Source organism: Notamacropus eugenii, chromosome 2 (genome assembly GCF_028372415.1).
Source record: "Notamacropus eugenii isolate mMacEug1 chromosome 2, mMacEug1.pri_v2, whole genome shotgun sequence".
NCBI lineage: Eukaryota > Metazoa > Chordata > Mammalia > Diprotodontia > Macropodidae > Notamacropus > Notamacropus eugenii.
This window is the reverse complement of record NC_092873.1, coordinates 226250376-226322464: the sequence shown is the minus strand read 5'-3', so window position 1 is coordinate 226322464 and position 72089 is coordinate 226250376. Positions and strand designations below refer to the sequence as shown.

At 37.7% G+C, this 72089-nt stretch overlaps 1 long non-coding RNA gene across 1 annotated transcript; it reads right to left on the bottom strand.

Annotated features, from left to right (window-relative positions):
* Positions 1-40876: 40876 nt before the first annotated feature.
* On the bottom strand, positions 40877-47198 carry LOC140523834 (uncharacterized). Its single transcript, XR_011973485.1, has 3 exons — positions 47042-47198; positions 44850-44953; positions 40877-41256 (listed from the first exon to the last, which is right to left on the bottom strand). It is a non-coding gene; the product is annotated as an uncharacterized lncRNA (long non-coding RNA).
* Between the last annotated feature and the right edge of the window lie 24891 nt (positions 47199-72089).

Here is a 72089-nt window from a genome sequence, read left to right as displayed (position 1 = left end):
TATTTTTTCTCAGACCTATCCTGTAATTGGTGCTATTGTAATCCTCATTTTACAAATGAAGAAACTGAGGCAAGATAGGTTAAAACAGCTAGGTAGCACTAGGGATGGAGCTCAGGACCTGGAATCAGGATGACCTGAGTTTAAATCCTGCCTCAGATACTTGCTGTGTGACACTGGGTAAGTTACTTAACCTCTGTTTGCCTCTCTGTTCCCTTATCTGTAAAATGAAGAAAATAATACCACCTATTTCCCAGGGTTTCTTCTAGGGTAAGATGAGGTATTTGCAAAGTGTTTTGCAAACTTTAAAGCATCAAATAAACGCTAGCTGTTATGATTAAGTGACTTGCTCAGCATCCCATAGCTAGTAAGTGCTTGAGGCAGGATCCAAACTTAGGTCTCCTCAGGCCAAAAGAGATGGTCTTCCTAACTCCACATCCAGCATGCACTCCCTTGCACTCCCTAGATATTTCCTGAGCAGAGACTCTTAACCTCTTTTGTGTCATGGACCCCTTTGGCTGTTTGGTGAAGCCTAACGGCCTCTTCTCATAATGTTTTATTTTTAATTCAAAATTTAAAGAACTGCTCGACTTCTGTTAAAAAAATAAAAATGTAATTTTTTAGTTATCTAAGTTCACAGACTCCCTACACCCTGTCCACTGATCCGCTTTGGGATCCATGAACTTCAGGAAAAGAATCTTGGCACTAGGACCTTCTACTCCATTCCCCTTTCTTTTTCACTGCCACCCCCTGCCCCATTCCTTTGCTAAGGAACAAAATGCCCTGATTTGCAAAAAAATAGATAAATGTACCAATTAATCAATAATAATTTATTAGGCATTTACTATGTGCCAAGCATTGTGCTAATCTCTAGGGGACCTCAAGGACCATACTTTCTGAGGGACAATACATCTGCAGCTTTTATGTGGGTTTTTTTTTTTTTATCATAGGATATCATAGGGGACCCACTCAGCAAGGCTGTAGGAAATGTAGCCTGTTCCCATTAGGCTGTGTGACTCCATGGGGCTCATGGAAACCCCTCTTTTCATCTGCCAAGAAAGCCTAGGAGACAGCTTCCTCCCCCACTCCCAGTGGTTTTTCTTGGTATCAATACCTGTCTGCTCCTTTTTTGGGTTTCCTGACACCTAAAAAATTTTAGAAAAGAATATGAAAACTTTTCCTTTCTTCCTTCCTTAGCCTGACTCATAAAAAAAAATATAATCCTACTTTTAGGATTGAATTTTTTTTTAATTCTTTCTTCTATTTATTAAATGTCTGAAAGTACGCACTATTGAGATCTTCATTAGTGGGATATGGAAGTATTGGGAGTAGAAATACAATAACAAAATGAAAGAATGTTATAAATTTACAGCTTACAGTTTCACAAACAGCACAAAATCCTACTTCCATGGACTACCTAAAGAAATTAGGCGTTACTTCTCTAAGCTCCCTTTTTCCCCAAAGTCTCTCCTCTATGTATTGTCCTCAAATGCTTCTTTGGTTCCTGTTCTCTTATTGAAAGATTTACTTGCCTGGGTAGGGAAGGCCACAGGTTCCCCACCCCTGGGTAGTATATCAAAGTCATTAACATCTCAGCCTTGCCCAGTATTTTCATAAGATCATAGATTTAGCATTGTAAAGGACATAGAAGTCCACTGAATCCAACCCACCTCATAATGGGAAAACTTGAGTCACTGTGGAGTTAAGTGACTTGCCAAGACATCTCTAGTATATGGTTGAGGAAAAATTTGAACTCAGATCTTCCTGATTTCAAGTCTAGCGCTCTGCACTGATCCACTTAGAAGTCTATCTAATTGCCTATTTATTAGGTTCAAGTGTGAAAACTTAGGGTCTTGGGACAGACACCTCTTTCCTGAAACACTTGCTCATGTACTCACTGTTGGGGCCCAGCTCTGGACCGTGGCCTCCTGTGGAGTAGTTGAGATGCCTGGAGGTGCTAACCTGCCCTGTAGGGTACTGGGAACGCCTGGTTAACAGAGCTGGCTCCACCCACAGGGAGGAACATGGGAGGAGCTAGGGCGGGTATATAAACCAGGGCACAAGGAAGTTTGGGGGGAATGTAACCATTAAAGAAAGTGCAGCTGCCAACTCGGGTGTTCTATCTAGTTATTCCCCTCCCCCACCAGAGGGGCCGGAGACATCCGAAGGTCAACAGAGATCTAGATCTTGAGGTAAGATTCCAAGCGAAGCCCAGGGAGGGAGAGCTAGCATAGGAAGCCCAGGACACACACACACGCATGCACGCATGCATGCATGCACGCACGCACATCCATGCACCACTGCAATTTTCTTCAGTGCAAAAAATAGGTATTAAGTACCTAGTGTGTTCAAAACCCTTGAGACACAAAGCTTAGCTAAGACATTTTTCTGTCCCTCATAGAGGGTGTAGCCTAGTTGGGGGATAGGGTACTTTCATGGGTGACTCTAATTCATATTGTGTCCAGACCTGTGACCCTCTTATTCTTTGAGGGATTTCAATACTTTGAACTCTGAAAGTTCTAGTTCTATGCACATCTCTTACTCTCTGTCTCCTGCTATCTGTCTGTCACACACATGCACACACATGCACACATGCATATGCACAAACAAACACACCTGCACATGTACATACATACACATATCTCTTCTCTTCCTACCCATATTCCAGTGGCTGCCTCCACCACAGCTCTGTTGTCCATTCACATGTGACTATGATAGAGAAACAAGAGGACCTCATGCATATGGTTACAATCATGGACAACTATATCAGAGCAAGACAGAGTTGGAGCACTCATAATCCTAATATAAAAAAGCAGAGCTTCAAAGAGGACGCCTGCACCCAACCATCATTTTGCTAACACACATGGAAGGATAAGCTTAGGGGCAGACTTGCCCAGAAGAATATCTCCTTATGGTTTCTAACTCTCTCTTCAAGTTTGGTTTCTGGTGTCCTTTAGAAAATCTTCCTCAGCTGGGCTGGGCTCTGGTTTATGCTCTCCAAAGTTTTGCTTCATGCCCAGTCAACCCAATGATGCACCTAGTATATACTGGACTGTCTGGAAGATCTAACAGCTGTGGCCGTGGAAACTGAGGCAAAGCTTCCAACCATCTTTTCCCCCAATCCTGAATTTCTCCTCTGCTGCTTCTAGCGTGAAGTTCCCTCCAGACTGATGATCTTTGATTTGAAAACTTCCTTTTGCTGACTTGGTCCTAGTTTACCTCTCCTTGTTGAACTCAGAGAACAGACTCTCTATGGGGTCACTAGATAAAAGAGATGTCTGTTTTCTCACTCTACTATCTGCAACCTGTTTGCTTGTCTCAGCTTGTGGCATTGAAGATGACCTATTTCTCTATCCACTCCTTACAACACTTTCCAGGGGAGCAGACTTACAACTAAAAAAAAAAAAAAATCTTCAGTGTATTTTACCTATACCTATGGAAGGGTACAGAGGCTACTAGGTGACTCAGTGGATAGAGCTGTAGAATTGGAATCAGGAAAACCTGAGTTCCAATCCAGTCTCAGACACTTACTAGCTGTGATCCTGGACAAGCCACTTAACCTCTGTTTGTCTTAATCCATTGGAGAAGGAAAAGGCACACCACTCCAGTATCTTTATCAAGAAAACCCTGCGGACTGCAGGGTCATGAAGCATCAGACATGAGTGAACAAATGAAGGGGGCACCTGGCACTACAAGCCACTTAGTGATGTAAGACATTTCTCAAGTCTACACTTAGGGCAACTGGAGCTTCCTATTTTCTTCCTCTTTACTTCTAATTACCACACCCACTTATTAGCTACAGAGTTTCCAAAAGAAGAGATTCTTCTAGAGAAGGGATCCATGTACCAATCAGTCCACAAGCATTTATTTATTTATTAAGCACTGTTGATGACACTGAGCTATGTGCAGAGGAGAAAAAGGAAAAAAAAATGAGAAGTCCCTGCACTCAAAGAGCTTAAATGATATTTTGCAGTGGAAGGGTAGAACACGTACATGAATACGTATAGAAAAACAAATACAAGGTAATTATGGGGAAGGTATTAGTAGTTTTAAAGGGGGTGGAGATTCAGAAAAAGCTTCATGTAGCAGTTGGCATAATAGCTTTGATAGAATCTAGGCATTCCCATCCCAGGGCCATGTTATCCTTATTGGTAAGAGTACACTACATCACTATCCGCAGATACCCAAATGTGCTTCAACTCAGTCATCTTTCTGCCATGCCACTGCATGTGAAGGACCACCCTTATTTTCACTTTTCACTCCCCACCCATCACTTTCCACCTCTTTCTCTAAAAACTAGGTAATCAAATCAATATGATCCTTGACTATGGAAAGGGCGTGTTCATCAACTCTCCTTTGGCTACCCAGATGGCTCAGAAGGAGAAAGTGAGGCTGGTGACCTTGCATAGGCCCCGGTCACTCAAAACAAAGTCAAGTACAGGTCATGTCATCATTTCTCTGATGTCATGATCTTCTTCAAAAATGAAGGATGAACACAACAACCTTTGGCTCCAGTCACCATAGCTGTGGCTTCCAAGACCAATGCACCCTTGCTGGATACCACTCCTTTAGGCTTTGTCCCTTTTATTTAAATATAGAGCAGTGACTATCTCTCTTTTTTGTTTGTATCCAGAGTACCTTGTATGTCATAAGGGCTTAACAAATACTTTTCATGAGTTCTTTCATTCCAAAATGAAATGAAAGGAGATTGCATTCCTGTCACGGAGGACAGCTGGTACAAAGGCAAAAAGACTAGAGGAATGTCTTGTGTAATGAATACCAAAAAGGCTAGTTTGACTGGATGGAAAAGGGTATGAAAAAGATCAATCTATTTAAAAAAAAAACCTAGAAAGGCAGGTTGGTTGTGAAGGGCTTTGGATGGCAGGTCCTAGATCCTAGAGGCATTAGGGAGCTACTAGCATTTATTGAGCAAGGTAGTGACCTGGCCAAATCTGCACTCTAGGAATACTGCTTTTGGCAGCTGTATGGAGGATAGATTGGAAAGAGAAGAGTCTGGAGCAGGAAGACAAAATAAGAAGCTATTTTAATAGTCCAAGCAAAAGGTAACAGGGACCAGAACCATAGTGGTAGCCATGAGAATTGAGAGAAGAGCACAGATGTGACATATGTTATGGAGGAAGAAGAGACAAGACTTGGCAACTGATTATGTGATGTAAGAATATATAGTCAAGGATGACACATAGTTAACAAACCTGGGTGACCAGAAGGATAATAGAACCCTCAACAGAAACAGGGAAGTTCAAAAGTGGATTAGGGTTGGTGCGAATACAATGACTTCTGTTTAGGACATGTTGATTCTGAGATGCCTAAGAACATCAACTTTGTAATGCCAAGTAGGCAATTGGTGATGGGCTCAACAATTCCAAATGCTACAAAGATGTCTTACAGGATGAAAAGAAAAAGTCCTTGATTCTGGCAATGAAGAGATAGATGGCTACTAATTTTGGAGACAGCAATTTCAGCTGAGAGATGAGGTCAAATGCCATATTCCAAGAAGCTATGAAGTGTGTAAAAGGAGAGGAAATGGAGGCAAGGAGATTAAATAGCTTTTATTTTTGTCTTATGAGTTCAGATTTTAAAAGCAAGAAAGAGGTAAGATGACAGCTGGAGGAGATTCTAGGGTCAAGTGAGGGGTTTTTGTTAAGGATGGGAGGATGATTATGAGGGCCCTCCTCACATATGCTAAGTCTATGGATATACATTTATTTATATGTATATATATATGTATATGTGTACATATATACACACATATACACACACATATTCGTGTGTGTCTGTGTCTGCATCTATATGTGTATATGTATGCATGCATGCACACATATATACATGTACACACATATAAAATACACATGTTTATGTGTATATGTGTAGCTATATATACACCTATGTATGTGTATATAGACGTGTGTATATGTATTGTGCACATGTATACAAATATATATATACATATACATGTAATATAGCTTCTCAATTGCAATGTTCACAAATATTGATCTCCCCCTAGAGAGGCAGTATGGTAGAGTGAATAGAAAGCTGGCCTGAAAGCCAAGAGGTTCTTCAAGTTCTTCCTTCAAGTTCAAGTCCTACCTCTTACATACAGGCTGTGTAGTCTTCAACAGGTCCTCCCTCTTCTTACTCTCCCCCTCCACCCCCCAACTAGTGCCTTCTCTTGGAGATTATTTTCCATTTACACTAGATATATTCTCTATAAACAATTTGTTTGCAATTTGATTCTCCTAAAAGAATGTGAGGCACTATGTTATTGCCTCTCTTTCAGGAGGGAAGGAAATAAGAATTATTAAGTACTATCATGTACCAGGCACTGTGCTAAATATGCATGTGCATGTGTGTGTGTGTCTGTGTGTGTGTATAGATAGATGCATAGATAGATAGACAGACAGACAGACAGACACACACACACACACACACACACACATAAAAATTATCTCATTTGATCCTCACAACAACTCTATGAAATAGGTCTTACTATTTCTCTCATTTTTATGTTGAGGAAAACTCAGGTAAACAGAGATTAAGTGACTTGGCCAGGGTCACAAAGCTTATGTGTCTGAGACCAAATTTGATCTCAGGTCTTCCTGACTCCAGGAACCTACCAACTGTGCCAAGAGTTACCTCTCAGTATCTATATCTCTCTTAATATTCTGTATCAGCAGCACTTAACACATAGTAGATGCTTAATAAATGCTTGTTGATTGACTGTCTGACATCCTCCTACTTGTCTGGGTAACTCTTTAAAACCAATTTGCAGAGAATCCCTTGAACTGCCTTGGCAGAGGGACTTTCCTCACCTGCAAGTATCCTATACTAATGAAATCCAAGTCTAGTCCTTGTCCCTATCCCTAATCTTCCCCTAAGGGGCAGCTAGGTGGTGCGGTGGATAGAGAACCAGTGCAGGAGTCAGGAGGATCTGAGATCAAATCACACCTCAGACACTTGACACTCACTAGCTGTATGACCTTGGGCAAGTCACTTTACCCCAACTGCCTCATCCTGGGTCATCTCCAGTCATCCTGATGAATATCTGGTCACTGGATTCAGATGGCTCTGGAGGAGAACTGAGGCTGGTGACCTGTACAGTCCTCCCTCACTCAAAACAAAGTCAAGTGCAAGTCATGTCATTATTTCTCTAATGGCATGGTCTTCTTCGGCAATGAAGGACAAATACACACATGACAATCTTCCCCTAACAGTTCAAGTGAAAATTCTAAATCTTTTGTCATTTCATTACCTTGAAAAAAACATTCAGGAAAATTTGAGTTGAAATTCTGTGCTAACTTTGCCAAAAGAATTGCTTAAATGTTATTTCATTATACAATTAAACTAATAAATTCTCAGCTTTCAAGTCTCTGCTGTGGGAGGATATAAGGTCATTTCTCTATTTTTTTTTTCTTAGCTTGAAGCAAAAGACAGAAATCCATGATAAGGCACAGAATTCGGCCTCAGCAGTAGCTAAACTTGGTTCAGCCAAGGCCATCATCCTTAATTCCCTTTGAGTCTGAGTGAAAGAAGCGGCCATAAAACTGGGTTATTGTTTTTAATTTTCCAATCCATGATTTATTTTGTTTAATTTTGGTGACAGCCAAAGATCTCAACCCGCTCTTCCAGTCAGGAAATGCTAGTGGGAATGATAGAGACAATCATTAGCCACAGCAAGCACAAGGTCTCATCTCCCTTTCAGTATAACATATTACAGTGTAATTCATACAACTGCCGTTATATAGGTTAACACTGAAATGTTAAAAATCAGAATAGCCTTCCTGAAATGGATTTTGCATGTTCAGCCAGATTCTCCTAGGGGAACAGACTAAGAAAGAGGACTGCTATAACCAGGTTAAAATTCTAGGCTCCTGCATGCAAAATAATTTCAGAACGTACCCTCTGACCCATCAGTAATTTCAAAATACTCAGATCTAGAAAAGAGAAGACACTGTTTCCCCCCACATTACTGCCAAGAATTCATTTAACCAAAGGTTAAAAATTCCCATTGTCAGAGCAAAGAGATGGAAGATTTTAAAATGCAAAATCCAGAGAGAGATAACACAAGTGAGAATGAGTTTTCTCAAAGTATAAATGTGGAATAAATCTTGACTGTTTACAGGTACTTAGGAAGCTGAAATGTCCTGACTACCTGAAAGATGAGGAAGTGGGTATGAATCCCAAGGAATAAATACAACCAAGGAGGAGAAAGGAGAAAACTAGAGCCACAGAAAACAAGCTCCAATGACTTACAGTTTTGCTTTGTTTACCTTCATCTGGACATGACAAATCAAAGCTCTGGGCAAAGACACTTCCCTCTTGGCCACAAACAACCTCACCTTAGCAGGAACTATGGCCAACAGCCAATTTGACAACTCTCTGCTCAACTTTCTACCCACCCAAAATATAAAGTATGTAGCACATTCCCTGTGTACTTTCCTTCCCCATCCCCCACCCCAAGGAAATGTCCATACACACACACACACACACACACACACACACACACACACATACACACATACACACACACACAAGAATCAAGGAAGACAGTCACATCTCTTCAATTCTATATAAACATATATATTAAAAATCAGGATAGCCCTCCTGAAATAGATTTCACATATTCAGCCAGACTCTCCTTTCACCACCACCACTTTCAGGGGGCTTTGAAATGCAACTTTGCTCTCAACAGAGGTTTCTTTAAGAAGCAGACAAGGCCTCAAATTAGAGAAGTAGCCTGTTGCTTGCTGCTGGCAGGAGTGGGAGAAAGGAGAAAAAACATTCACTCTTCTACTCCCATCCAACTGCTTATCGCCCCCTAATTTATAATTCCACCTGTGCCATAATGAACTTTTAACCCTATGGGAAATGCCAGCAGCATGCTACCAGCTGCCTGGTCCTTGTTGCCTTGGGCTAAGGGCATTTAATTAAGTCCCCAACCTGAAATCTGACCAGAAAGGAAAGGAAATGCTTAAAAGAGCTGATGCTTTGGTGGATCTGCGATTTCATCTGTGTGGGTACAACCGATGTCAGGCCACAGTCTTCCCATGCCTTCTCATTCTATGTGCTCCTTACCTAGCTTCTAATAAATCTCCCATCGAAAATTCACTGACTCTCCTGGAAGTCTTCCCTTTAATCATTTTAAAGGTACCAAAATATCTCTCCCATTATCCTACTGCTCTCTCATCTCTTCTTTCATGAACAGCCTCCTTTTGTTCCCATGCATCTTCAACAATGTATTCTATGCTACTTCTTGTATACAAGGCATTACTGATTAGGTCACAAACTATGTATGACCATTTTTTCATTTTTGTTGGTTTTTAGATTATTTTAAGTTTATGATATCCCATAATAAATGGTAATAATGGCATCACCAAAAAAAAAATCAAGACTAAAATAATTATGGCCTTTAATGACAATAGACAGATACCGTCTTTCAAATTATTGTGGATTTCTCTAATAAGGTCCTATATGTGCTGTCTCAGGGCCACATTAAGTCAATATCATAGCTACAAAGAAGGATGGTTGAAAAACCTCATCATTAATAGAGGCTACTCTTGCTTAGAACATATGTAGGGCTTCTTCCATGAAACTAGCAAGCACCTTAAGAGAACATTCATCTGACTTTATATCTCCATTAATACCAAAACTCAAATGACGTTTTAATCATTATCTCCATAATCATACTGTCATGATAGCAAATGTAAATATAGGAGACAGCTGCTTTGAAGAAAACCTTCAAAAATGCATTCTGTTCTACTAAGACAAATGATTTTGTAAAATCAATGAACAATAAACAGAGTTTCCAGTTATGTCAGCCTTAACCAAGCTATAAAGATTTAAAGTATGATCTTGGTGATATGGGCTTTAAGTCTCCACTCCAATATCTAGCCCAGCTAAGTTCCAAAATGTTCACCAAAAATTTGGCCACTGGATGTCATTTCCAACCTTGGCAACTCATGAAGTATATCTAATGAACCATAAAGAGGTTTGTAATATGTATTTGTAGAGAGAGTATTTACATAGATGAAATAAAAAATCTTTGAAGTGTTGAGGTAAGTAAACAACTTGCAGGGACGTCTTATATTCTGTACACTATAGAAAATGGTCAGTGAAAGTCTATCCATTTCCTTCTCATGTTTTCATCAAGGATATTCCTGGCATATCCATCGTTCATTCTAATAAAGATTTTATGGAGATGAACTTCCAGAAAAGTGATAATGTGAAAAGTTACAGCCAAATCCAGATTTCCTAAGATACTCCTCAAAGAGAGAAATGGATGCCAGATGAAACAAAAACTAATTAACAAAAAAGAAACACTACTAAGCTCCCCCAATAAGTCAAGAACTACACAAGAAGACAGGTGGAAGTTTGCCAGTGCTCCAGTTATTGGCACTAGGGAGTAGAAATCCAATGAGATCTCTAGTAAATGAGATCTAAAGCAAGCTGACTCTAAGCCCTTTCTTGTTGAAGCCACTACAAGAAACAAAATCAACAAGAGACAAAGATAGGCTAGACCCATCTAAACTATGCCCATCTCAGGGACTCTCTAGGAAGCATGAAGTCAGTGTGATCTCCCATATCCAATAGGACTGGAAGCAAAGGATACCACCATATTCTGGTAGAAAACTGCCCATGGAAATGGATCTAACACTGTTAAGCTAATTAGTTCCTTTTAAGCTGAGGGGCATTACATAATGGCTGCTCAGGGCTACATTCTGCCTTAATTCATACTCATATCTACTTCTTGCTAATTCCTAACCTCTTTGTGGTTCAGGGAGAATTCAGGTCATCACAGAGAACATTTGACTAAAGAATCAGTAGAGAAAATTACAGGACCTATTAATAGGTCCAAGGAGAGGGAAGCTGAAGAAAGGGCACAGCTTTTTCTTGGGACTTCCCTTAGTTCTTCAGGAGGTAGATACGACTTAGTCACTTGAGCCTGACTCAGTCTCCTGCTCCAAGATGCCAGCAGGGCCACAGCTTCTTCAGTTTCCTCCCTCTCTGTCACAAGGCTAAATTGTACTTTCTTCTTTCACTGGATATTTATACTGCTGATTCATCTCAGTTCAACTCTTGATGTCCCCTGCAATTGCAGGCCATCCAATAATTTTTCAGATATAATCTGAACTTATTCTAAATTCTTTGTATTGTGAGATATCTAAGAGGTATACTCAGGGCAAAATGAGGTGGGGTGATACTGACCCCACCCTTACATTGAGATCACCAGGGTGGAGTATGGATAACTTAGGTCCTCAATGAAGCCTAAAGCAAGAACTACCTCCAAAATCCTGTTGTAAGGACTAAAGGAAACAAACATAACTTCTAGTAAGTGACTTCTTAAGGAGATAGAGGACAGAGATCAGGGACCCACCACAAGACCTGAATCTAACCTGATCTTTAATATCAGTCAAGACAGCAACAAAGAACAAAGTCAACTCATGACTAGTGACTATTCAGAAGAAGATGGACGCAGGGCCAAGGACCAAATTAGGTTATGAGGAGATGGAGGCATAAGCCAGGGATAGAGGCAGATGGTATATTGTGGTTCCAGTCATAGGTCTAATTCCCTCTCCCAGGCCAGGGTTAGGAAAGGAGGCACAGTGAAACACAATAAACCAGCTGCTTAATCCAGGATTATGGCAGGGCAGTGGCATTGAGAATCCAGAGGAGACAGGAACAGGTCCTAAACATCTCATTGGTGAAGATTGGTGCCCTGCTATGTATGAAGGGCAGGGTAAAGTTGGTGAGAGCAGGAGAAATAAGAATTCTGCTGTCTTGGCTGTGAGTCTCTTTGAGGTCTCCTGTCTTGGCTGTGAGTCTCTTTGAGGTCTCCAAGTCTCTTTAGGATATTCAGTCTCTTGCAGTCTCTTTGCACGTCTTTGGGCTTTTCAGTCTTTTTCGACTTTAAGAGTTTCTCATTTCCCACTTAGCAAGAGAGCTTAGATGATGTCAACCCTACTTCAGTTTGCTGAAAGGAAAATAAGACTTTGGGGAGAAGCCAATATGAGAGGAGACAGCACTCTCCATTATGTCCCTATCTCCAGCTTGCTACTAGACTTCGGGGAATTTCTCCCTGGGTAAGATCTGAGACCCTTTATCTTGGTTGAGCTGAGTTATCTCACTGGATGGAAGAGCTCCTTCACTCTGTATTGTATGGCTTATATTCTCCTATGTATACTTTTTCTGATTTCTATTTTGCTAATGACTTGGACAAAGGGGTTGTTTTGCTAATTCCTATGTGTGTTCATTGTGCAATTGGCATTGGTAGAAAAAGGAAGATACTTTGAATGTAAAGCTTGGATCCTCCTTTCCTCCAATTAATGATCAGATATTATAGTGATCAGAAATTTAGCATGAAAATGAAAATAGCTCCTACAATAGCCAATGGAGCAGATAGATACAATTCCAGCCCAGGACCTCCACTTTATAAGGGGAGCTGAGTGGCTAAGCTTTTGGCCCCAACTTTCTGCTGCCCATCTTGGGAGTAAATAAAGCCTGGGGGGAGGGGGGGGGAGAAGAGACTATTCTGCCTCCCTTTGAGCTACATAATGACACCACTGTTCCACATCTGGAAGACAGCCCTCACCACACTACATATAAGCAGATCACAATGAAAAAAATGTCAACCACAAGAACTCCAAGAATGAATTGAAGAAATGAACCAGGAGATTAAAAAAATGACATTAGAGTTCTTAAAGAAGAAAATGAAAAAAGAATAGATGGTAGAATGGTTAGAACAGAAAGTAGAAAACTTGACCCAAGTACTAGACTCCATGAAAAATAAAATAGAGCAAATATGACCTGATGACTTTAACAAAAAATATTAAATAAAGTCCAAAGAAACTATTGTGTCTAATAATAGACAAAAACATTAAAAACAAATAAATTTAATGAATACTTAGAAAAATACAAACTATTCTAACTAAACAAGAAATAGAGAACTTAAATAATTCAATCTCAGGAAAAAGAAATTAGCCAAGCTATATAGATGAAGACTTGAAGACAAATGCCCAGACCCATGTTGATTTTTAAGCAAATTTCATCAAATGTTCACAGAACAATTAATTTCAAAATCAAATAATTATTTGCAAAATGGAGAAAGAAGACATAAGATCAAGTTCTTTATTTGAAAAAAAAATCATTCTTATACCCAAATCAGTGAGGGATAAAGTGGAAAAAAATCTGTCACTAATAAATATCAACTCAAAACCACTGAATAAAATATTAGCAAAGATGATACAAAACCACATAAATATATATTTTACCATGACTAGGTTAAATTTATACCAGGAAATTAGGGTTGATTCAACATTAGGAAAACTATAAAAATAACAGACCATGTTAAATTAAAAGGTTTGACTAATCATATGATTCTATCAATAGATACAGAAAGGTATATTTTAAGTTTTTATTGATCTATTCTGTCTCTTACAGTATCACAATTATCCCATGTAGCCTTTCCCTGCACCTCCCAGAGATCCATCCCATATAATAAATAATATTTTTTAGAGAGGAAAAAATGATCAGCATAAGTGATCAATATATTGAAAAAGTCAGAAAATGTGCAATGTGTAACACTTGTAGACCTCTTACCTACACAAAGGGTTGGGGGGCTGGGGTCCCCTTACATCTCTTCATTCAAGTTCTACTTGATTTTTATAATCTTGTCACATTCATTTGATTTGTGTATGTGTGTGTGTGTGTGTAGCTGTTCTTTTCATTTATATTCTTGTAGTTACTATTTATCTTGTTTTCTTGACTCTATTTAACTCTGCATCAGTTCATATAACTTTTTCCATGCTTCTCTGTATTCATTACCCAAATGATTAGGATGGTAATATTCCATGACATTCATGTACCACTATTTGTTTAGTCATTGCACAATTGATGAGCATCTACTTTGTTTCCACTTCTTTATCACAAAAAGTGCTCTTATAAATATTTTGATGTATATGAGGACTTTCTTCTTATTGATGGCTTCCTTGGGGCAGAAGAAATTATACCATTTCATACTTCCATCAACAATACATTAGTGTGCCTATCATTCTACAATTCTTCCAATGTTAACTATTAACCATTTTTGTCATTTTTGCCAGTTTGGTGTGTGTGAAGGCTTGTTCTGATTTGCATTTCTCATATTGTTGGTGGTTTGGGGCATTCTTTCATGTTATTGTGAATACTTTGAAATTCTTCTGAGAACTGTCTGTTCATGTTCTTTAACCACTTTATCAGGGAATGGCTATTGGTGATACGGACACAAATATATTACATATACATATACACACACATACATATAATCATGGGAATAAATAAAGAAGCAAAACATCAAGAAGATCAAAAAAAATTTTAAAACATAAAATAACTTCTCAAAATACACTGCAAAGCAGTAATCATCTAAACAGTTACTGGTTAAGAAACTAAAAAGATAATCAATCAATGGAACAAGTTAATAGAAAATTTATATAGTGTTTTATGGTTTGCTAATTACTTTCCCAGTATCTCATTTTATCCTCACCACATCTCTGGGAGATAGATACTACAAGAATCCCCATTGAACAGTTGAGGAAACTGAAGCTAGTAACTGTCTGTGGCTAGATTTGCACTCAGGTTTTTCTCACCTTAATTCTACTGTTCCATCCACTGCACCACCTTAAAAAAAAAAAACCCAGAAGCAATTGAAAAGAGAAGTACAATATTCCATGAAAGCCCAGCATGTTGCTGGGGCAAAGACTCCACTACTTGACAAAAATTACTGGGAAAAATACAAATCAGCCTAGCATAATTTATGTTTAGACAAATCATATATTACAATAAGCTCCAAAAAGATACATGATCTAGACAGAAGGGAAGGAGATGCCTTTAATAACTATAGATAGAAGGAGAGCTCTTAACCAAACAAGGTATAGAGATAATGTTAAAAGTGCAATTTCAATTACATGTAATTGAAATGTTACTTCATAAGGAAAATCAACACAGCCAGAGGAAGATTTAGAAGTGAAATTAAGTAGAAAAAAAATCTTTGCAGCAAAATTCTCTGAAAAATGTTTCATATCCAAGATATAAATGGAATTTGTACAAAGAACAAGAAGCATTCTTTGATATAAAAATGGCCAAATCATACGAATAAGCAGTTCTCAATGGAAAAAATCTAAGTTTTCAGTAGTTGTACGAAAAAACTCCAAATTATTAAGACAACAAATCCAAATTAAACCAATTCTGTAGTTCTGCCTCACTCCCATGAGAATGTAAAATGTGACAAAAAAGGGAAATGGAAATCATTGGAAGATCTATGGAGGACAGGAATACAAATGTATTGGTAGGTGACTATGAATTAGTCCAACCATTTGGAATATATCCAAAGAATCACTAAACTGTGCATATCCTTTCACCCACCAGCATCTCTTTAAGATATATGCACTGAAGAGAACAAAGACACAGGGAAGTTCCTCGCGTGTACATAAATATTTATACTATGTTGCTCAAAGAATTATAAACAAAATGGCGGCCCATAGACTGCGTAATGGCTGAACAAATTACACTATATGAAAGCTATTATACCATTGGAAGTGATAAAGTTTTAGACAAAACTTGGAAAACTTGTATGATATAATGCAAGTAAAGTAAGCTAAACCAGGAAATAAAATTATATAATGACTACTATAAGGTAAAAGAAATTAGCTTTAAAAGACTTAAACATTCTGATTAATGAAATGACCAGTCATGACTTCAGAAGACATATGATGAAGTACAATTCTTACCTCTTAGCACAGGTGTGATGGACTAGAAGGTTCAAAATGAGGCATATATTTTCAGGCAAGACTAATGTGTTTATCTCTGTTGTATCATTTTAAACTACATTGACTTGTTACAAGAAAGGGCTTTTTGAAGGGGAAGGAACTGTTAGAGAAAGAATTGGTAGTGAGGTATCCCAGTGCACAGAGCACCGGACCTGCTGTCAGAAACGTTCAAGGGCTCTCAGATATTTAGTAGCTGTATGACCCTAGCCAAGTCACTTAACCTCCATTTGCCTCAATTTCATGATCTATAAAGTGAGGAAAATAATAGCACCTGCCTCCAAGGGTTGTTATAAAGCTCAAATGAGATAATGCTTATCTTGGCAAACTTTCAAAACACTATATAAATGCTAGCTAATAATTATTAGTGAAAAGGAGTAAGGGAAGATAATTTCAATGAAACATTTTTAAAAGTACACAAAAGAGAGGAAAAGGAAGTTCATAGAAGGGCACTGAAATGCAAGGCAGTTTAGTTACCATTCTTTCAAACATACTCAAAAATTATATAATAATTCATATTTTCATATATAATATTCTCTTATCTACATATTAAAATATTTATTGTATGCTGATGCTTAAGTTTATAATAAAAAATAACTTAAAGAGATGAGGAAACAAGAATATTGATTGGTAGCTATAGATAACCTCTCAATTACCCTTTTTCTCCATGACCTTTTATATTCTTCTCCTAAGATATTTTTATCCTCCTCTTTATATTGGTAAATTTAGACCTAGCATAACACCAGTGCAAAGCACAAATATGAGATATGGAATATCCTGTATAGGAATAGAATAGTAAGTAGGCCTGGAATGACTGGAATGGAGAGCATGTGGAGGGGAGTAATATGAAAAATACTAGAAAGCTAAATGGGAGCCACGTTGCGGAGGGCTTAAATGCTGCCAGGTGATGATTTGATGGGGGCAGAGGGGGCTGTGATGGGGAATATATAGCAACCTGTGAAATGAGTCAAAACACAAAATGACCTTCAGTTCTGTCAATATGGCACCCATCTGCTCCTGTGGAGTATTGATAGAGTGCGGGAAGTAAGAAGGGGGAGAATCAAAGGGTCCTAGAAATCACACAGCTTTTAAAAGTCTAAAAACATTAATCTAACTGTTAGTATTCCTAACACACAATGAAATAGAACATCTGTGGCATATTAGAGTGATTACTTTCATCAATGATAATGAAATGGCAACATTTAGACTACCAATGGAAGGCCAATTAAAATAGATCAATAATTTATATAGTACTTCATGATTTATGAATGCCTTCCTCACAACGTCCTTCACAAACTACCGGTGGAGTGGTAAGAACACTGGTTCTTGACCAAGTAGACATGGGTTCAAGTCTCCATATAGCTGTATAATTCACACTAAAAAAAAAAAAAAAAAGCCACAAGTTCTCTGGGCCTCAGTTCTTTCCTACATAAAATGGAGATGATAATACTTGCACTACACACCTCAAAGGGATATCATGGGAAAAGAGTTGAAGGCCTAAATATGAATGATTACAGTGGAAATTGAGCTGGTATTGGATACAAGAAAGATTACAGAGAACAGAAAGAAGGTAACAGTTGACTGAATATGTTCTGGGTAAGAGATTGGGGAAAATCAAATATGTCTCCAAGGTTGTAAGTTTGGGTGACTAGGAGGATGATGAAAATAGAGAAGTTAGAGGGAGAGGCAAGTTTTAAGGGGAAATTCAAGGGAAACATCAAAGAATTAGATAGGAGCCGGAAAGGGGATATTCTAGAAAAGAGGAATTGAGGGGGAAAGAGTCAATTTGGGAATCTTCTGTACAGGAGTGATCATTGAGGTAATAAGCATGGATGATACCATGGGAAAAAAATGTAGAGAGAAGATTCAAGTGCAGAATTACAAATTAAGACATGAAAGGGACTTTAAAGACCTTCTGTTCCAGTGTCCTTTATCCACAGTAGAAGGACTGAGACTCAGAAAGATGAGGTGATCTATATATTAAATAGCTCAACAACTGCAGAGCTAGGGTTGAAACCCATGTACTCTGACTCTAACTCCAGTGTTCTTTTCCATGTGATGAGGAGGAGGAGGATGTGATCAAAGTGACGTGGTTATGTGATCATGATGAGGGGGTGATGATGGTGATAGCATTTATGTAGCACTTTAAGGTCTACAAAGGGCTTTATAATTATCATCTTCCTTTCTTTTCCTAACAGCCTGAGAGGTAGGTGATACCATCTGTCACCATTTTATAGATGAAGAAACACCTTGGAAAATATAGATGCAATAATAAAGAGGTTAAATGATTTGCCCAAAGTTGTTTAAGTAGGGGAGCCAGGATCACTACAGCATGTTGCCTGCCCTTCCTCCACTTATCCCATCCTTCTCCAGCCCTCCTTGTCAAAAATACCTACTGCCTCAAGGCAACAAATATTATTAGCAATTATTAAACATATTCATCTATTAAGCATTTATGTACTGCATAATTAAGTAGCCACACTAAAAGCAGTCTTTTGCTACAGAAGTGAGAAATTTTTGAAGGCAAGGTTATAAGATCTAGATTTCAATTAACATTGCCACATATTTTTGTATCATTCCAGACAAGTGATAATTCTTTATCAAAAGGGGTTGAGAAAGTAGATAAGAATGACAGAACATCAAGACTGTAATTCACTCCAGGCTCCCAAGTTAGATTTGGAGGACAACTATCATGAGTAAGGATAGAAGATGAGGGGAATATAAAAATATATTATTTTAAGATAACATTTCAAGAGCTACCATTCCAAACATTTTAAAGGAATACAGTGCCATGCATATAGTAGGCCCTGAAAAAATATGTATTGACTCAATGAGTATGAAATTGCCTTTAGCTCCCATAAGAGAACATTCTCTCTCTGTAGTGGTGCCATTTGGGGAATAAATCCAACAGTCTCAATACCTACTGTGCAATGCATAATTCCTATGAAAGTCCCATAATTTAAACTTACCTTAACACTCATTTATTTTCCTACTGAATAAATTTGTTTGGTCATTTGTGTTTGGTTTGTTGTGTTTAAATACCAAGGTGATTTAAATAACCTAACGCTCTTATGAATGAAACTCAAACTTAATTACCATGCATTTTAATATTGTGAGATGTTCTATGATCTAAAACTAAATGCTTCCCTAGTCACCTAAAATTAATATTTCACCTGTCTCTATATCTCCACTCCTAAAGCCATCGTCAGGGATCCTGCTTCGTAATCCTCCCTACACAACAAAATTTTTGAACACATCTAACAATTAATGACCTTGAAGAGGTACCAAAAATATTGTGACCCTGTGTCTCTGATTTACAAAACTCTTGATTTCAAGAAATCTTTCTGATTTTAAGGAGTTTTCCTAAAAGGAATATCCTTGATCAGACATTTAATTTATTTGTCAAAAAAGCATTTATTAAGTGACAACTCAGAAAACTGTTCTTGGTGCTAGATTAATTTCAAAGTTTAGCTAAGACCCAATCCTGCCCTCATAAAGTTTACAATCCAATAAAGGTACAAACTATAAATAGAGATAAGGCTGCATCCAGGGCAGCTAGGTGGCACAGCAGATAGAATGTAGGATCTAGAGTCAGGAGGACCTGAGTGGTCTCCATCAGTTACTAGCTATGGGACCCTGGGCAAGTCACTTAACCCTGATTGACTCAGTTTCTTCATCTGTCAAATGAGCTGGAGAAGGAAATAGCAAAACCACTCCAGTATATTTGCCAAGAAAACCCTAAATGAGGTCACAAAGAGTCAGATACAACTGAAGAACCTGAAGAACAAAGATGAATCTCAATTTTACTTTGAAAAATATAAACTCTTATGTGAATGTAATGGAATACTATTGTGCTATAAGAAATGATGAACAGGAAGACTTCAGAGAGGCCTGGAAGAACTTATATGAACTGATGCCGAATGAAAGGAGCAGTACCAGGAGAACTTTGTACACAGTAACAACCACAGTGTGTGAGGAATTTTTCTAGTACACTTAGCCCTTCACAGCAATGCAAGGACTTAAAAAATTCCTAACTGACTCTGAGGTAAAATGCCTTCCACATCCAGAAAAAGAACTATGGAACTGGATCACAGAATGAAGAAGACTATTTTCTTTTGTGTTATGTTTTGGTTTGGTTTGGTTTTTTCATGGTTTCTCCCATTCATTTTAATTCTTCTATGCAACATGACTAAGGCGAAAATGTATTTAATAAGAATGAATGTGTAGAATCCATATAAGATTTCACCTTGTCTTGGGAAGGGAGAGGGAAGAAAATCTAAGATTTATGGAAGTGATTGTAGAAAACTGAAAACAAATAAATTAATTAAAGAAGAAAAATATAACCAATATTTGACTTTAATATACAGAATTCACTTAGAATCTCAGAGTTACAGCATCATAGAGCTAGTTTTGGAAGGAACGGAAGTGGCCACTTAGTGGAACCTATGCTATTTCCTCAATCATTTAAGAAACATCTATTGCCATGAGAAGCAAACCAGGTTGTAGCAGCTTGAGATGTCTGGCTGTAGGGAAATTTAAGACAGATGAAGGGTGAGGCTGAGCTCACAAAAATGGGCAGCCACCTCAAGAAATCTGAATTCAGCTAAATGAGGAAATTCTTTGTCAGACTTTTATCTCCACTGTTCACTTTTGGTATAGATCTCCTGAAACCTAATACTGTGACCCCCTCCCCCAACACCCCAGCACACACCATGTCTCTTCACATATCCTTTGGAGTCCATTCTTGGCCTTGTTATTGAACATGCTTCTGCTTGGGACACTGCTTTCTACATCTGCCCCTCAACTCCCAACAGATATCCTAGCTACTAACTTTTCTTATAATTTGACTTATTGCTTATGAGAAACTTCTCAGCTTCTAACTTTCCTTTTTTTCCAACAATAGAAGATTCATCCTTCTCTGACTCAAAACCAAAAAGAAAAGTACACTTAACAACTAAGTGCCATTGGAATTCTTTAAGTCTTTATGTGGGAAATGCCATTGCATTGATTAAAAAAAGGGAAATTTTGCTTTCAATAACTTATAGATATTTGGCATGAAGTGTTGGCCTTCTTTAGTGTTTTATCTTAGTATTGGTGGAGACTTAACCAACTCCAAATTGGCATAACCATGGAGGTAAGGAGATTCTCCAAAGTTTAGGAATTCCAAAGCCTCCAGTCTACTCTAGCCAACTAACTCAAGAGTCCAGAGAGAGAAGAGATTCAGATACTGATCTTGTTCATATACCTTCTAAGTGCTGGAAGATGAGATTCGAAGTTCCAAAGGAAATTTTGTGTAACAAAACAAGTATGTATTTGGCTTATATCTATAAATATCTCCATGTTAAAGAGAACATGGTATAAAAATCACTACTTGATGTCATATTTCTTGGTGATAAGCTTCTCCACACTCAGTTCCACTTACTCTCTAAAGGCAAACATAAAATTGTCCTTGAAACTTCCACAAAAGTCATCACTCTCTGTTGCGTCATTGTGTGGTGGAGCCAACCTGGGTTCCCAAAGTCCCTGCCAGTAAAATAAAAGTTCTAAACTTTGAATGTATATAAAAAGAAGGCAGTTGGTCAACAGCATTGTACTGAGTACAGAATACCAAGCAATAGATTAAAATTGCAAAAGGGAATAGGACAGATTAATTGTTATCAATAATTTGTTAATTACCAAATCAAATGGCCTTTTCTCAGCCCTCATCTTTCTTCCATCCATCCACTCTGAAGCCTTTGACACTTTTGACACTTTCTTCTCCTACATACTGTCTCGTCTTGAGACAAGTAGTTGCACAAAAGAGTATTGGACCTGGAGCCACAGAGATCTGAATTAAAACGTAACCTCAAATATTTACTAGCTATGTAATCTTATGCAAGTTGCTTAACCTCTGCTAGCCTCAGTTTCCATACCTGCAAAATAAGGATTATAGTAGCACCTACCTCAAAGGATGTTGTGAAGTTCAAATGGAATAATGTTTGTAAAACAAAAAAAGGAAAAGTGCTCAACACAGTTCCTGGCACATAGTAGGTGGTATTTAAATATTCATTCTTTTCTCCTTCCTTCCTGTCTCCTGGTTTTTCTCCTCCAACACTACATGGTAGTCCCTTCCCTCTGTTGATTATTTCCAATTTACTCTGTACAAATACTTATACCTAGTTTTTTGCATGTTGTTCTCCCCCATTAGATTGTAAACCTCTTGAGAGCAAGTATACATTTTGCCCTTTATTTGCATCCCCAGTGCCTAAGAACTAAATAAATGTTTATTTACACAATTTAACCTGACTTGGCAGATTCATTTGAGTTATGTGTAACTTTTGCTTTCCCAAAGTAATAAATAACAATGGATATTTACGTGGCATTTTAAAGTTGGTAAGGCACTTTATAAATTTTATCTCGTTTCAACCCCACAACTCTGGGAGGTAAGGATGTTAGAGATGACTACCCCTATTTTACATGTAAATTGTATACCTTTCCCAGGAGAATTATAAGAAATTGAGGGAAGCCCTCCAAGAACCACTGAGATGTCCCACAACCTGGAGAGAGGGGGTTGAACTAGATAACCTCTCAAGGTCCTTTCCTAATCCTAGGTTTCTAAGAATAAGGCCAAGTTTTAATGAAATCTCACACAACCACGTTCCTTTTTGCTTATTTTCCTGGAGTGAATATATTCAGTAAATAAAAAGCTGCACATATATGTGGCTGCCTATCAATTAAGAGATCTGAAATAATTACTCAGTGGAACAAATAGCATTTCACTGAGGTCCTGAGGCAACAGGAAGTGAATACACATAAAAACAATCACTAAATTGAAACTACATTTCCCTAACCTCTTGTAAATCTTAAAAGCTACTTGTTAAGATGAAAATATTCATTGAGACTGTAGCCCTCTAAAATGATGTATCATTTACCTACTGGGGGAAAAAAAAGAAGAAGAAACCGGACATGAAAAACCACTTCCAATTAAAGATCTCAGAGTTATTTTTAGACTAACGTGTCTTTGTTTAGTGCCCTGTCTTTGCAAACATATTGTTTGCTTCAAAATAGGGCTGAGGCAATTCAAAAAAGCAGGGGCCAATGCTAAAAGCATTTGGGGCAAAGGAAAATTGTCCAGAAAACCACCCCTTACGTTCTCTGATCCCCAGCATTTTAGGCAGAGAAAATCAACTTAAAACATTATCCAAGGAGACATTTCCTTGAAAAAGAAAAGCAAGGACAAAAGAACATAAAGCACTAGCCTGAATTATCAGACTTAACAGTGTGCTTCAGTAATATAGAGGGTTGTTTACAGGCTGATTGGGTAAACACGTTTAGGGTGTTGATTAATGGAGTTCCTAGAGTGATCTTCCCCCAAAATATATAACACTTAGACATATACACACCCACAAATAAGCACACATATGCAGGTGTGTATGCATTTGTGTGTACATGTATGTATACATGCATGTGCCTGCATGTGTATGCAGGTATGTTATGCATCTGTTTATATGTGTACATAAGCACGCACAAACATATACTATAGTAAGTACAAATCAGTAGTAACAATAACTCTCAGGTGTACTGAAGGATCCCGAAGTGCCTTCATAATCAGAAAATCATGTTCAGTATGCTTTGGGTTACTGCTGTATTTTAATTCTTTGAACATTGCTGGTTCATGTATGATATATAGAGAGAAACTTTTAGCCAGAACACCCATTCCCAGTCATACTACATAACAAATACTTACTATGTTAGCTTTAACATCTTTCCCCCAGTCTTTCTAGTAGAAACTTTGGGGAAAAAATGAAAGCTTGAGGGGAAAGGGGGAACAGAAACGCTCTGCCATGAGAACTTCTCTGGAAGGAAAACACGGTAAAAGGAAAAAGTGAAAAGTCTAGAGTTAATGATGAAAATGTGCTTTTTCTACATAAGCACAAAGTAGTGGCTCTTCCCATAAAAATTCAGCTTCCCAAGAGTCCAAGACAATGGATTATTTTTTTTGTGGGGATGGGTGATGCCAGTCAATGAAACTCAAGTGCCAAAAGCATATCCATACCTTTTATAGGAGAGACACAATCAAAGCAAAGGTCATTCTCCCACCCTTCCATTTACTGGTTCAATAAATGAAACGATCAACCAATAAGCATTCAATACTCACCTGAGAAGTTTGCCAGTGAAGCTGGCCACTGCTGAAATGGCTATAATATTGTAAAGCAAGCAGAGTCTCAAATGAAAGGCAAAGTAAGTAAAATAATAACTATTATTATTATAATCTTCATCATAGTGAGGTTTTATTGCTATTATCATGAACACCTCCCTTGGTATTGTATTACTATTATTACTTTAGGAATTTTGCTTTTATGCTTCCACTACTCTATAAAGTGCTATTTGTGAAATAGTGATTCATTTCACATCAAGAGCAGAACATACTATGGCATAAGGTCATTCATCTGCCTTCCCCACTTCTGGAGAATTTCTCAGCTCCAAAGTGGTCCTAGGGGACAGGTTTAGGGAGCACTTATTCCTTATGGATCTGCTCTAGCCTGAAGCATCCCTGGGAGGCTACCCTATTCCTCAGATATCTCTGGTCTTAATAGCCCTGGGGAGATTGAGAAACTTCAGGGTCATTCTAAGGACAAGCCTACTATTGTAAGGTAAGTCCTATGATCTTGTTTATTTCATGTCTCTAACAACCACCAGAGTTAACCCTAAAATCGTGTGAAACTTCCATTTCTAGTTTGGCAAACTCACATACACCAGGAATGACTTGGGATTATGCAATGCAGTTCTATCAGGCATACTGGAGACCAAGATGGACCTTCAGGGATAGCCCTCTTTTCATCCCACAATAATTATAGGGCTAGGTTAGAACTAACTAAACCAGCATTTACTCATTGTTTCATGTAAAGAGTAACTAGGTCCTCTTACTAGATAAAGTCTACTATGGCTATTTGTGTGTATATATGTATACACATATACACACACATACATATATTTATCTGCACATATGTGCACATGTATGTACACATGTGTACCTATATGTGTATGTGTATATATGTATGTGCATATGGCAGAGGCATTGTGTGATGCCTTTCATCCACACATATATCTCATTCCCAACAAATTTATCTGTCTTCTCTTATTAACAGCAGCTGCACCAACAATAATTATCAGTGAAAAGATAGATTCTTCAGGGATATGGATGAATACAACCCCGGGTGATACTAATTGCAATGAATGATTTCAGTGGAGGAATCAGGAAAAGAGATGTGAAAGTCTAAGACAGAAGTGTGAGTGATAAGATAGAAGCGCATTATTTTCTTAGAACCCAGTTCATTCTTCCACAAGTCTACGTACCAAATGAGTAGAATGCATACAATCTCACTACCTCATGCTCAGGGTGCAAAATATCACTATAAAGCAACAAGTCTTTGGCCTCCTTCCTTCTTCCTGAACCATACTTTCCCATATATTTGCCTCTATCATCACCTTTCTCACCTTTGTTTTGAAATGACCAAGTATCTGAGTTGTAGTAGTCCAAGCCTAGATCAAGAGACTGGTACATCATGTTTGAAATTGGAATGAAATGAGATACTCATAGTCTTTTCAATAGTTAACAAAAGGGAGTTTACATAGTCTTAGTAAAGGAAGGACATTCATAGCATGGAAAAGACAATCAACAAGGACACGGCAGTTGAGTACAGCTCTCTGACCTCTTGTTGTCCTTGATGGTTCATGGTCAGAATCGTGAGATAGGAGTCAATGCCTCTCACGTTCTAGTTGGTTTTGTTCTCAATCAGGAAGGTAAATCAATAGCCAGAATATTGGTCCCCTGAGCCAAATGGATCTAGATCATAGTTTTAACATCTTTTAATAAACAACTAGCCTAACTTACATGGCAAAGGGGTATTCAGATGTTGTTCTCATCACAAGAGTGTATGATGATTAAATATAGAGGGTTTTACCTGTACCTTTTTTGTCCTAAGTAAACATTTTTGGTGCTGAAATTATTTTCATGGTGATCTTTCTGCAAATACATATCATTAAGTCTTCAATCTACAGTCACCAATTATCCCTTGAAATAATGTCTTGTTACCCTTCAATGTAAAATAAAGTCTATTTTGCCAAATCTTTTCTTTTCTTTTTGCTCTCCAAGGAGTACTTGAGAGCTATCCTTTCATTTAGCTACAACTTCCTTCTTCTGCTTTTATTTATAGCCATGTCTAGCAGTATGTCCACTTACTGGTCATTGAAGAAGGATCTCACGTATCTAAGTGGAAGTTTATTGACGGTGTTCATTTCAGCAGTACATATACTAAAACTGCAATGATACATATTAGCTTAGCATCACTCAAAGATGACACACATACTTTTGAAAGGGCTTTATATTTTTTAAATGGACAGTTTTGATTACATAAAGTCAAAACATTTTATATCAATGAAATTAATGCATTTAAAATTAGAAGAGAAGCAGGTAAATGGGAAAAATCTTTGCACGAGGTTTCTCTGATAAGGATCTCATTTCTAATGTGTAGGGAACTGATTCAAATTTGTATAAGAATCATTTTCCCAACTGTTAAATGATCAAAGGATATAAATGGGTAGTTTTCATAGCAATATATCCAAGCTATCAATAAACACATGAAAAAGATTCTAAACCATTAATAGGGAAATACAAATTTAAAAAAACTGCGATTTCACTGCATAACCCATCAGACTGGCAAAGTTAAGAAAAGAGAAAAATGATAAACTCTAGAGACTCTGTGGGGGGAAAAAGATACTTTAATGTACCATTGGTGGAGCTGTGAATTCGTCCAGCTATTCTGGAAAGCAATTTGGCTCTGTATCTCAAAATCATTAAACTGCACATATCTCTTGATCCAGAAATATTGCTGCTAGTTTTATACTGCTAAAAAGATCAAGAAAGAGGAAAAGGATCCATACATACAAAAATATTTATAGCTACTCTTTTTGAAGGGCAAATGATTGAAAACTGAGGGAGTGGACATCAATTAGGAAATGACTGAACAAGTTATGGCGTATGAATATAAGGAGATTATTTCAGTAAAAAGAAATGTTAAAAGGGACAGTTTCAGAGAAATCTGGGGAAGATTGCATGAACTGATGAAGAATCAAGTGATTAAAACCAGGGAAACAATTTATACAATAATAATAGTGTAAAGACAAGCAACTTTGAAAGATCTAGAGCCTGTGACCAACCTAGTTATCAAGCAGGATCCCCAAGGACTCATGATAACATATGCTACCTACCTATAGACAGAAGTAATAGACTCAAAGTATAAAGAGGCATAATTTTTGGGACGTGGTCAATGAAAGAATTTGTTTTGCTTGACTATATATATATGTATATATATATATGTTTATAACAGTATTTTTGTTTTTCTTTCTTAGTGGAAGATGAGTGGGAGAAAAAGAAGCTAGATTTATGTTGTTTGGAAAACAATATTTTTTAAAAATTTATTGATAGATTGGAAACTGCATACTCTCTGCCTCTTTTCCTTCCAATCTTCCCCCTTCATTCCAAAAATACAAAGAGGGCACATAGGACTGAGGACCATTTCTCATTTTTTCTTTTATTTCATGGGTCACCATGTCCAAAATTTCATCACCAGATAGCAACACAATTGTGATATACCTCTCTATACTTATCAAGATTGGTCCTTGGAAAATTGACTCAGTCTCTTCCTGGGGCCATACTGGAAGCAGAAGAATTCTACATGACCTTATGCTTCACTGGCATAATCTTCAAAAGACTGAGATCTCCTCCAGGCTACAATCATCCAAGTAGAATTTTGTGTATTAGATTGATGAATGCTGAAAAACTGGAAGAATTCAGCATTCAGTTACATTAAAAACACAAAAAAGAATAGACTATTAACTTTATGTTATAAAAGTATATCTTATCAACCATATGCCATCATGACTGAGAGCCAGTCTCCAAGGCAAGAAGATCTGAGTTCAAGTTTCAGCTTTGTCACTTATTACCTGTGTAGATAAATCGCTTAAGTCCCTTAATCTCCTTGGACTTTACTTTTCTCATCTGGAAAATAAGCAAGTTGGACTAGATAATCTCTAAGCCTCCTTCTAGTTCCAAATCCAAGAGGGTTTGATGAAGGAGAAAGCATCAACAATCAGGAAGATCACATGCTTCCCATAAATTACTGCCTAAGCTGTGCCTTGATGAAATCTAGAGATCCTACAAGGTACAAGTGAGAAGGGAGTGCCTTTCAGGCACACCAACAGCTAGTAGGCCAGTTTAGTTGAAATGTCTAATATAGGAAGGAATAGCAAAAGTTAAGAAAAATGGATTTTAATTCCAGATAGTGACTGAATCACAGGTATAGAGGAGAGAAGTGGGAATTTGCCAACCGTAGGACAAGTAAGGAACCACTTAATTGGGGTCCCTTTTTTTTTCATGACTGAACATTATTTCAGTGGTGATGGTACTAACTTCCATGGTTTATCATCCTAAAAATAGTGATTGGGGATGATGTAAGTAGAAGATTGAGTTAGCAGGGAAATCTGGGTATTTGAGATAGTAAGTACCACTTGTTTGAAGTTTCCTAGTCAGACTGAACATACACTCAATAATAACCCTATAACTTCAGTCCAACATATTGGAAAAAGCTACATCCAGAAGATGACCTGCATATGGAATTAGCATCCAGCTCCTTAAATGAAGTCTTGGGGCTCAGAGTCTTTGGTGGTAGTGAGTCTAATTGACTAAATCACAAAATTTAAGAGTAAAAGGAAACTTTATGGTCATCCAGTCCAATTTACCTTCAAAAAGAATCTCCAGAATAACCTACCCAACAAGTATTTGCCCATTGTCTTCTTGGAAATTTCTAAAGAACTGAAACTCACAATCTCTTAAGCTAGCACAGGCCCTCCACTGCCATTGCCTTCCTGAAGCTCAGAATTTCTTGTCATTCTGAGACCATAACAGCAAGTAAGGAAACTGTAGTGGTTAGGTCATCAAGAACTGGTGTCAACTCACCTTCAGCACTAACTGCATAGACTCATTTGAATAAGGCAGAGAATGAGTACACCAAGAACTGTGTGCTTGCAGATGGAACTAAGACTGAGTTCCTGAAGCACAAGCTCTCTAGTACTTTTGACACCCTGAATTCAGGATCCCTGAATGAGCAGGCCATTTACTGCCTCTGGGGAGATCATATAGATACAGGTCTGAACTTTTCTTAAAATCAGTAGTGCAATAAAAATTCTGCATGATTTTATGGTACCATCATTATTACCATTTTCCAAAAACAAATTATCACAGGGATAGAGAAACAGAAGAAAAATACAGGTTAGAAAAATATATTCATAATTCTTACTTTTTGCTATGTTTTAGAATTGTTTCAAAATTGAATAATAGATAATAAATGGAAATGCGTAAAGATTAATAATGTATGAAGATAAGAATAGTGCCAGTATATATTTTTAATGTCTCAAACAATGTTCTATTATTTACATATTTGTATACAACTCCAGGACATTTTCTCCTTCCTATTCTCCTATTCTATTCTACACATACATACACACACACACACACACACACACACACACACACACACACAAATTCAAGGATGAATGGGATTTCAAATGTGAAGCTCTTTCAATGTCTAAAAAGAAAAATATCCTGCTTGGTAATGTTTTAGTAATGCTATCTTAGATTAATGCATCTCCTTCCTGACTTTTCCTTCTAGGAATATGCTTGAAGAGATGAATTTTACCTCATTGCTTCAAAATTTATTAGAGGAAAGGGGTATTGAAAAAAAAAAAATAACAAAATTTGGAATTCCAGAGGAAGAAAGGGTGAAAAATGGTGAGAAAGGAGAATAAATTCAGACTGTTGAATTTCTTTTATTTTAATAGGTCTTGAAAGTTGGCATTATGATTTTGAGCCCCACTGACTATATGAATGAGGTGAACTCTTCCTCTCTCTCTCTCTCTCTCTCTCTCTGTGTGTGCACATGTCTCTTTCTCTCATTCTCTCTGTATATATATATATATATATATACACATACATATATGTATGTATACATACGTGTACATATATACACACAGACACATATGTGTACATAAATAATACAGTTCTGTATTGTTAAATTATATATATTTAGCTTTACATACATATTTTATGTGCATACTAATTATATACATAATATAAACACAGTGCATCCATTTACATAGTATATATACTGTATATGTGTAGTTTTATTCATATAGTTGAGTTTTTAAACTTCTTACTGTACAGAAGTTGCATAATAGTACTCCAGAATGCGAATTATCCAAATGCAAAAAGGAAGTATCTAATTTGAAAGAGTCCTAAAGGCTTCTATGTTCTTCTAGAAACATAGAAAGTCATTCCTATTTAATTAGTTAGGCCAATGTATCTGCAAAACAATTAAGAATGCAATTTAATTTTGGTGTTTGGTAAACATCTAGGGATTCATTCATTGTGAACTTATGACCTCCATGTTGAGTTTACTTTGTAAAGTATCATTAAACTAATCAGTTAGAACTTACCAAATGTACAGTCTTCTAATGCCATCCATCCTGTCGTTCCATTCACCCACCAATCCTAGACAGGCACCTTCCCATTTGTAAAGGCTTTCTGTTTGTTTTATTGCTTTTCAAAAACAAGGTTTGACTGAATTAGCTCAATTACAGTGGTAAATGACTAGGAGTGATTGACAGCCCCTGAGCCAGCTGTGGTAAAGCAATGGTGAGAGGGGACGCTAGGAAACCCTCCTGTGCACAGCTGTCAACACAACCCAGCCCTGCCTAATCTGGAACCCACCTGCTGACCTAGTGCTGGGATTTTCCTCAGTAGAAACAACAGGGATGCGATGTGAATCAAACTATTTAAACTATGTGTTGTTTTAAAGGGGGAGCAGAAAAGGGAGGTAAGTAGGTTATCCACCACAAACATCGGCCTCAAAATCACCAAGCTTATTTTCCACACAGGACTTTTGTAAGTTCCCAGCTCAAGAGGCAAAATCCTAGTGAATTAACCTATGATGCCACCCAGCCCTTCCTATTGATTAGCAATTATTTTTTCCCGATGAAACAAGGACATGGGACCAAAGGTCACGTACAGTGAAAATTCAGGGTTGCATTGGAGAGCAAGTGCTTCCACACAACCACTGCTGATTGACCATCTGAAAAATGAGCTCTTATTGAAATACAGTTAAAAATGTAATTTAAAGCAGGCTCATGCCTAAGAACCGAGCAATAGAGCCAAAGTGCCAGAGAAACAAGGCACGCCCTGAATCCAAATACACTGTAACTTGATAACATTGCTGGCCAGCTAATAAATAATGCAAGCATGTATGTCAATAGCCAGGCCTTGATTGCACTGACATATTGAGCAATGAAGATAAAAAATGCCTATTTTTAGCTAGAAGAGTCTATGAAAACAAAGAGGTAAAACACATACCAGTCTCTTTCAGAATTTAGCAGCTGACATACTAGAAATAAGCAAAGATAAGACCTCAAATAATGATGAATGCTCAATGAATGCTCCATACTCAACTTTAGACAAGTCACTTAACCCATCTAAGTCTCAGTTTCCTCATCTGTAGAACACATGTACCAACTACTCCATAAGGCTATTGTAAGGATCAAAGGTCTTAATGGGAATCTTAAAGTGTTATGTAAATGTCAGGGGATGGGTTTTGTTTTGTTTTGGTTTTTTGCTTATTTGCACCAAGACCTACAATTTCATTGGATATTTAATTCTGCATTTTGAAACTTCCTGTACCAACATGGGTAAACAACTTTTCTCTAACTTTTCATCTTAGAAAATTGCCTGGGATTTTTAGAGACTAAGTAGCTTGCTCATAGATACTTAGCTAATATAAATAGCAGGCTGGCCTTGAACTCAGGTCTTCCTGGTTTTAAGACCAGTACTCTTTTCACTCCCCTATCCTGGTGCTCATGACTTGATTTTTATCCATGAAAATATAGGGGTTTGAGTTAGAAGACGTGTAATGTACTTTATGTCAGTGAATCTTACAGAAAAACTCCCAGCCCTCCTCCTCCCAGTACAAAATATGTGAAGGATCTGAGATTTCTTCAATGTGAAGAATTATTGTGGAAACTCCCTCCACCCAGGCAAAGTCCAAACCATCTGTGACTTAGATATAGATAAGATGTAGGGAGTTGCCCGAGGCACATGGAGGTTAGTTAGGTGACTTGTCCAGGATTACATAGCTAGCACATGTTCCTCTCTAAATCCTCTGAACCAAACTCTTTCTATTAGAATCATAGACTTAGAGCTTGAAGGGACATTGAAAGTCATTGAGTCCAAATCTCTTTATTTTACAGAGAAACCCCTCAATCAAAAGAGGCTAAATAACTTGCCCAGGGTCACACAGCTATTAAATGTCAGAGGTCAAACTCCATCTTCCTGCCTCCAGTCTAGTGATCTATCCACCATACTACTCTGCTTCAGACTGATCAGTTCCTTCCTGAAATAAAGGATCTTCCATAGATGTAGAAAATATATTGATCATCTGTTTTTATAAACCAAAATCCCATTTTCTACCACTACACCAAAGAAGGAACTTCATTGTTATTAAAAATACAAGACAGTTTAAAATTTGTGATTTTTCTTGTTTATTTTTATTCTATTCCATTTTTATATTTCATTTTATTTTTATTTCCTTAAACTTTAAAAAATTTTTATAATGTCTTGGTTTATTTTGTTCCACTCCGAAGTATTTCTGCTGTAGGTTAAAAAAAATTCCTGTGCCCCTGAGGGTGTTAGATTTTCACCAGGATGCCCATGACCAAAGATTATGCATAAGCAATTATAATAATTGATATTTACAATCCCATATTTATGACTATAATATCTATGTCCTCATACTGAATGAAGGCATGTATATGCATACAAAAAGCAACCCTTCATTTTTCCAAAGCTCTTTTACCCCATTATTTTGCTAGTACCAAATAGAGCTAACAACCTGGGGGGGAAGGGGGACGGAAGTCTGCAAGATTTCTATATAACCCAAATAATAGCCCAAAATCCATTGAGGAAAGTTAATGCACTTCAGTCATATGAGAACCATAATAAGGATTATTTATTCTTATTTAGCACCTAATTTCAATAAATTTCTATTTCCAAGACCACAGTAAATCAGAAGCAGTGTATTAAAGGGTGTGGAAGGGAAGAAGTGTTGGCAGTAGGCACTCTGGCAACATCAAATTTTGCTAGCTGGTAGCTTGACAGCAAGTAACTGTAAGCTTATAGTTTCAGAATTGGAAGGAAGCCCATTAAGCCATCTAGTCCAATCCCCTGATTTTACATATGAGGAAATTGAGGCACAGGGAGGTGAAATTATTTTCTTGGAGTCACACAGGTGGTAGGCAGCAGAGAAAGAGTTCAAAACTGAGATATGACTAAACCTAGTCTTATCTCTAAAGCACCATCCAGCCTTCTGGAAAAACCATAAAATGCATGGGATCATAGTCATAGAGATGGCAGGGACCCTATAGAATAGAAGATGAAACAAAACAAGTAACCCAAATTCATTTCTATTTAGCTATGAGTTGCATTCAGGAACATGAGTGACACTATCTGCCTAGCCCCAATCATATCTCAGTTCTATTACCAGAGGCAGTTGAGATGGACAGTCAACAGAAGAAAAATTTGGGTCTTCATGTTTGGGCACAAAGCTTATAATCCACTCACAGATAATTAAAAGTTGGCATGTATGTTCATGAGTATCAGGGCGTGTGAACAGAATAAGAAAGCAAGGAGATAAAAGAAGGATGGTAGCAGAAGAAGGAGACCTTCAAATTCAACTGCATTTAATATTTTTAAAGACACTTTCTCGTTATACTGTTGACCTTTCTATTTTGACATTTGTTCAAGAGAAATCAGAGAAAGTCTCTTTCTCTGCTCGTTTGGTTTTCAGCACTTGCAACAGCCCTTACACATCCAATTCCAGTCCCCAGCCCTTTGTAAGAGTCTTGTCAATAACTATCACTGTACCCCTCCATTTCTCTCCTGGCTGATCCACTTCAAAGCTAAGGTATATGTCTAGCAGAAGAAAAACAGGCTACCCCAACCACAGCTGAGGCTCTGCTTTACTATCAACTTCATGTTTACCCAATCAGGGATTTCAGACTCTTGTACTGCCAGCGTATTCCATTTTCTCCGTCTTTCTCACTTCTAAATTATTTCATAGAATCATAGTTGTAGAGCTGGAGAGGTCATCTAGTCCCTGGCCCCTGCTTCCCGGAAAGACATATTTATTACCTCTTTTTACCACTTCTCTTGCGGGGAGGCCAGACGCAAATAAGAATCAATCAACAAGTATTAATTGAGCTCCTACTTGTAGCAGGCACTGTGCTAGGCACAGGGGATATAAAGACAGAGATGAAGTGGTCTTTGCCCACAAGTTTACAAAATCAGAAGATAGGGGAGGGCAATATGTACATATATGCTGGGGGGAGGGGGGGAGACAAGAAAGGCTCCTGTACAAGGTGCTGCTTCAGCTAAGTCATCAAGAAAGTCTGAGATTCCAAGAGAGACAAACAAAGAGGGAAGGCATTGCACGCATTACATCAGTCCTTACAAAGGCAAGAATGTAAATAATAAATGGAACATCATGTATGAGGATCATCAAGGCTAATTTTTTCAAACTGTAGCATGTGATGAGGAGTAAAGTATAAAGGGCATGGAAAAGTAGGTTGGAATAGGTTTAAGTAGGTTGGAAATAGGATTGTAAATGCCAAACAGAGGGATTTGTATTTTTCCTTAAAGGTGATAGAGAGCCACCAGAATTTCTGAAACAGTGGTCATGCCTGGCAAGAAGTGATAAGGTCCTGAATTAGATTTGAACAGTATAGTGGATAAAGAGTACGCAACACCATCTACAAACCCTACTTACTAAAGGATCAAGAACAAGTCTTTCAACTTCCCTGATACTTCTGCAAAATGAATATACCCATAGTACCTATACCAGAGTTTTGTTGAGAGTCAGCTGAGATTAAAGAACAGTTATTCCTTCCACACTATGCTTTCAATATATTGTGGGTAGTATAAGAAATTAAATGAGAATTTGGGTGGGGGGGGGAGTTTTATGGAAGCTGCAGACAATATGCAAAGACCAGAAGACAACCCAGCAAAAGTTTAGAAACTCAGAAATTCAAGATTGCTATCAAAAAAAAAAAAACATTCCAGTAGAGTTTGGCATCATACATGAAAAGGCTAAGTCCTTATTTGATTTCCTAAAGGAAAATGAAGGTGAAGGGTCTACTCCTACAGATTTTATGTGGATTTTCCAGAAGGCAGAAGCACAATGCCCCTAACCCCCATGATGTGGAAAGGATAACTGTATGTATGACAGCTAGTGGCACAATGGATAGAGTGCTGGTTCTGGGGTCAAGAGGACCTGAGTTCAAATCCCACAACAGATGGGCAACGGGACCCTGGACAAACCACTTAACTTCAGTCTACTTCAGTTCCTCAATTGTAAAACAGGGATGATAATAGCACTTACTTCTCAGGGTTGTTGTGAAAATCAAATGAAATAATATTTTTAAAAACACTTAGCACAGTGCCTGGTATGCAGTAGGAGTTCAACAAATACTGATTTCCTTCTTCCTTTTCTATGTAAAGAAGAGTCATATTATCTCTTCTCTGTAGCATTTTCTGATTGCTGGATGATGAGACTGAGCTCTCCCTTTCTGAGATCCTAGTGCACTTAGGATCAGGGCTCTGCCATCTAGCCCTAAATTATCCCTCTACTTTTTATCTGTCACTTTGGTCTCCTCATGTAAACAGTAAGCTTCTTGAAGAAAGGGATTATATCTGATACTTTTTCAATATCCCTCCAGAGAAATGGGTATGATTTCTGGTGCCTAAGAGGTGCTCAAAAATATGTAAACACAAAAGGGATCTGAAGCAGCATAACATTGGGTAGAGCAGTGAATTTGGAATCAGGAAGTCTTAGGTTCAAATCCCACCTCAGACACTTAACTGCCTCTATGACCTCTGTCAAATAACTTACCCTCTCTGATTCTCACTTTCTTCATCTGTAAAATGAGGAGATTGGGCTAGTTAACCTCTGAAGTCCCTTCTAACATTGGTACTAAGTTCCTACAACAATAATAACTACTTTACAGGATTATTATGTGACTTGAATGAAATAATGTACATAAAGCTCTACATAAAGATCATTTATCTCTACTATTATTTCCTCAGCAAAGAGAATGCCTTCCAGTCTAGCCCTACTGTGATTAATAGTTAAATTCCATATAGTAGCTAAAGTATACAGAGATTAAGAGACAAACTCAGTGTTACATAGCTAATAAGTTTTGAACAATATTTAAACAGAATTCTTCTTGATTCCTTTTTTAAATTAAATTTTATTTTTTGCCACTAAAAGCATCTGCTTTTTCTCCTTCCCATCTCCTCCACCTCGAAAAAAAAAGCCCTGCAAAAAAACATATAGTCAAGTAAGCCAAAGTCCCACATTGACTATGTCCAAAAATGTGTGCCTCACTCTGAAGACCAATTCCATCACCTCTCTGTCAAGAGGCAAGCAGCATTCCAAATCATTGGTCCCCTGGAATCATGGGAGATTCTTGCACAGATCAGAGTTCTTAAGTCTTTCAAAATTGTTCATTTTTATAGTGCTCTTGTTAGAGTAAAAATGATCCTCCTTCTTCTGCTCAATTCAATCTGTATCAGTTCAAAGTGAGGTTCAAGAGATAACCTCTCCCTCCACCTCATCTACTTGTACCCCTTATTATATGAGACAATATGCCCCAATATTCTTCCCCCTTTTTATTTCCTTTGTATATCCTTCCCCACCTTTTCCTTTCTCCTTCATCAAAGTACATTGAAACATATCAGAGCATACTTAAATTTACTCCTAAGACCTTCATTTTTATGTGAGTCTTTCTTTGATCCAAGGTGACATCACAGAGCTTGCCTTATCACCCTCCACCCCATTAGAATGCAAATACGTTCTTATAAATTTTTTTTCCCTAATTGATCTCTTTCGTTTACCTTTTTACATTTCTCTTTGCTCCTATGTCTGTTTCTACTAAGCTCTGAACTTTTCATCAGTAATGTTTCTAAGTCCTCTATTTCATTAGAGGTTCTTTCCCCCCTGTGAGATTATAACCAATTTTGCTGGATAAGTTGTTCTTGATAGTAAGCTTTTGTATTTTGTTCTTTGAAATATCATATGCCATGCTCTCTACTTCTTCACAGTAGTAGCTACTAAATCTTGTGCTCCTGACTATAGTTCCTTTGTATTTGTACTCTGTCTTTCTGTCTGCTTTCAGTATTTTCTCTTTGATCCAGAAACTCAGGATTTTACTTATGACATTCCTAGGAGTCTTTGATTTTGAGATTTTGTTTAGGAGGTGAATAGAGGATTCTGTCTATTTTCACTTTGTCCTTTGGTTCTAAGAAATCTGATCATTTACCTTACCAACTTCTTGAAGTATTATAGCTTGGCTCTTTTTTTAAGTCTGATTCTTAAATGGTTTCCTTAATCTGTTTTCTAGGTCATTTGTTTTTGACATGAGATACCTTATATTTCCTTCTATCTTTTCAATTTTATGCCTTTATTTTAATATTTCATGTTGTCTAATGTAGTCATTAACTTCTGTTTGGTTCATTCTAATTTTAAAAGATTCTCTTCTTTGATAAAGTCTTATACCCTTTATGCTAAGCTATTAATTTTATTTCCAAGTCTTTCCTCGATAGCTCTTATTTCATTTATAATACCACTTTAAACTCATTTTAAATTCAGATCATTTCTCCTAGGAATTCCAGTTTGGGGCAAGCTGTGTTTTTCTTTGAGTTTTGCTTTGCTTATGGGCATTTTAGTTATTCTCCTCTTCTGGATTTCTATCTTAAGCATCCATATCCTTGTAATTCATTTAGTCATTCTTCCAGAGATCTACTCTGGGCAACCTAGTGTAGTAACACTAGTGGTGTAGTGTTCTAGTTGACAGCATTTTGGGGAATGATTTTATGATTCTGACCCCCCTGGGACATCTCCCTCTGCTGCTTTACTAGAAAGAGCCTGAGTTCAAGAACTGCTCTGGGCAAACTTATGCTGATGGCTCTAAGTTCTTAGTCCAACTGAGGTCATGGAGAAAGCTTGGGAATGGGAACTAAGTGATCATCTTTGAGCATCCTATGCTAACAGTTTAGCTCAGAACTGGATAGAGTTTCTGACTGGGGTGAGTTGATTATCTGTCTTTAACTAGCTTTGCTCTAAGCTCTAGGAACCCTTCTGGGAGACTCCCTTATTGATGACTTGGGCATCTGAGCTGAGTTCATGATCAATTCCAGGTGTCCTCACACTGCTGACATAGCTCAGTGTTCAAGCCACTGAATCCCTTATCCTAATCTACCTCTGCTTCACAATTCCTGCTCTGGTCACTTGCTTGTAGATCAATTTATGATCTTAGGCTGGAGATATTATACATGATAGTTTCTCCTTTGATTTTTTCATTCACTACAAATCTGAGCATTCCTAGATTTTTGTTAGAGTAGTGGTGGAGAGAAATATCTGTATTTCCTCCAATTCTAGTCCCTTGTCTGGCCTCTTTAAATCTTCCTGGTTTCACCACTATGCCTACCTATACTATTTCTCTCTTTTTATTTTTTTATTTGAAACCTGTGATTTGGTTGTTGTAAGGAACTCCTAGTTTGGAAATCATTTCTACTAGTGAAAATAGGCACATGTCTGTAACACAAGGTCTTAAAGAGTTGCCTGGGTACGGAAAGGTTAAGTCATTGCCTGGAATCACAGAGCTAATATATGTCAGGGGCAGGACTTCATCACAAGGTTCTCTTGCTTCCAAAGTTGACCTACCCTCTACTGTGCAATAGTGCTTTGATGTTCAAAAAAATACTTGTTAACTAATAAAAACAGATTTGAGATCTTATCAATTCATCCTGTATGGTGATGCAAGGAGAGCTGAACCAAATTAACAAATACTACACTGTAAAACTTTGCTTCTTTAATCCAAATTTATAGAAGTCAATCATAGTGCAGCAAAAAGATCACAAGTTTTAGAGTCAGAGTTCAAACCCTGACTCTACTTCTCACTGGCTATGGGACTGTGATCACCTTATCTCCTTGAGCCTCAGTTTGAGTTTCTTCTATAAGATGAAGGAACTAGTATAGAAGACCTCTGAGGTCCATAGTGGTTCTAATCTTATTCACCAGGGTACCCAATTGGAAGAAGTTGCTACTTCCCAGACAACTTGAAGGCATGTTGCTTATTAATGAAAAACACTGACTGGATAATCAGAATCCATAGGATACAAAGTCTATAGCTTTTCTGATTTGTATGTGCTTGGAAGTGTGATTGTCAACTCCTTGAATTCCTTTAAGACTTAAGATGGAGAAGAATAGACATATATTTCTTTTTTTTTGCTATTTTAGATTATCACATGTAAGAACATACTATCAAGTACAGAAGCAAAACCTAGAAATATGGAAACCACTGAGATAGATCAAGATTGATTTTATAGGCAGCTTTCAATTTAAAAAATAAATTCAATTCATTCTTCCATACCAAGGAATCCCTTATGCCTAACTTTAGAGAGATATCGTCCACTAGTCTCCCTTTACCAAGGTGCAGTGCCAAAGGGGAAGGAGGGACTCATAGGAAGGACAACAATGATACATAGGGATCCATCAACAAAACTTGATTGCTACTCACATGAGCAGAAAGACAGAGGGGTACAGTCTCCAATGTTCTTAGTACTTGGGCAGTACACGGTGGGATGACTTTATGTGCAATATCATTCACATTCTGAGATGGTTCTGGAGGAGAAGTGAGGCTGGTGACCTGCACAGCCCTCCCTCACTCAAAACAAAGTCAAGTGCAACTCATGTCATCATTTCTCAGATGGAGGGTATTTTTCTTAATTCTCTAATAAGGATTGAGAGCCAGAGTCCCAGAGTTAAGTAACTCAACTTGTGCCACACAAGCTAAAGACTAAAAATGAGGGAGGTAATACTCAGTCTCCAGGTTTATTAGCCTTAGATACTTCTATCTGCAGAGATAGGGGGAATAAGGGGTGAGGGAGCTTACCAATCAAACAAGTTTTCACCAGTTTATATTCAGGTTTATACAGAGATAAGAAATGAGTTACAGTCACATTGCAACAAGAAAAAGAAAGTTGACCTCTCAGATCTCCCACTGTGGATGCAGTTCTCTTCACAGAGTGCCTGACAGATAGCAAGAAATTAATGAATATTGACTGATTAATGGATTGACGCCTTTTATACAATGAGGCAGAGGGAAGCCCAGGACAGAGCCAGGTAAAACCCAGGTTAGCATAATGACTATTTGATCACATTGCCTATTGGGTGACTAACGTTTTGAAATATTCATCATTAGCCATTTTATTACCTTTATAAATATAGCATCAGGGGACCCAACTCAGCCTCCCAACAACCATGCCCTCTACTGGCTACATACATGCACTAAAACCAAGTCTAGCACTGTTTTAAATGTGTTTTGGAAAGAGTTCAAGAGGCAGCATGATGGATAAAGAGCTGGCCTTGGAATCAAGAAGACCTAGATTGAGTACCAACTATGACATCTACTGTTTGTGTAACCCTGGACTGACTAGTCACTTATTTTCTCAATGCCCTGATACAATACTAAGACTATAAGTTGTAGAGAAAATGGTAACCAACACTGGTAGAGTTTTATATTAAACTGATAAAAATCAGTCATATATATATGTATGTAAATATATATATGTGTATACATATATACACATACACACACACACACACACACACACACACACTTGGAGCACTCTGCTAACATTTAAATAAGTAAGGGCTACAGCAACCTACATTCTCAATTAATGAACATTCATTAACTGTCTATTATGTGCCAAGCAATATATGTTATCTCGCCTATGTGGGATAAGAACATAAAAAGAGCAGAAAAGGACATAGTATGCTATACTATAATAGATAAAGCAAAGACACAATTTGTATTTTTAATATGTCACTTGAATTCTTAGTTTAAATAAAATTGAGGCTAGGTTGGTGATGATAGAGTGAAATATCTCCAGTTCAATAAACCCAAAGGATAAATTACTAGCTCAGACTTTCCCATCTGACAGTAATTGTTAGGAAAACCAGAAAGCAGTCTGGCAGAAATCGGTTTGAGATCACCAGCTTATACCATATACTGCAATAAGTTCAAAATAAATGCATGATCTGAATACTGAAGATCATACCATAAAATAATCAGATGAAAATCAGTTCATGTACTTTTAAAATTTTGTTTTGTTTCTGAGACTGGGTTTCTCTTTCTCACAGACTGGATGTGTAATGGTCGCTCATGGGCATACTCTTCTGCTGATCAACAGACTTCTGACTTGCTCTAGAAGTCAACTAACGAACATCTTCATATTGAGTACCTGTGAGTGGAAAGCGTTTAGGCAACTCACAAATATAGTAACAAAAGTACAAAAATAAATAGTATAGCACCTACCCCATAGATAAATGGTCCAAGGATAAACAGTTTTCCAAATAAGAATTACAACAAATCAATAATAAGGCAACTTGCCATCCTCAAGACATAGGTTTAAATTTCTCCTCTGACACTATATTATAACCCTGGACAAATCACCTACTCTTTGTGGTCCTCAATTTTTTCATCTGTAAAGTGAGAAGGACACAGTGACCTGTAATTTCTCTTGAACTGTTTCTTAACTTTCTTTGTATCTCCAGAGATTAGCACAGTTCCTGGCACATGTTGCTGTTCAGTCATTTCAGTTGTGTCTGACTCTTCATGACCCCACTTGGCATTTCCTTGATGAAGATACGGGAGTGGTTTGCCATTTCCTTCTTCAGCTCATTTTACAGAAGAAGAAATTGGGGCAAACAGGGTGAAGTATCTCAGGCCAGATTTGAACTCAGGAAGATGAATCTTCCGAACTCCAGACCTGAAGCTCTATCTACTATGCCATCTAGCTGCCCTGGCACATAGTAGTTGCTTTAAATATTTATTTAAGTTTAAATTTAATTTATAAATATAAATAAATATTGGAATGAAATTTAAATATAAATTTATATAAATAAATATATATAAGCTTTCATTCATCCCTATTAAATTTCATGTTGTTACAGCTATCCCAATGTTCTGGACTGTCCATAATTCTTTGGGTCTTTATCACTAAATATGTGAGCAACCCCTCCTAGTTCTGTGTAAATTAAAACTTTGAGGAATTCTAGGATGATAGTTGTGAGCTAGAAGGAACTCTACTTTCTATGTCCCTTTTCATTTCTATTCCATGCAGCTGCCATTGAACCTTCTGAAACCCCCAACCTATGATTAGCAAACTGTTTGACATAGTAAACTTGTGCCCTGACACTGAGAATTATTTTGTATATATTTTGCATTTAATTTCCAATATACATGTTGTTTCCCTACAATAGGATATAAGCTCCCTGAAGTCAGGTCTTTGTATTTTCGACTCTTATAATAGTGCCTGGCACAAAGTAATTTCTCTGAACCTTATGAAATACTACTATAACTTTTAATCAAATCTGTCAAGAGGCCTAGAGAACAGCAAACATCGAATACTTCAATCATTCTGTCCTGTAAATGGATTGTTGGTTGTATTGATCTGTAGTCACTTTCTAGATGGATGCGAGAACCAGTCTCTTGCAATCTGTATCAGTTGTCATGTATTAATATAGTACTATATTGAATATATTCAGGCTTTCCTTTCACAGAGGGAGGCCTGGTACATCTTCCTCTCAGAGTTCAAGGCCTACACTGAGATGTCTCTTCTCTAATGTTTTCAGCTTGAAACTCCACTAGATATGTCTCCCCACAACAATAACTACCAGTAAGTAGCACCCAAGCTCCATTTTCCCATTTAACATCAATTAGCTTTTACATTGTGATATTTTCTTTGAAGATAAAATAATGAAAGAAGTACAAATATTTTCCCCAAATATCTCCAGCACATGCTCTCCACTATTCCACCTTGATCAATGGAGAGAGATGGCCTAAACTTAGCTCAATTGCTGTATAGCATTGGTCCCACCAGGTTCACATCCAGATGATGCATGACTGCCAGATGAGTTCTCAGCTCAACTACAACTGGGATGGTTCCCAAAGTCTCTTGCCAAAATTACTCCTTGCACCTCAGGGTGACAATGTTAAACTACCTGAAAAATCTGGATTCTGGAATGCCTAGAAGTTCTCTCCCTTCACTTGTAAAACATTATTTCTAAATCTCTAATCCCCTTACCTAGAAGAAAAAGGAATAACTACGATAGACCAAGAAGCAAGTTCCATTTCACAGGACCACAATTTGGCCTTAGTAGAAAAGGTCCAAGGCTTCTCCCCTTACAGCATGATACTATCAGCAAAGGAGTCCAATTATAAACAGAGAAGCTCAGAAAGAATGGTTGAGGCCCCAAGAACTTATGCTTTTTTTTTAAAGGCCTCTGCAGTAAATCAAAGAACTTCCTGTTTACCATATAGGTGGATGACCAGAATTAGTTATAGAACGTTTATATATGCTTTGGGTTCTGTCCAAAGTACTTCCATTAACACAGGGAGACCTGAGTCTCCCTGAAGCAGACTTCCAAGCTTCCTCTGCTTAAGAACATGCCCTACACAAGTGCCAGTTCCTGTTGTAGCACCTTCATAGGTATGGACTTTCATTTGATTTGTCATTTAATGCTAAAGAAATGCAAGTTTATAGAAATATATGTGTCTATCATAGTTGAGCACCATATAGATATAGTCACAAGTATGAAATATTCATGGTTACATATAGCTGTATATGAGTACTATACATGTATATGGATGTATATATATATAGTATATATGCAAGTCATATATTATATATAATGTTTATATGACAGCATACGTGTATATATTACACACATGTCTCTGTGGGTGAGAGACAATGCGGTATGGTGGTTAGAGGACTGGCCTCAAAGGCAGGAAGAGGGCCTCCTTTCACCAGAATGCATTGCGAACCTAACCTCTTAGTGCTATAAGCAAATTTCTAAGCATAATTGCAGGGAAGATATCAAACTACATTTAAAGAGAGAGAGAGAAAGAAAGAGAAAGAGAAAAAAGGGAGAGAGAAAGAAAAAAAGAAAGAAAACATGTTACATAGATATCTATATTATATGTGCACATATGTGTTATACAGATAACTACATGGTAAATGAGCATACATATATGTACACACAGATTTTCTTGGCCTCATTTCTCTATCTGAAAAGGAAGGAATGATAGAGTAGACCAGATAATTCTAAGTCTATGAATATTAATATAATATATATAATTTTATTACATTATATATGATTATAAATTATATATAGCATATGTTAGATAATGATATTATTGTATTAGTATCATAAATTAATATAATTTATCAATATATAAAGGCTCTCTACCATGCATAAAATCACTTTTTTTTTGTCTTGAGGTTCCCCACTCCCCACAAAAAATTTATGAGAACTTCATTCTGTGGAAGATATGATACAATGACTCCAAAGGAGTCATTTCAGTCTATCAAAGACGTATTAAGGATTTTGTGAATTTTGAAAAAGCAGTATACAGTCTGTCATGTCACCTTCCATACACTTCAATGACAGATTATTTTTCTTCTGGCACTGGTGATTTTAGTATATCAATTGCCAGGAAAGAACATTTTTCTTGGAGTTTCAGCACAAAACATCAAGATGGAACCACAAAACAAAATTCAAGTAGCATTAAAAATCTGATTTAAATCCTCAAAAGCTAGGAAGGTTAACCAAAGAGTTCAGCCAGGCTCAGAGTCCTTAGCTCACCCTCAGCAGTGGGGTATATAGCAAATGATGTTTCTGTTCTGGGCAGCAGTAAAGGTAACAACAACAGATCATTTGCATCAGAGTTGAGAAAACAAATTCTAGCACCGGATAAATTAAAATTTGTGATGGGCAAATATCAAAATGTTTAGAATTTAATTTGTTTGGAAAGAAATCGAAAAGCTGATACCTTAACATGATGTTTATCCAAGTTTTCTTAGTCTCTACTGGACACAAGTCACTAGAGGAAGGCTTATTACATTGAACCATTTTTGCTTGTAGCTCAAGCAGAATCTAACAGAGCATGGAAAGAAAACATTCTGAATAGCTTAACTGAACTGAACTTTCTAGAATATTTGAATAGAACTTCTTTTAAAGTCTGGAGAGGCATATTGGGTCAGTTTTTATCCTAAAGGTGTTGTCCATGCTAGGATTTATCTGTGCAGGTAAAGTGAAATGGAGAGCCCTTGAGGTTATTCACATAATTACCAAGTGGCTTCTAAAAAAAAAAAAAGAAGAAGGGATTTGGGTCAGAATTATCTATGTTAGACAATTTTGAGAATGAAATTTTCTCAATAATTTGCTAATCTTCCACTATAGTTTGTAAGTACAGTTATCATTATGGAAAATCTTTTCATTAAAAGACCACATGGATGTAAAACATTCATTGTGGCACTTTTTTTGTTGTAGCTAAAAAAACTGAAACAAAGAAAATTTGAAAACTGAAGTGGGGAGAGAAATCCCATTAGTTGGAGAATGGCTAAAATAAATTGTGATCTATGGATGTAATGAAATATTATTGCACTATAAGATCCAATAAATATGAAGAATGCTCAGGAAAAATGGAAGATGAACTAACTGGTGCAGAGTAAAGCAAGCAGTCTCTTTTCTTTGGAGAAGGAGGGAATGATCAAATCTGAATCTTGCAGGCTCATTCAGACATGGACACCAAGATAATTAAGTCTGTGGCATTCTTTTTCTTTTCTATAAGGAAAGGACCAGTCAATCAATAAGAATGAATTAAGTCCCAACCTATGTGCCAGCACTGTGCTAAATACTGTGAATATAAAAAGACAGCCCCTGTCCTCAAGATGCTAACAATTCAATGGAAGGATTACTTGAGGTAGGGAGTGGGGAGTGAATAAGAGTAAGGGAGGATACTATATTCAGAAATGATTAAGCTACAAAAATCACACAACATCAAGGAAATCTTTATAAAGAAAGAAAATCTCCATAATGTTTATTCTATATTTTCTGCTCATTCCTGCCACTCTGGCCATGCTCACGTTATTTCTCTACCTGTAATTCCTCCTCCTCTCTTTAAGGCCTATCTCTCCTGCAAAGGAAGTCTACTTCAATTCCAGCCCATGTCAGTCTCACTCCTCAAAATTGTTTTACCAATTATAATTAACTATCAGAGCTAGAAGAGGTCTTTGAGGTCATCTTATCCAAACGTATTTTTTTTAATAAATGAGGAAACTAAAAGGTCCAGAAGTTTATTTCCTATATCATTCAATTAGTACTTTATTATAGGCTCCTTTGTTCACTATTTCACAGGTCTTGTTTCTTCCCATGACTTACCTGTGTAGACATCGTCTAATGTTTGTTTTGTATTCCCTCTGTGCCTATCACAGTATCGAGATAGGAGATGCTTAATAAATACTTGTTGATTGATTGAGTACTGCAACCTGGATACACATTCTTTAGCACTTCGGGGCACTATCCCTATAAGAGTAACAGCACAGGGGATTGGCTTTCCCTTTGGCCAAGTCCCAAAGTCCTCATCCGACAAAACTCTTCAGAATATAAATAACTATGACCTTTGAAATAATGTCTGATACAGATTTATTTTGTTTTCTTTCCTTTGTAAATGTTTACATTTGTAAGGAAGAAGGATTGTTTTAATACTTGCTTAATACTGTGTGGCATATGATGAAACTGAATTACTGCCGTTTATAAGTTTATTCTGAACAAAATATAGTCCCCTACCTGCCAACATCTGAAAGCTATAAATGGGGAGAAAAATAGAGAGACCTTAAAACTCCATTGAAATGCATTGGATTTGGAGTTTCTTGGATGATCAGAGTGGAAAAATATTTTGCTAAAAAATAGGATTTGCTACTCCTACCGGTTTGGAAGCCAGAAATTTAGTTAGTATTTACCCAAGCTGTGGCGAGGGAACACTTGGCTGTTTATTTCAGCTAAGGGGCTGGTTGGTGGGAGATGTTTGTCCAGTCACGATGCCCTTTGAGATTTTGCGTCTACCTAGGACTGATTTCCAACTAAATTTTTCTTTTGGACTTTCCCTCCACATCATGCCCCTGCCCCAACTTTAACCAAGCTTACTTGTTTTTCTCTACAACCAAGACACATAATCTTTACCAACATCTCCACTCAGTAGGAGGGTCTTCAGTAATGGAGTCATACTTCATAGTTCCCAAGATAAATGTCCTATTTGGCATCAGGTCTGTAGAAAGAAAGGTTTTGGTGTGAAAAAAGAGTATAGGAGTCTGAAAATGTCATTGTATTCAGGAATAAAAGAAAATATAGCTTGTTAAATAAAATGGACTATTTTTTAACCACAAAGATTTTTAGAAATTCTTTAATGCAACCAGGCTCTCAGCAACAGAAGAAATGATGCAAAATATTTGCCATAAACAGTTGTAACAAACTTTGATAACCATGCATGCAAGTCATGTTCTTTCTCTACTACTGACTTGAAAGCACAGCTGAGATTTTAATAACTACCTTTATTTCTGATATGATTTTGCCATACAAAATGTTTAAAAGAGGATATTTCTCAATCTCAAGTCTTTTAAGGCAATTATTTTGCTATTTCGGGAAAATGTGATTTTTCCCCCTTCAGATGGAACAAATATGAGTAGGCACAAAAATGTGTTTCCTGTACTGTACTTGCTCATTTGATCTATGTCAAATAGCTTTCTTTATTTTTTTGCAATTTGCATGCACAGTCCTATGAACTTTTTGGCCAATCAGGCAGATTAAATCAAAACTCAATCTGCCTGTGCCCAGAAGAAGCTGAGAAGAGGACTATATCTAGAGGGCTGCGAATAAATATTTGAATGGGGATAAATTGGCACATACACTATGTTCAATGAAGACTTAACATTGGAATCAGTTTCTGTTTTGATTTCACCTTTATTTCCTACTTTCAGCAAACATTTATTGAACACATACGCAGAGCACCATACTAGGTGGGGGTGTTGTAAAGTAGAAGGAATACAAAAATCCATGCGACATGTTCCCTGCTTTCTTGGAGCTTTAAAATGGGGAGGAAGTGAAGGTGCATACTCAAATGACTTGGTTAGCCATTAGTAAGTTCCCACTAGTAATGTAGAGACAACACATCCATGCCTTTCTATCCTATGCTACTCTTGTCCATGTCCTCCATAAGTTAATCACAACTAAACTCATCCTGTTGAAGACTTTTCTTGCTTCCTCTTGACATTATGAAAATACCAGTGAAATACTCTGGCTGTCACACTTAATCTTTGTTCTTCTTCTTTTCCTTTGTAATTTCTTGATTACTCTCTTTCTTCCTGTTCTTCAGAACTACTCACTACGTAGATATTGCAGCCATTTCAAATCCACCATGTTAGATTCCATTGCTTACTTTGTGCTATTCATTTTTAATTTAATGGATATTGGTGCATTCCATGTGTCATTGCTGTATAGCAGACCATTGGCATTTTTTAAATGGGCCTTTCCTTTCATAGGAAATTTGGGGTCATTAAAGGAACTCTGAAGTTTCTTGAAGACAATCCAGGTCAATTACCTCTTCACATTCAACTCTGAACCAAACTTGAGGCTAAATTATACTGTGTGACCTAGATATGCATATATAGATTGTCAATCCAAATGCATGTTGTAACCACAGCAGTAGACATTCATCATTCAATTGGCATTTCTTGTGTGGATGGTAATGTCAAATCCCTTTGAGTGATTACAGATCTTCTCTAAGAGTCTCTGCAATGTTCTAGGGCTTGATACATTCAGCATATTGCCATCCACAAACAGGAGCATTTCATGGATATAAAAAGTCATGATTGATTTAAAATTTGATTAAAAAAAAAAAAAACCTTAATAGGGAATCCCTTGTACTAGATTTCCACCATTGCAGTGATTAAGATATCTGAAAAGTATGTATCTCTCTGTTTTATACCTCCACTGATATTAAAGACCAAACAGTCATTGAATGAAATATATCTTGTTGACAAAGCTTGTGAGGTGACATTTTGTTCTACTTAATCATTTTTCTCTATTTAATCTACTTAATATTGTTATGATGAATTAACAATAAGCGCAATGAGATTATATATGCTCAATATCTTTCAATTCATTGTGAAATGGTACAGATGTATTGAAAATCACTTGAGAAAACCAATATCAATAATGTTCATTATTCATGTATAAATCACTCATAAAGATTTTGTAGATTTGGAAGGGTGGACATATAATAATATAGTAAAACCCACCCCAATACCTCTCTTTTTTTCACCTCCCCAATAAGTACCTGAGAATAATTCTTCACTTTAATTGTAGTTTCTTCCTTCAGGTTCTATTTATAATGGTGCCAAGATTGAGATTATGCAGCTGCACTGATCACTAAACCAGGATCTCACATTCAAAGTACCGATAGTCAAAAATAATTTTAGAACTGTATAATTCTTAGCACCCTTTGACATATTTTCTACCTTTCTGCCACCATTACTGAAGAAGAGTGAAGAAGCCACACAACTTGAAGATCATTCTTATTTTATTTTCTATTTCATGGATTTCCATAGACAAAAAAGTCGAGTCAATAGGCATTTATTAGGTATTTACCACATGCTGGCCACTGTGCCAAGAGCTAGGTATTCAAAGACAGAAATCCTGCTTTCAAGGAGCTCAAAATCTAATGAAAGATACAGCATGCAAACAACTATGCACATATAAGATATAAACAAGGTAAATTGGAGGTAATCTCAGAGGGAAGGCATTAGCATCAGGGAAGACAAGGAAAGGTTTCTTGCAGAAAACAATATTTGACCTGAGACTTGAAGGAAACCAGAGAAACCAGATAAGGAGGAAGAGAATTCCAGATATGTGGGACAGCAAGCAAAAATTCCTGAATTGGGAGATGGAGTACTCTGTTTTAGAAAGAGCAATGAGGCCAGTGTTGTGTAATCTTGAAGCGTATGGAGGGTAGTAAAGTGTACAAAGGCAGGGGACTGGGGGTTGGGGGGAAGTCAAGTTGTAAAGGGCTTTAAAAGTCAAATGGATGATTTTATATAGAGGTGATAGGTAAGTATAGGAGTTTATTAAATGGAGAGAGGTAGGGTGGTATGGTCAGACCCACTCTTTAAGATCATTTTGATATCTGAGTAGAAGATGAACTAGAGCAAAGGAGAAACTTGAGGCAGGAATATTAACCAGTAGATTATTATGAGTGTCTAGGCATGAGGGTTGAAGTCCTATACCAGGGTGGTAACAATATCTAGGGAGGGAAGAGGGCATATAATCATATCCAGAACCATCATCAGGTCTACTGTGATATGCTTTTCCATGTTTAGCTAAATTGTCCTCAAAAAACATATTCATTTTGATGTAGAACATTTCCTGGAGCCTTTCCAGCACTGTAGAACCCATAGGGTCATAACCACACCATGATGAGGAATCAGAGAAAGACTTTATAGAGGAACACATACAAATACTCAAATAACTGTTGTGAATGATGTCCCAGTGCCCTCTCCAAGATCTTTGGTTCATATAGATGTTGAGACTGATTCCAAGAAGGTAATTTTCTTTCTTTGGCCTGTTGCTCCCACCTGCAGTTACTACAGGAAAATATCAAAATATACTTTGTTTGCCTTTCATCTAAGTATCCCCAAATGTAGATAATAAGTTTCCAACTTGTGTTAAGGCAACCGAGATGGTACAATGGAAGAACAGCCTTTATTTCACCTCACAGAAAGTAAATATGTTGCAAAGGACTAACATGGTCATACACAAAAAAAGTTCCCTAAAAGCCCATCAAACTTTGGGCTGCCAACAGGAGGCTGACTTTCTAATGGGACCCTAGCCCTCTCACAGGAGTCTAAACAGCCACTACAAGATTTCTAGAATGACCCTATAATTTAGATTACTCCCCAGAAGGGCCACTGAAGAAGAAATCCCCTTCCCACTGAAAGTGTAATACCTGAATAGCTCACTAACTTTAATCTCCAAGTAAGATTTTGCTATGTGCTGCTCTATTTTTTAGACAGGGTGAGGAAGAAGGAAGGAAGGAAGGAAGGAAGGGAGGAAGGAAGGGAGGAAGGAAGGAAGGAAGGAAGGAAGGAAGGAAGGAAGGAAGGAAGGAAGGAAGGAAGGAAGGAAGGAAGGAAGGAAGGAAGGAAGGAAGGAGGAAGGGAGAGGAGGGGAATGGAAGGGAGAGAGGGAGACTTAGTTTGCTGGTTTACTTTTTTACTTCCCCAGGTAGAGGGACAACTCCTGCACCAAGAATCTATTCTCTTGATTTCCAGTTAGCCAATCATCTTGAAAGCAGCCCCAATCACTGGGAACCAGTTAGAATTGGTACCTTTCATCAAGGTACCTGCAGGCATGTTCACATTACACCTGGGTAGGTGTCCTGAAAAAGCCTCCAAATGTATGTAGTCTGGATAGTCTCATCAAGTCGATTGGGAGATTCATCCAATTAATTAAGAACTTCCATGATAAATCTCCTTTCTCCCTTACATGTATGTATGCTTAGGGAAGGTACAAAGAAAAGTCTTTTTCCAAGTAATAGTTAAAGAGAATTCACAAGTCTAAACTTCCCAGTTAACCTATTAAAGAAGTGAATTGGTTAAGGTCAAAAACGAACGCTTTATAGTTGGCTGTCAAGAAAATAGATTGGCTTTATTCTTTCTCCTGAGGTCCATGTTGTTGTTCAATCATTCAGTTGTATCCACTGTGACCCCATGGGCCATAGCACACCAGGGCCTTCTACCTTCTACCTCCTCTCAAAGTCTGCCCAAGTTTATGCTTATTGTTTCCATGACACTCTATATTCGCCCCCTCTTCTTTTTGCCTTCAACCGTTCGCAACATCAGGATCTTTTCCAATGAATCCTATCTTCTCATTATTTAGCCAGAGTATTTAAACTTCAGCTCTAGTATTTGACCTTCCAGTGAAGAGCCTGCATTAATTTCTTTAAATACAGACTGATTTGACATCTTTGCTGTTCAAAGGACTCTTTCAAGTCTTCTCCAGCATTATAATTCAAAACCATTGATTCTGAAGTGCTCAGATTTCCTTATAGTTTAACTCTCATGGCAGTACATTACTACTAGAAAAAACATATCCTTGACTATAGGGAGCCCAAGAATATAAAATCTAACACTGCTTCCTTTTCTTCTCCCTCTATTTGCCAGGAAGTGATGGGACCAGTTCCCCAGTTCTTAGTTTTTGTTTTGGGAGGGTTTTTTTTTGGGGGGGGGGTTGTTGTTTTAATGTTAAACTTCTTAAATCCTCTTCACTTTCTGCCATCAGAGTGGTATCATCTGCATGTCTGAGATTGTTGATATTTCTCCCAGAAAATTAGTTTCAGCTTTTGATTCATCCAGCTTGGCATTTTATATGATGTATTATACTTATAAGTTAAACAAATAAGGTGACAATATAGAACCTTGTCATACTCTTTGTCCCATCTTAAACCAAGCAGTTGTTCCATGCTTGGTTCTAACTGTAACTTCTTATCCCATATACAGGTTTCCCAGGAGACAAACATATACAGATTCTCAAAGGACAAATCAGATGATCTGGTACTCCTGTTCTTTTGAGAACTTGCCATATTTTGCCAGAGATCTATAGGCATATACAAATTCTTCATGGGTAAAGGTGGGAAGATTTATTTTGAATTAAACTATATAGTTTGAATTAAACTATATAGTTCAGAAACATTGGGGAAAGTGAAGGATTTATACTTATCAAGTAAATATAGCAAGAAACATGGACTAGAATTCAACAAAATAGTGTTCCTAATCAACTGTGTAGTGCCATTAGGTTGTTTTGCCTTTACTTTCAACTGTGTTCTCAGTTTTCTAGACTTACCACCAAACTTCATACCTGGAATTCTCAGATAAGAGAAATGAACCTTGACTATTATTATTAACTTTTAGTCTTTTTTGTGACGTATGTCACTAAGAATTTTTTTAGATGTCACCTTTCAACTTGTCATCTATATCAAGAGATTGGGCTCATTCAATATTTTCTTTAGCTTGGATTGCCATCAGAAGGACTAAGGAAAGGCCATGTTTGCTACCAGATATCAATGACAGATCTAAGTTATAGGAAATGGGAAGAGGAGTGAGGATAGAACTGAAGAACGTTATAGTTGGAAAGGGAACTCAGGTCACATGGTCAAAGAATTATATCAGAGCTTTACAAACTTATGATATCACTAGAAGTGTTCAGGTTGAGGTTGGAAAACTATTATTCATGGATAATAAAAAGTACAGAAGTGTAGGTAGTAGAAGACTGTATTATAAGAGGCTAAAGTCAGAAAACCTGGCTTAAAATTCTGCTTCTGATAGCTATTTCCTACAAAATGAGATTAGGAAACAAGACTGTACCTGTGATTTCACTGATATTTGGAACTCTTAGGTGAGGAAACTCCTTCTATCAGGGTGATACCTTCTCTGCAAATCAGAGCCCTAGGTCTCAAAGTAGGGTCCAAGGAATTCTTACAGGGAATTTGTAAAGTCAAAACTATTTTTATAACAATCCTAAGATGTTTTCATTTCTAATAGAGAAATATCAATAAATATAGCCCACAGAGATAAAAGTTCTGGGAGTGAGGGTTCTCAATAATTTTTAAGAGGATAAAAGGGTCCTGAGAACAAAAAGTCTGAGAACTGCTAACTTAAAGTTTTAGAGAATTATCTAGAACAGGGGTGGGGAACCTGCAGCCTCAGTGTTATATGTGACCTTCTAGGTCCTCACATGTAGACCTTTGACTGAATTCAAACTTAACAGAACAAATCTCCTTTAAAAAAAAAATTTGTTCTGCATAACTTGGACTCAGTCAAAAGGCCATACCCAAGGACCTAGAAGGCCACATGTGACCTAGAGCACTGAGACTTTAAGTGACTTGCCCAGAGTTACACTGACAGTATATATCAGAGGTCCTACTTAAATCCAGCTGTTTCTGACTTCAGTGCTAGATCCTTATCTACTATGCCGCATTGACTCTCAAAAAAAAAAAATTATAATTAGACTAAATTGTCTCTGAGTTTCCAACCAGTTCTAGACCTATGTTCCTAAATTTAAAGCTGGGAAGAAACAGAGGGCAACTAGACTAGTCCCATCATTTTATAGATGAGTGAAATGAGGCCCAGAGATATTAAGTGACTTTTGCAAAGGTCACAAAGGAAGGAAATACCTATTACTTTTAATGACAAGAACTTTATTACATAATGAAGCAATACATGACATTTTTCAACAGGTCTAATTGTTGGAAAGTTTACCCTTGAACCAAAATCTGCCTGTCTGTGGCTTCCAATCTTTTGTCTTATTTCTGTCCTCTGGAGTCTCATAGAATATATCAGCTGCCTATTTCATATCATAGCTCCACAAATAATTAAAGATAGTTATAATATCCAAAATAAATATCATCTCTCTTATAAACTGTACTTTCTCTGTCTTTTAACATGTGAGTAGACAACCATAAGTAACACCATAATTACCAGACATAATAAATTATAAAGACTAAGCATATGTGATATGTCTATATGGCAACGATGAGACTGACTTTCATGTTTGACTTGTGGCACTAGATTAATATCTTTGTGGTTGTCTCTTCTACATGCATAGAGATTGCTATTATACTCAAATAAAATTTAAAACAAAGCCAATCTGACACATATTTAATGATTTCCATAGTCATCATGGTGCCTCATGCTAATAATAAATGACAAGCAGTTCTCATCGACAACTATAATCGGGAGTAGTTTTACACAGCCAAATGCAATTTAAAATTTTTCTGTTCTAGTTTTTTAGTTCTCATTAAAATCCAAGTGTCAATGCCGAGTGTTAATATGACTGCTTTCTCTTGACTCTCACACATATTGAAAAGCAAAAGTTTATGAATCTGGAATCAAATCTCAGATCTGCTCTTTAGTAACTCTATGATCTTTGTCATCAATTTAATTTTTCTAGGCCTCAGTTTCTTCATCTACAAAATGTACATTGTATATTACAATTGTACATGTACAAAATCTATATTAAATGTCCTCTGAGGCCCTTTCTCACTCTGAATTCATTATCCTATGATCTCCCCCCCAAAAAACTGGCTCACTCCCACCTCTTCGTTTACCAGAACTGACATTGACCTTTGGCCCTGTTCCATAACCTGGTTCTAGGTATCCTGGGCTCAGAAGAGTTTAAGGCAGTAGCAAGTCTGGGACACACAGCTGTTACGTTACAGAGGCAAAGAAGAGGAGTGGGAGAAGATCTATACTACATGGGCTAGAAGAGGTCCCTAACCAAGAAACAATGCTGGTATAGACAAAGGTACTCAGGCTACAACTCTTCTCTGAAACTAGGGCTTAACCTTCTACCCTCTGCAGCTTCCCCAGGCTGTCTGTCCATTGCTACCTAAACAAGCCTATTAATGTGTACACAAGATTACCATGGTGGTCTTACTGTCTATGCAAGAAAACCAGACTCTTGACTTTGGCTTAAGATGATGGATTTGGAGTCAACTTAAGAATACCTTTTCTGTTGTTCTTCCTACTCTCTCTACCCTGTACCCTCAGGAAGGGCAGCAGGCATTGGTTCTTGTAACACTCCTTGCAATTCTAGTCCTGGAAAATCCCATCCAGTCACCAAGGGTACAGATGTTGACTGTAAAAGGATAATGTCTAGGGAGGTGCTTGTTTATTTTTCCCTCTGACCCATTTTTAAGAGAGAAAAACTAAATATATTGCTTGTCTGCAACTGCTCTGGGATCCAGGAAAGCATTTGACATTGGTTGAGCCCAATGAGCTCCAGGAATCCTCCTTCATTTGCCTCCTGTTGGGACAGTCTGGTTTGGTTTCTCCAAAAGTGTCTCTGGTGATGCCTTGCAGGTGGGTACAGACGAATTAAACTATAGTGTGTACAAGCCAGAGGAGTAATGGCTACTCTCTGTCCAGATAATCTAGATTAGGACCCAGGCATGACTGGAAAAGAGACTAATAGAAAAAAAGATAATTCAAGGTGACTAGCAAGCACTGTTGGCAAGAGTATTGGATGTAAGTTGGATCCTGTGTTCAAATCCCAGTCCTGTTGCTTACTAGTGATGATAGAGCAGGAAGGGACTCTGGATCCTAAGCATCACAAATCCTGAGACAAGAAGGATGGGATGGCAAGTTGATATTTAGAACTAAGCCATATGGGAGAGAAAGGGAGAAGAATACCATTTGGATGGATCCTTGCTCTGGCAAGACAGAGTTAGTCTTGGTTTGTATTCAAAAGGACTCTAGAAGCTACGTAGTACAATCTCCTCATATTACAAGTAAGGAAACTGGGCCCCCAACAGATTAGCTAAGTAATCTGCAAAAGATCACAAACTTTGTGGGCAGAATTTGAACCCAGGTCTTCTCAGCTCTAAGACCAGAACTTTATCTACTGGTACAAGGTGCAAGGATAAATTCATTTGAACTACTAGAAAATAGGTTCTTAGCAGTTTTCATCAAAATTTATGCTCTCCAGAAGTATGTAACAGTATCTATGAGAAGAGATATTCAGTTCCCTCTTCCCTTCTAGCCCAGCACTTAGCATAGAGCCTGACAATGCATTAGTGCTTAATAATTTATTGTTGTTTGATTAACTAGGTCCCTCCACAGTCAAACACCCTTCATTCTCCATGATATTCTCCAAAGAGAAAAGTAAATGGATCATTTGTGACCAATTGATTCAATGGCAAGGAGAAGGATTCCCTTCCTCTCAATAATCTTCCACGATGATGCTTAAAATTCATTGATTACATAAAAGGTAAGTTTTTACAAGAAAGCTGGCAGAAGCAATACAGGAACATGCCTAAGTTTCAGGCAAAACATAAATTCTGTAGAATGGATTATCAGTCAATCATGGAACAAAAGATTCCTTCAATCCTTTCCAGATCAAGGATTCATGATCCTATGACTATTTCAGTTGGTTTTTTGACAGAATAAATGGCCTAGAAAGCAGGAAGCCAGAGAGAAGGGCTATGTTCCTAAAAGGAAAGGAAGGAATGCAAATACTAAAAAAGGATATAAAGAAGAGAGGCAGGAGATGTCCATACATTTAGCATTGTCCATGCTGTTTATCTTCATTTGAGCACAAAGCGGAAGTATTCCACATACCACGTGGTCAGCATAGGTACTCTTTCTGTTTTACCATGCTGCCTTGTGACAGATACTTACATAAAGCCTCAGAGGCAACAAGGAGAATGAATGGAACTGCAATGGAATTGGACAGAAGTGAGATACAATGAGGTGGAGAGATGATGAATCACTTTTCAATAATAGAACTGTGGAGAGAAAGAAACAGAGAGAGACAGAGAAAAGAGAGAGAGATGGTGAGAGAAACACAGGGAGGGAGAGAAGGAGGGAGAGAGAGATAAAGAGACAGAAACAGATGGAGGGGAGGGAGAAGAAGAGAGAGATGGAGACAGAGACAGAAAGACAGAGGGAAAGAGACAGAGAGAGTGGAATATCGCCTATTCACATTTCTAGACTGGTGCTACCACATAGGAATAGAAGCTGAACCTGTTGCAGATAATGAAACTACCTTTAGCAATGCTGGTTGACATCTTCTTTCCAGGTTTAGACTTAGAGGGTTGTTTAGAGAAGATAATGACCAGCACAAGGCCAGTCAGTCTCATGCAGCCCACAATACACTGGAGTGTGTCCTGAACTAGATTAAAATGTAATTGAGAAATATTTAATAAAATAAATAAAAATACAATAAACCATAAATATTATTATTTATCAATACATATTAATATGTTATTTTCTAAATCAATATGTGGCCCACTGAGTGATGAAGTGACTTGCTCAGGGTTATGAGTCAGTATGTCAGAAGAAGAACATGAATGCTCCAAGATCAACTTATGATATACAATTAGAGGTCCCCTTTGTGGTTGTTTGTCCTTCATTCTGGAAGAGAACTATAATATCAGGAAGAGGAAGCCATGACTTGCAAGTGAATTGGATTTAAGTGAGGGGAGAGTTGTGCACAGCTACCAGTCTCACTTTCTCCTCCAGAGTCATCTGAGTCCAGTAGCAAGAAATAGATTAGGACCATTGGAGATGGACCCAGCATCCCCTATGAAGTTTGGAGTTGGGACAGAGAAATACTAGTTTGACCATCAGAGATAAAATTTCTCTTCTGCAACTATGCCTACAAAATATAGTCAAATAAGATTAGGAAAGTTTATCTGGTCTCTTGAAGAAATAAGAACACTGCAAAGTGTGGATTTCTGCATGGTAAATTGAATGTTTCATTTTTATGTAACCAAAACTATTTGTTAATGGGGGATGGGGGTGGAGGTAGAAGGAATAAACATTTTTACTTTAAAATATATGTGCTAACTGAATTGTGGACTAATAAAATTTTTTGAAGTTTAAAGTTTCAAAGCAGTCCTTTAAAATCGTACCAACTAAAGAATGAGTAAGCTCTAGATTCAGAGTAATCTCACTGAGCACAAAATCCTGATTACACGTAACATAGTGTAGGAAATAGAGTCTATGAGATGAATTGGAATCAGTCACTAAGAGGTGCTCCCACAAATGCGGGGGGGGAGGTTGTTGGAGTAATGTTGGCACAACGCTCTTTTCAGTTTAATATGCATTGTTAACATTTTCTCCATCACCTTCCTAAGTCTAGACAATCAACAAAACAGTAAATCAAGTCCCGACTGCCAAATTTCCAATGTGTAATCTGGCTCCAGGTCACTACTGGGTGCTCTCAGCTGATTCCAGACACTAATGGAGAACAGAAGTAGAGGCTGGGCTGAAGAAAAAGACAGTTACAAGTCATATCCTGACTGTTTAAGAAATTTTTAAAAGTACCATTTTCATCGTTAGTACTTTGCCAATCTTCATGCCCAGAAACGAAGGGCTGTGACTAACACTGTTGTATCTTCAAGAGAATTAACTTAAGGAGAGGTAACGGGGACTCTATGATCTATAGAACTTGCTCCATGGAAGAGTAAAGAGAGGAGGAGGAAGAGGAAGAAAAGAAAAGGGAAAGGAGGAGGAGAAAGGAAGGGAAGCAGAGGATGAAGAGGGGAAGGAGGAGAATGGCAAACCAAATAACATGTCCTTGACTAGCTATTCTTTGAACACAACATTCCACTGTCTGACATATACACTCCTCAGCCAGACAAAATTCTTCTTCCTTCAAAGCAAGGCTCAGTTACCACATTCTATACAAAACTCTTCTGGAACCCTACTCCACTGGCAAGCAATAGGACTATCTCCCTCTTGAAATTATTCTGTGTTACTTTGCATATACCTGATATTTTTTATTTGTATGCATGTTGTTACCCTCTTCCACTCCCCAAATGGAATGTAGGCTCTCTGAAGGCAAGGATTTTTCTTTTTCTCTTTATATGGCCAAGTGCCTAATAGTACCTGGCATATAATAAAGGCTTGATAAATTATTTTGGATTGAATCAAACGATATCACTCAAGCTTCACCTTTGAGATAGATAGGACTGGTTAATATCTGCCTCATCTATAAAATGAGGGTGTTGAACTAGAGACAGCCTCTAAAATCCCTTCCAAGTCTAAAGCAATAATTGTAAGGCATTTCACAAACTACTGTCTAATATTATTTCCATTTTACAGATGAGGAAACTAAGTCAGAGAGTTTAAGTGACTTACTCATTTTCTTTGCCCAGTAGGCAGAATTTGAACCCAAGCCCAGAACTCTGTTCACTATGCCTATGTCAGTGAAAAGAATTACCTTTGGGCCAGAATTATAGGAGATTTCTTTCCTATGATTCATGCATTACTCAAATGTCTCAGACTTCCAGGAATTCTTTCAAAAATAACAACAAAATTACTCCAAATCTCCTGACAATAACTTTCAAAACAACCCAACTTTAACTAACACCTGCACCTGGAATCACCTCTCCCTACATATTGCCAAGCCCAAATCATGAAGGATCCCCAGACCACTTGAGCCCACAGCCATCTCCCATTCCTCTGAGTCTATAGCATGTACTGTGTTTTGCTGATCGAGACAAAATGTATCACTCTATTTTTTCCTCTATATAAGAACTATTTTCACTTTAATACTGGTTATTGCTGGAAAAAAATAAAACATGTTGCACTAAAAATATATTTTCTATTGCTTCTCTAACCTGTTTTTCCCCCTGTTCGTCCACTACCATTAAAAGTGAGAAATGAGAACCAGACAGATACCACACATGTGCCAATTAACCAGGCTGCATCTTTGGACATCTCATGCCTCATGCCTTTATAATGCTTTTATTGCTATCTGACTTTTTAGTGTCTCCCAAATGAAGTATTAAAACCTTTAAGGAATGTTTACTTCCTTGTATCCCAAGTAGGAACAAGCACAGGGCTTTATGCAGAGTAGTAGCTGCATAAATCCTGAATGAGGATGGCTTGCAGCCATTTGATAGCACATTTTTCAATTTCCCAAATTTGGAAACTTTTTATAGGGGAAAGAGGCCAACTCTAGGGCTAAGATTTGGATTCAAATCTTACTTTTGTTCTATTATTTTTTCTAGACGTGATTTTATCAGTAGAGGAAATGTCCAGTGTGGAAACTCCCTCCATCAGGAAGTCAACTGACAGGCAGCTCATACTCTCAGCAAGTTATCTGGGGATACTGAGATGTTTAGTATTTTGCTCAAGGTTGCATTGCTAGTATGTGTTAGAAGCAGGTTTTGAACACCACTCTTACAGATTCAGAGGCTGATCATCTTTCCACTTTGATCTGCCACCCCTTTAACATCCCATATCTGTAAAATGGAGATCATAATGGTTCCCCTTCCAAGTCTGCTTTAAGAATCAAATGAAATCATGCAGTGAAAACATTTTTTAAAAATATCAGACACTAAACAAATGTAAGTTGTTGCTGATGTGGTGATGATGGCGATTAATTCAACTGGTTGCATTTACTCCTTAAATAGTAGTTCAAGTGATTTCTAATTTATCTTGTCCATACTTGCTATCAGGAAAGCAGAATATAGTCCCATTTGATCACTTCTGAATGTTAAATATTTTAATTATAATGAACTTTTTTAACTCAAGGAAATAGTGTGTTACAGTTGAAAAGGTACTAGATTTGGAATTACAGCATCCGGGTTCAAACCCTGCTTTGTTGGTGTATTCCTTATGTGGTCTTGGGCAAGTCATTCTACCTCTCTGGGCTGCTTTATCTGAAAAATGAGGAGAATTGAACTAGCTAGTCTGTTAAGTTCCTTCTGGCTCTAAATCTATTTCCTTATGAAACTTCCCTAACAGAGTTTCCCTAGAACATGTGACCATGAAGAAAGGCAATTTCAGAGCCCTGTATAATGGCCCATGCTGCCTATAAGATCCACGACACAGCTCATAGAGCTACTACAATAAGAGAAGTACATATTATCCCTTCACCCAACCATTATATATCTGGTGGAAGATAAGGATTATTAACAGAGAGTTGTATGTGTTTTGGCTGGTTTCCAGTTAGAAAATTTCCCCTTCCTGTTGGGGGTGTAAGCTCAGTTTCACATGGACAATCTCGGGCAGGTAAAGGTGAGGACTTCTAAACCTCAGAGTTCTCATGAGGCCCCCCAGGGAACAGCTGGGAATTGAGGCATGAAACACGGGCTATCTCGTGCATTTCCGCCTCTTCTCAGTGGGAAACTTGCTGGGGAGAGCATCCCACCCTTGAGATTGGCCCGTGATCTGAACACACCTGTTGTTGACTAGCTAAGGGCTGAGAGCACGCACAGTATTCAAGTGCAAACTATGTGGCGGGAGAGCTTAAGTAGGGTCAGGAAAGCCTGAAGGCGCTCTTCGCGCTAAGGGGCCCTTAGAGGGCAGAAGGTCCCTCCCCTCTCCCGCTCCCATTCTCTTGCTGTACGATCTTTGCCCCTTGGGAGGAGGAGGATTCCTCTCTCCTGAGGAAGAATTCACCCTGCACATGTAACTAAGATCCTGAATAAAGCCTACCCCTTGTTCAACTCTGGAAAGTCTCTTCTCTCAACACGTTTATCCAGTTGATCCCCAAAGACCTGGACGACAGGTAAGAAAGGCTCGGGTAGCCCATCGGCCTCTAAGCCGAACACCTTCCCATGTCAATAGACTTAAAAAGCTGGTCTGATGCTGAATGGGAGCTCCAAAGCACTGAAAGTGCTGGTACTGACCACTGTTTCTTTCATATATACATTTAGTTCCCTGAGATTATAAGAGCAGAGACTGAACCAGGCCTTTCCATAGATCTCAGTCCTCATAAATCACTGACAGGTTTGAGAGCCAATAATTGATAGAGTTCTCATAAGAACTGTGGTGAGAAATTTTTGCATCTGAACTGTTGGGGATGAAGGAATGAGACACATTAAGATATCAGGGTAAGAGACAAGAATAACTTCCATTTCAGTCCAGCAAATGTTTTAGGCATTAATTAGGTGACTACTCTGGGGTAGACACTAGGGAGAAAAAAAATCTAACTTAAAAGTCACTTCCTTCAAGCAGCAGTCTATGAGGAAGTTAGGTGGCCTAATGGAGAGGATTTAGACTTGGAGTCAGGAATACCTGCATAAGACACTTCCTAGCTGTATAACCTTAGGCAAATCAATTTGTTTCTCTCAGCCTTGGTTTCCTCTTCTGTAAAATGTGATACCTCAAAGTGATATCATCAGATTTGTGCTTTATGAAGTGTATATTGGCAGTTGTATAGAAAAAGAAATAGAAAGAGGAGGGATACAAATCTGGAGATTGGATTAGCTGGCTATTGTGAGAGTATAGCTTACAGATAATGAAGACCAAAATTAGGGTATGACTATGCATATTGAGACAAGGCCATGAATGAAAGAGATATCATGGAGATTTACAGATATAACATTTAGCAACTGATCAGATATAGGAGGTAAAAGAGGGGAAAGAGTTGAGGATGAAACTGAGCTTGCAGAACTGAATGACTGAAAGGATAGTAGTAACATATCCCCTCCCCACCATACACATAGAAACAAAGGAGTTTGGGAGATGAAGGACATGTAGATTAGGAGGTAGGGAGAATAGTGACTTCTGTTTGAAACATGCTGCATTTGAGATGCCTATGAGACACCCAGTCAGAAACGTCTAACACATAAAACTAGAAGGAAAGCTCAAAAGAGAGATTAGGTATATACAATTGAGAATCATCTACAGAAAGATGAGACTTGTGTGCCAATGAGATCATCAAGAGAGAAGGTTTGGATGCAAAAGATTAGAGGGCCTAGGAGCCTAGGAGCATTGGGGAACAAGTAAGGGGCAGGACACAGTGTGTGATTCAGCAATAAATAAATAAAGCCTAAGGAGTGTTCAACCAGGTATATTGAGGACCAAGGGAGAGCAGAGAGGTTGTCCAATATTGCAGAGAGATTTTGTTATGGTTGTTGTTTAGTCATCTCTGACTCTTCAGGATCCCTTTTGGGGTTTTCTTGGCAAAGATACTGAAGTAGTTGGCCATTTCCTTGTCTAGCTCATTTTACAGATGAGGAAACTGAGGCAAGCAGAGTTAAGTGACTTGCCTAGGGTCACACAGCTAGTGTCAGATTTGAACTCATGTCTTCTTAACTCCAGGCCCCATATACTACCTATTGTGCCAGCTAGCTACCAGGTCAATGATTAGAACTAAGTGAAGTCTATCAGATTTAGCAATCTTGATAACCTTAGAGCAGTTTTAGTTGAGTGCTAAGATTCCTACTTTAGAAGTGTTTGAGAAGTAAGTGGGAAAGGAAGTGAAGGTAATTAGCACAGAAAGCTTTTATTTATAAGTCAATAGTTTCCTATTTTAAATGATCATTCATATTAGTTAGGTGCTACTTACAACTGGAATGTCTGTCATGTCTGGAATATGATTATCTCCCATATCTTTCCTTAACCACTAGGAAGGCTTTATCCTGGGCAGCTATCTCTCCTTCATAGATTCTGATTCTGTTAGTCTGTTAATTTGACCTTGGCTGAGCAGATATTTTCACCATATGAGTCAGAGTTGAAGGTTGAAGGAGCGTGTTATTGTCATCCTGGGAACCCATCTCTTCCCCTACTCTTGGGGGGCCCAGACGTAGGAAGAAAGGCCTCTTATTCACTCAGATTCTGGTTACCTCTGCTCAGTAAGTCCTCTGTGATTTTGACCTCACCCACTGCTTGTCCAAACCTCTCTTCTACTGCTGAGGGAAGCCCCCACTTTACCAGAGAGGGTTCAAGAAAATGAGGTAAACTGGAAAGCAGGGCAATCCTGTACTATTAACACTTCCACCACATGCACTGTCCAGGTAGTTTGAAAGGTTGGGGTTTTGGTAATTCCTATTTCTATCCCCATTTCCCCTACCCCTTCTAATGTCTAGCTCGGAAAGGAAGCATCCAGAATGTGGCAGCTGAGGCTACTTCATCAATCATCCATCTAAATAAAAAGCTGAAAATCTAATGGTCTGGCCAAGTCAAATTAAGTCAATAAACATTGATTAAGTACCTGCTATGTGACAGGCACAGTGCTAAATAAATAAATTCAAAGAAAGGCAAAAGATTGACCCTACTCTCAAAGAGTTGACAGTCTAATGGGAGAGGCAATATGCAAGCAACTATGTAAATATGATGTATACAGAAATGATGCCCTGAAGCTGATCAACAATGGAAAGGCATTTGTGTATTACTATTAAGAGGGATCGAGAAAGGTTTCTTATAAAAGGCGGGATTTTCTCTGAGACTTATAGGAAATCATAGAAAAGAGAAGACTGAGGTGAGGAGGAAGAGCATTCCAGGGCTGAGAGACAGACAGTGAAAATACCCAGAGTGGGGAGATGGTATGTCTTGTTTGAGGAATTGCAAAGATACAAGTGTCACTGGATCACAGCATATGTTCAAGAATAAAGTAAGGTATAAAAGACTAGAAAGCTAAGAAGAGACCCAGTAATAAAGGGCATTGAATGTCAAACATAAGATTTCATATCTTATCCTAAGGGTGAATCAACAATCATCTACAAAAAGATGAGAGTTGTGTACTTATGAGATCACCAAGAGAGAAGGTACAGATGCAGAAGATTAGATGGCCTAGAAGCCTGGGGGTATTGAGGAACCACGTGGGGCAAGATAAAGATAATGATTCAGCAAATAGATAGATAGATAGATAGATAGATAGATAGATAGATAGATAGATAGATAGATGAATGAATGAATAAATAAATAAATAAATAAATAAAACTGAGTAGAGTTCAACCAGGTATATTAAGAACCTAGAGTGAAATGGAAGTAAAAATGGAACCACTAGAGTTGATTGAACGAGCCAGTACTATAGGAAGAATCAGCTGAACAGAAGGTGGACTATAATGAGGAGAGATTTGCAGTAGGGAGAGCAACCAATAGACTATTGCAACAGTGAAAGCATGAAGCAATGAGGATCTGTACCAGGGAGGTGGCAGTATCAATGGAGAGAAGGCTCCAACAGGACTTGGCAATAGTTTGGATATGGGGAAGGCAGAAAGAGTGAGGCCTTAAGTAAGACACCTTGGTTGGAAATGTGAGTGACTGGCAAGATGGTGGTACTCTCATCAATAATTAGTAATAGGGAAATTACAAAGAAGGGAGGGTTTGGGGGGAAAAACCAGTAAGTTCAGTTTTGTACATCTTGCGTTTAAGATATCTGTGAGGCATCCAGCTTGAGATGCCTAATAATCAAGTCTGGAAGTTAGGAGAAAGGTTGGTGTTGATCTGGGAAACAAAAACATTGAATTCATGGGAGCTGGTAATATCATTAACTCAAATAGTATAGATAGAGGAAAGAGCCCAGGTATAGCACCAATGCAGTATTCAGGTCATGAATATTCCAGCGCAGCTCTAAATCACAAAATGCAACAGACTCTTCACATGGAAGACAGAACCAAAACATTTATTCAGACACCAGAAAGCCAAATCCATCATACTAATAAAAGTCTATACACAATAACAATGCAGAGTACAACACCATCCCCAAGACTTCCCCCTGTTAAGTTTCCCACAAATCAGCTCCCTTAAACAAAATCACAAACAAGTTCTTTCATTAATGCTAGCCAGCTGCCTGCTTGCCTGCATCCTTCCTAGCTCTGACTGCTCTCATGACTAACTTCCTCTCAGCTTTGCTCTAGTTCCGCCTCTTCCTGTTCCACCCTTACTGCCCCACTTCTTCTTGTTCCATTTATTCATCAAATTCCTCCCACCACAGGCTCCATGTGACTCAGACTCAGAACCAGGCAGGTCACATGGGCCTGTTAATGAATGGAAAAGATCTTCCCATTTAAATTAACATTACACCAGGGCAGAGCCCTAGTAAGTATCCACCATTAGTGGGCACAACCTGAATAAAGATCTGGCAAAGGAGATTGAATAGGAGTGGCCATCCAGGAAGGAGAACCAGGATATAGTGTTAGTTTAAGGAACAAGAGATACCTGCCTTCAACTTCCCAGGTGCCAGTAGAAGGTCTAAGCTTGTGTCACTTTTCCAATTTTTGTGTCACTCTTCCATCTTGTGTCACCCTTCCAATTTTTCCCCACCCAAATCCTGCTCCACTTTTTTCCGTTACCCCCACGACAAGAACCATCCTGTCTGCTTCCTTTGAACTAAATTTCCTGCCCTGAAGTAAATCCTTCCTCCTTCTTCAAGTGGGAGTTCCTGAAGTACTCATCACAATAACTGGGATGCTTAAAATTGTGGGAGATGAGAGAGAGAGAGAGAGAGAGAAAGGAAGAGAGAAAGAAAGAAGGAAATAGAGAAGGAAAGAAAGAAGGAAAGAAAAAAGAAGGAAAGAAAGAGAGGACAGAAGTAAAAAGGAAAGAAAGAGAGGAAGGAAGGAAGGAAGGAAGGAAGGAAGGAAGGAAGGAAGGAAGGAAGGAAGGAAGGAAGGAAGAAAGAAAGAAAGAAAGAAAGAAAGAAAGAAAGAAAGAAAGAAAGAAAGAAAGAAAGAAAGAAAGAAAGAAAGAAAGAAAGAAAGAAAGAAAGAAAGAAAGAAAGAAAGAAAGGAAGGAAGGAAGGAAGGAAGGAAGGAAGGAAGGAAGGAAGGAAGGAAGAAAGAAAGAAAGGAAGAAAGGAAGGAAGGAAGAAAGGAAGAAAGAAAGGAAGGAAGAAAGGAAGAAAGGAAGAAAGAAAGAAAGGAAGAAAGGAAGAAAGAAAGAAAGGAAGAAAGGAAGGAAGAAAGGAAGAAAGGAAGAAAGAAAGAAAGAAAGAAAGAAAGAAAGAAAGAAAGAAAGAAAGAAAGAAAGAAAGAAAGAAAGAAAGAAAGAAAGAAAGAAAGAAAGAAAGAAAGAAAGGAAAGAGGTAAAGGAGGAAGGTTAGAAAAAGGATAGCAGATATATTTTTAGTGAACTCTTTTTATGCCAGTAATTTCAAGTGTCAAGCAGAAAATAGCCCTTACCAAGAGAGAGGAGAGTAATGCATTTTGTTTCAGTCATTCAACATAGTAACAATGTCTTAGTTTGTGGTTTGTGGGTTTCCTTTGGGTTACTCTGTCCCTTTAGATACATCACTGTTGTTTCCTAGTTTTAAACTCACTGTTTTAAAAATACACCGTGCTTTCCTACTTCTTATTTGGAAATAGACAAAATGTTCTAGTTTATTAACAATGTATTAACAATAGTCACATTCATAGCAGAGGTACTTACCCAGCAAAATTAACTCTGCTTCCATGGCAAAAGTATAGTTAGTTTCTTTGGCCATAATCAGAATATTCCAGCAATGGCAACAAATGATTTAAATCATCTTGACCAGTCATATTTAGATATCAAAATAATTGGTCATCTCATATGAATTACATGCCATCATAATAAAGAATAAACTCTGTTAAAACCCTATCCCACTCCAAATAAGTTGGTGTTAGTTATAGGCCAGAAAACTTCAAAGCTCACCCTCACATAACCAGATAGAACTTATCATAGTTTACTCTTCCAAAGAACCACTGCCCTGATATATCTGAAAGTACATGGGTGCTACCTTCATGTTTCCTACGGGCTGTGTAAGTCACGGCATCTTCATAGGATAATGATTCTCAAGGGATATTCTCTAGGCATACTAGAATTGGGCAAGTGACAGGTTTCTGCCAAGCATGCTGCAAATTTCACAGATCTTATACATATGCATGTTTAAGCCCCACAATTCTCATATTACATAAATCACTCCTTGAAGCTAAGAATTATACTATGCAATGAGCAAAAGAGAAAAAGAACCACTGTCTTGGATTCATAGATTTAGAGCTGTAAGAGACCTCAGAAGCTATTTAGTCTAAATAACTTTATTTTACAGATGAGGAAACTAAAATTCAAAGACATGTATATACTTGTCCAAAGTCACAATGGCAGTGAGCGTCAGAGTCAGGATCTGGATTCAGATCCTGACTCCATAATGTCAATTTCTTCCATTTACCTCTCCTTTTTTACTTCTCTTATAAGATCTGGAAACTTGGAAGAAATGTATTTGGTTACATGTTATAGGGAAGAGGGATAATAGTACTTCTGCTTTGGCCCTAGAAAGAAGAAATAGGAGAAAGAGTAAACATTTCAATGAGGTAAATCTAGATTTCACGCCAGGAAAAACTGCCCAACAATGACAGTGATCCCAAAGTGCAATGGGATACTTTGGAAGGTGGTGGATTGCTCTTCACTGCAGGTCTTCAAGCAGAGGTTAGACAACTGCTTTGGGGGTACTCTGTAGTGAGGAATCCTTTCAGGTATGCATTAAACTAAACAGCTGCTGAGGTTTTTTCCAACTCAAAAAATTATGTGATTCTATAATGTACTCAGAAATGCCATGAATTTGTCATTTTATAGCACAGGCAGAAGAGTTTGTAATCCTGTTCCTGAAGCTTTTGACATACAAATAGGCCATGTCTACATAATGACTAAAACAGTCTGTCTGTTAGGTCAACTCAGTCAGAGAGTGCTGTTTAAATAATCAATTTGATAAAAATGATTAAATAATTTAAAGATAACCCCAATTACCTGAATTATCCCTTATCTGAATTCATCGAAAAAATCTAAATTGCCTCATAAAATATCTAGATAATTTTTTTTCAGAAAATGAATTTTAAGACTCTTAAGGAGACCTACACAAGAATATTCAACTTTCAGTTTGCTTTACCAAAAAATCTAAAGATATAGCCAGTATTTTTTTTAAGTCACATTAGCAAAAGTCTGTATAATATATTGAACTCCTTTCTCTGATCTCCCACAGCATCAATATGACCTTAAGCAAGTCACTTAACCTCTTAATAACTCATGTCTCTGTCTTCAAAATGTGAATAAAAATGCTTGGAAATTTTATAGACCTGTGTCTGTAAAGTATTTGTGGTTACTTTCAGATCTGGAGACATATAAATAGGAATCCTCCTTGTTATGGAATCAGCTAGGTGGTACAATGAGTAAGGGCACTGAACTTGGATTTAAAAAGACCTAAGTTCAAAGTCTGCCCTAGATACTTACGAACTGTGTGAACCTATTCAAGTCATTTAACTTCTCTATCTCAGTTTCTTCATCTGTGAAATGGATATAATAAAAGGATCTACATAACCCAATTGTTATCACAACATATACAGTGCTTTGTAAGCCTTAAGGCACTATATGAATACTATTATTTTTGTTGACAAGCTACCTCCCCAGAAAACTATTAAAAACACAGTTTGATATTTTATTATATCCATATAAATTAAACAAATACTACAAACAATCTGAATTCTCTTCTTGCTAGAGGCTGTCTCTCCTGCTAAGAAACTGGGCACTCATAGAAGTACATTAACTTTTTCAAGAAGAGATAATGTACTAAATGCTATCTTGGAACCCTGAAAAATAAACACTTTTTCTGGACACCTAGTTTAGTAAAGAAAAGCCTTGATTAGCTGGAATCTAATAAAGAAGGAACCTTCAATTAATTGGAGATTTTGATTGGACACTCTAAGCACTACAAAATAAACATAAAAAATATTTGCCACTTTTCTAAGCATCCAGGTTCCCATCCTCAGAATCCTTTTCAACTTTCTGTCCTCCCCCATCAGATCCAATCAGTCACCAAGCCTTAATCAGCTGTCAAACTTCAAAATGCATGTCCCACATATATACTTCTCTCCCTACTCACACAGCTACCACTGTAGTTGAGGATCTCATTACTTCTCACAGGTACTATTTCAAACGTCTTCTAATAGGCTCCTTGTAACCTATTTCTCCCTGTTACAATCCATCTTCCACAGAGCTATCAAACTGATATTCTTAAAACATAGTTCTGTTTTCTGCTCAAGTCTCTCCCTACTCAAGAAGCTTCAAAGGCTCCCTGTTGCCTTTGAGATTGTACTTAAACTCTTCTGTTTCCAGCTTAAAGTCCTTCAAGGGCAGCTAGGTGGTACAGGGGATAGAGCATCAATGCAGGAGTCAGAAGGACCTGAGTTCAAATCTCACCTCAGACACTTGATATTCACTAGCTGTGTGACCTTGGCCAAGTCACTTAACCCCAATTGCCTCATCCTGGGTCATCTGCAGTCATCCTGATGAATATCTGGTCACTGGATTCAGATGGTTCTGGAGGAGGAATGAGGCTGGTGACCTGCAGAACCCTCTCTCACTCAAAACAAAGTCAAGTGCAAGTCATGTCATTATTTCTCTGATGGCATGGTCTTCTTTGGCAACAAAGGATGAACACACAAAGTCCTCCACAATCTGGCTGTAGCCTATCTTGCCAGAATGATTTGACATTATTCTCTTTCATACACTGTAAGTTTCAGTCAAACATACTTTGCCTTGCCCATACAACACATTCTACCTCCTATATCTGTGCCTTGGCACAGGCTGCCCCTGTGCCTGGAATGTTTCTCCTCTCCCCTCTGCATCTTAGACTTCTAGTTTCTTTAAAAAAAAAATGATTTGTTATATATTTAACTTATGGAATAAAACAAGCATTTCCATAATACAATACAATTTTTAAAAGATGATTGCACATAAAACTACAAATCTATTATGTACAACTTGCTATTGCTTTCAAATATATAATAAAGTTACGTACATTTTTTTGCCTTTTCTCTCTTCCCCCAACCCCACCCTAGACATGGCTACCATTAGACAGAAATTTGTGTGTGTGTATGGGTGTGTGTGTATGTGTGTGTGCATACACACATGTATAAGCATAAAATCATTCTATACATACTTCTATTTATCAGTTCTTTCTCTGGATGCATATAGTGTCTTCCTTCATATGACCATTTTGGTTAATTTCAGTATTTGAAATAATCAAAATTGCTTAGTCACTCAAAGCTGTTCTTAAAGCAATATTGAGAGAGCTGCTATAAATATCTTAGAACATATAGTTTCTTTTCCTTTTCCCCTAAACATTTTTGAAAATAAACCTAGTAGTGATTCTTTCAAAGTTCTTTCAAAACTCAGTGTCGCCTCCTATAAAAGGCCTTTCTATATCCTCCCAGTTGACAATGCTCCCACACAAATATTGATAGCAGCTCTCTCTGTGGTGGCAAAGAACTGAAAATTGCAGGGATACCCATCAATCGGGCAATGGTTGAACAGGTTATGGTATACGATCATGATGGAATACTTCTATGCTATAAGAAATGGTGACTTTGATGATCTTAGAAGAAAACATGAATAGACTTACACAAAATATTGAAGAGTGAAATGATTAGAACCAAGAGAACATTGTATATCATAACGGCAATATTGTTTTAAAAAACAGCTTTGAGTGACTAAGTAATTTTGTATCTAGTAAAGTCAAATCAATAAGCACATATTAGGTGCTTACTTCGTGCCAAGCACTATGCTAAGCTTTGAGAATACAGAGAAAGGGAAAAAAAACCACCCGTCTTTAAGGATCTCACAGTTTATCGGGAGAGATAACAAACTATGAACACAGAAACTTATACAGGATATGTACAAGATCAATTGGATGCAATTTCAGAGAGCAGACATCAGCATTAAGGGGGATCAGGAGTGGAAGTGAGCCAAAGGCTATTCTAATAGAATGCGGCTCTGACAAGTTCTGCCTCCTGAAAAGGTTGTAGGACGTATTTAAACATACTTTAAACTTACTTAAAAATTGGTGGCTGAGTAGCAGCCCAAATTAGAACACAGAGATTCAGCCCCAGCTGGTCAGCAACTGATGGCCATGGTAACCCATGAAACAAAGAAAATTGTAAAATGGCCCATAGTCCTCTGTGTCCTCCTCGTGTTTATTAAGATTATTA